The sequence below is a fragment of the Danio rerio genome, chromosome 9, assembly GCF_052040795.2.
Source record: "Danio rerio strain M-AB ecotype USA chromosome 9, GRCz13ab, whole genome shotgun sequence".
Lineage (NCBI taxonomy): Eukaryota > Metazoa > Chordata > Actinopteri > Cypriniformes > Danionidae > Danio > Danio rerio.
This window is the reverse complement of record NC_141029.1, coordinates 43,997,342-44,069,430: the sequence shown is the minus strand read 5'-3', so window position 1 is coordinate 44,069,430 and position 72,089 is coordinate 43,997,342. Positions and strand designations below refer to the sequence as shown.

General features: G+C 35.1%; 1 protein-coding gene across 2 annotated transcripts; it reads right to left on the bottom strand.

The window, feature by feature from the left end:
* Positions 1-37,681: 37,681 nt before the first annotated feature.
* On the bottom strand, positions 37,682-49,510 carry lrrc3 (leucine rich repeat containing 3). Of its 2 annotated transcripts, XR_015498684.1 has the most exons (3): positions 49,194-49,510; positions 41,719-43,232; positions 37,682-40,250 (listed from the first exon to the last, which is right to left on the bottom strand). XR_015498684.1 is itself a non-coding variant. In NM_001113642.1 (2 exons), exon 2 carries the CDS (start codon positions 42,876-42,878, stop codon positions 42,078-42,080), a length of 801 nt encoding a protein of 266 aa, NP_001107114.1. In that variant the 5' UTR covers positions 42,879-43,232; positions 49,194-49,236. The 2 variants fall into 2 exon arrangements, 1 of the variants encoding a protein (NP_001107114.1); NM_001113642.1 differs by lacking the exon at positions 37,682-40,250 and having other exon boundaries at positions 42,078-43,232; positions 49,194-49,236.
* Positions 49,511-72,089: the final 22,579 nt, after the last annotated feature.

The window sequence follows — 72,089 nt, the reverse complement described above, 5'->3', positions numbered from 1 at the left end:
GCAATTGCCTCTCTGAATATCACACTAACTGTACCAAAAAAAAATAAAAAAATAAAAAAATACTAATACTACTAATACTTCCCTTCTTAGACTTTACAGACCTGAAACTTGCCTATAGCACTTATTCATTGTTGCTCTTAGTTGTGTAAATTGCTTCCTTGTCCTCATTTGTAAGTCGCTTTGGATAAAAGCGTCTGCTAAATGACTAAATGTAAATGTAAATAATCCATATTGTGCAAGTGCTTGATTTATGTCATACGTTCATATGCAATTTCAAGTTTGTAAATTTGAGTTTATATTTTACAAAGTTTTCTTAGAAATTTAAAATATATAATCACAATTGTGAGATAAAAGTTGCAATTATGAAACAAATACTGGAAATTTGAAGATAAAATTGTCTATTTGTATTCCAGTGGAAACAAGCCTCAATACATATGAACCCTTCCAGACATTTATAGACTGTGTGCATTAGCTTGTAAAAGACACTAGATAATGAAAGAGCAGTTCACTAAAGACACAATAAAACTCTCTCTTTTGATTTTAATTGGAGTGATTTCCAAGCCGCTGCCAGCAACTCTGAATCCTGCATTGGCTGTATGGTACACTGAAACGTGACCAGGGCTTTAAAGAGAACATACTAAAGGTCACATACCATCAACCTATTTGTTCCCCCTTATATAACAAGACACAAAGTCAACAAAGAGCATAATGAGCATAATTTAGACTCTGCATTATGACATCTTTGTGCATCTGCCAATGGACGATCATTAAAGGCAGAGGTCTTTGCAAATCACATCAGAAAGCATCTATATTTATAATCTGACATTGCATCCTTTGGGTTAAATGATCTTTGAACTATAATGCAAAATATAGTCATGAGTTACAATCTTATATAGCCAAAGAAAATCTTGTTGATCTTGTTTTAGGGATACAATAGTTTGCAAGATCAGTTTGTGTTTTTTCTTACTTTAAGTTAGGTTTCTTACTTGCAAATTTAGCGTAATTACAATTATAGACATAATTTAAGACCAGTTTTGTATTTTTAACATTTGAAAACCATTTTAGCTGTATACTTTCGCATTAGTGACAAAATACATTCTATTCTACACTGGACGATAAAAATCCGTATTTTTACGGTTTATTTCCGGCAGCTGGGGTGGTGAAAAAAAACGGCCATTAAATTACAGAAATTTACCGTAAAATAACTGATATTAAATACCAAAAATTAATTAGAAATGTAAATTTAAGGAAATTTCTGTAATTTAATATATGTTATTTTACAGTATATTTCTGTAATTTAACTGCCGTTATTTTATCCATAAAATTACAGATTTTCTTTTTTACAGTGTATGTATAGCACTTTATGTTTTGTTGCAGGAAGCAACAACTATTTGCAGTGCAATTTTGGTCAAATAAAATCAAAATACCAAACAAATTCCAGTGTGCGCATTAAAAAAAGTCATGTGACTCTGTTATAAGAGATCATGTGATGATAAAAATGTTTGTAAATGGACAAACCAGCAGGCTGAGCACATTGTAAAACATTGTAAAAGTAAAAAAATAAAATGCGGACAATATCAGATGTTTGTAATACGAGCAATATCACACGAGTATTGGTGCAATATGGCTGTTCCTGTATATTGGCACTGGTGAGTGACGTGCATTGCCTTAGTGTCCCACCAGTGACGATATACAGACATATCGCAGTGATACTCAGTTGAGATTGCGTTCATACAACAGTTCGACAGCATAATCATGGACGTAAAAAAAATAAATAAATCAAAGTCTAAGGGTGCTTTCACATCTGTAGTTCGCTTCATTTGGTCCGGACCAAGTGCAATAAATGATACATTGTTGCATCTTCTGCTGTCTTTGGGTCGTTTTCACACCACACTGCTGGCTTTGGTCCGAATCAGTTGAAACGAACCTAAATGCAGTCATCTGACAAAATCCACATCTCTCATTGGCCAGATGTTGTTAAACATATTTCCTAAACTGCTTATTGATTGGTCAGAATTCACGTGCGGGAAAAGGCCAGTGAACTCCCGCAGGTAAACAAAACCTTTTACTCTGGAGGGACGACTGCGCTGGCTGATTGTATCCCTGCTTTAGACAAACTATACATTACGAAAATGAAGCGCGGCCGCGGCTGGAAAACAGTTGTTTAATGCATCGCTCGTCACTTCAGGAGGAAACGTGAATTAATTTAGCTAAACTGTGACATGGTCATCTTGCGGAAATATTACCAACGATCCATCAGGTAATGTTTTCCCCTTTCTCTCTCTGTTGGTAAAGCGTTGTCAACAAATATTTTTCCTCCATATGCCATAATGCACAGCGCATCGGTCTACGGCAGCTGAATTAGTCCAAAACGCGAAGTACTTTTTGTGGTTGGACCTGTTTTAGTACGGATCATATTCTCACCACAAACGAACCGCTCCAGGGTTCGTTTGAAAGCGTACCGAGACCACCTCTTCAAGCAGGTCTCGGTACACTTATTTGGTCCGCTTTTGGTGCGCACTCGAGTACGATTGCTGCATTCTCACCTGCCCAAATGAACCTTACCAAAAGGGGAAACGAACTGTAGTGCGATTCAATCAAATTAAATAAGGCAGGGGTGAAAGCACCCTAAAAATCCTCTCGCATGAGGAACTACTTTTTTCTGCCATTCCTTCATATCTGCAGCTGACGTCAGAACAGCAGAAACCATTACTAATTCACCAATGTCATTTTAGAGCTAGTGTTTGAATGATTCTCTTGCGTAATCTCTAAAGTGATGACAAAACAGGTGATTTTGCTTTTAAGATTATAAGGCTGAACAGCATGAACTACCATCAGTCTACAGAGATTTCTCAGTATTCCTCTGTTGCAATCAGGTCACAATTATTACCCTGAAAAAGCCAAAGCCAAACAAACACTAGCAGATTACTATGGTATAAATATAGCAACATACAAAAGAGAGAGATCGCTTTCCATTGTATAATGATTTGATCAGCTGTAGTATGAAATTATGCTGACTTTTTCTCCTCCAAGGGCTAATTATGTGGTCTCTGTCGCGATCTTATGGCAAAACATCAACCGTCTTTGCTCTGCTCAATCACAGGCCGATGGCCGCCAACAAGCTGCATCTCCAGAATTCATTCATTTATTTTTTGTCGGCTTAGTCCATTTATTAATCTGGGGTCAGTGTCTCCAAAATCATAAATATTTCAAATAAGCACTGTCCTTATAAATAAAATGCACAGTTACAATCTAAACAACTACATTCTTGCCTAAAAAAGTACATTATGTTGTCCAACAGCTGCAATATTTGTCAAACTGTAATGAGTTTATTGATCTGCTGTCACTGTGTGGGCGGAGAACACACAAGCGAAAGGAGGCTGTACTCAGGGGCGCAACTGCACATTTATAGAGGGGTATGCGGGTTCAAGTTTGTAACCTATACCGCATGTCTTTGGACCAGATGAAACTCCAGTGAACACATGGAGAACATGCAAACTCCACACAGAAATGCCAACTGGCCCTGCTGGGACTCGAACCAGTGACCTTCTTGCTGTGAGGCGACCACCAAGCTAACCATTAAGACACCATGCTGCCTGGAAATCTATCAAAGTACAGTAATTATCTTACTGAACTGGCAGATTATTTGCCTTGTTTCTAGTTGGTTTCTTCCTAAATTATTCATTCTTTTCTCTTATTTACATGATTATTCTTGAGTGTAAGATTACTTTTGAGAATGATAGTAAAAAAATAAAAATACTACATTATAAATTTGCATTTCATTGAGACCATGAATCTGTTGTTCTCCACTGATTATGAAAACAGCAATCAGTGCTCAATTTAGGGCACAGAGTACTGAACAAATACACCTTGAACAAATCATGCGAAACCACTGGGACTGAATGACTGTGCAGAGCACTTCACCTGCAAAGCAATCCCAAGAGCAAATGCAATTAGATTTGTAATCTACACTTGTCAAATCGAACAACACCTCTGAGACTCCATCAAGACAATGAAAAATGCGCAAGGCAGATGGATCAAAATGAATACACAGTTCCACAAGCTTTTGAAAAACAATCCTACAAAGCTCAACAAAACATCTGATCAACAGCTCATTTTGAAATTAATCTACTATGCACTTTAGGGTGAAACAATCAAACATACAAGAATGATAGCAGCATGGATTTTCTGAACTCCATCACGGAGCTGAAGAAAATAACTTTTTTTGAGCAGTCTTGAAAGAAGTATTAAATGAAAAGTCAGAGCTCTACAAAGGACTGAACGATGTTTCTGTTCTTAGGTTTGGAATTTAGCGTTGCAATTTTAGAGTTGAGAGGACTACAGCATTGATTATTTCAGACAAACATACTAAGCCAATGGGCTTTGTTCATTAATAATTTACAATTTGCATATTTATGTTCTCGCATTGCATTTCTGTAGTGTTCACAAAAGTTGCATATGCACATAAGGATGTATTTACATCAAGCGGCAACCTCCTGCTCTCCCTCGTGAAGACAATATTTAAGTAACTGAAACTGCAATTCATTGACTCGCCTTTAGGGGCTGGCTCCAGAATATCCAGATGTTCACTGACAGCAATGCTAAATTGGCCAATTTTACAGCTGATAAAAACATGTTTACAGCCTGGTACAAAAGATGATTTTGGTGCACATAGCTAATATTACCCTTCATGACAACTTTGAGGGGGTGAAATTTTTTATAACTCATCCGTTTCATTTATATTGAATTATATTAAGTCAGCATAATTAAGGGCGTGGCCACTTGAGTAACAGCTAGGTCTCGCTGGTCACCGTCATCTCATCTCAGCTGATTCTGGCTGATTAGCCGCTGACAGTCAGACAGGCTCATGCAGTTCTTTCATCTTTTAAAATCGAAAGTGGAATAAAACAGTCTCTTTATAAAAGGCGGCGTATCAGCGCACCATTACATTGAAAACATATAATTCAATTAGGGCCTTCTAATTGGTTCTCTGGATATAGCGGATTTTTCTGTCAAAAGCAAATGGCGTTTAGCAGCTTTTGCCAACAAATGTATTTCTGAATGTGCTGACACTGATTTAGATGATTAGAAGCAAAGCTATTTGTTTATGGTGTACTACATGCCTAAAGCATTCACTCAATGTCATTAGCTCATTTTTGGAGGAAGTGCCGTTTAGCGGCTTTTGCATCTGAACTCTTCATTTGTTCCTTGTTTATATGAATTTACGTTTTTATGTGTTGTTTACAATACCGCTTGGAAAGCAAGTTTTTCTGTATTTTAGTAGATAAATTTAAGAGACTTGCTTGGTAATTTAATTGTAAATAATCTAATTCTATTTCTAGTTACAATACTGCCAAAATCATTCAGCATAAATCCACAGGTTTTTTTTTTTTTTTTTTTTTTTTTTACAATATGCTATGCAGAAAAAACAATTAATGTCCAGATTTTGTTCTTTTTTTTTTTTTTGGCCCTGCTTAGAAGTGAGTAGTAAAGCAACAAATAAATGGATGTGAATGGGAACAACAGTTTTGATCATAATTCTCTCCAATTCCATCCACTCATAGGAAATCAACTTAATCAAATATTTTTTTTCTACTACAAGTATTGGAAAGTTAACAAGCTGTAATGATTTAGACCCCAACTATACTTTGAATTTGATCAGATTCATAAAAAAAAAACATCTTCATACTGTACCAGGTGTGCATGATTGCACTTTGGAACAGGGTTTTACAAAACTGTACTGTGTACAAGTGTATTGTGATACTAAAATATCATATGTATCGTCATACACTCTCAGAAATAAAGGTACGCGAGATGTCACTGGGGTGGAACCTTTTCAAAAGGTACACATTTAAAGCAGGGGTGGGCAAACTCAGTCCAGGAGGGCTGATGTCCAACACATTTTAGCTCCAACTCTAATCAAACACACCTGCTTATAGATTTCTATTGATCTTGAAGACACTGTGGCGAGGGGGCGTGGCCGAGAGCCGTGGGAACGGAGTGAGGCCACCGCGTAAGTGGATACACCTGCGGTGCGCACCTGCCTCGGATCCCACAGAAGGAGCTCTGGACCATAAAAGGAGGACCGATGGCAGAGGAAGCCGAGAGAGGTCCGGGCATTTTACTTTTGCTTTCAGACTGCCGTCCGTTTGTTTTGGTTTAGACGGCAGTCTCCGTGAGGAGCTGCCGTTCATATTATAAATAAATATTTTAAACTACAGTACATCGGTTCTCCGCCTCCTTCTTTCCGGCGGCCAAAGGGCCGTAAACTTCATTACAGACACCAATTAGCATGTTCAGGTGTGTTTGATTAGTGTTGGAGCAAAAGTCTGCAGGACACCAGCCCTCCAGGAACGAGTTTGCCCACCCCTGACTTAAAGGGTTCATATTGGTTCCTCAAAAGTTATTATTAGTACTTAAAATTTTTTTAGGAGAAACACTTTTGTACTTTTAAGGCACTAATATGTACCCTTGAGGTATTAATATGGCTCTTTTAGGTACAAATTTGTACCTTTTGAAAAGGTGCCACCCCAGTGACAGCTCGCGTACCTTTATTTCTGTAAGTGTAGTATCATATGATACTAAAATATGTATCGTGATACTCTGCTCTTTTTGTAAAATAAAATGTTTACTTTTAAAACCTGTATAATGGCGTTACTCGTAAGTTGAACTACATTGATTATGTTCAGTTTAATTGAAGAAAATGTGGAAACCAATTGCAAGTATTTTCTTTAGTTGACATTACTTTAATTAGTGGATCAAAACAATGTTGAGACTACTAGCATTTAAGATGTTACCTGAACATGGTAAAACAGTATTAGTTAAATAGGTTTTATAGTAAGAATACTTTATTAACTCTAAGAAAGGTTGCTAAATATTTAAGAGTATGTTAACTAGAATTTGTATTAAACTAACTTGATATTTTCCAGTTAGTTTACTTTGGAAGTTTTAGACTTCAGATTTCCCAGTTTATTTTGCAAAACTAAGGCAATCGGTTTGCAAACTTTTTTCATTATTATTTTTTTTATTTTTTTTTAAAGTAAACTGAACATGTTAGAACAGGGCTATTCAATTAGTTTGAAAATGGGGCCAGAACATGGGGGCCAGTTCATGAAAAGCATCCCAAATGAGGGACTGGAGAGACATGACTTGCAATATAAGCAGTGGTGTAAAGTAACTAATTGCAAATACTCAAATTACTGTAATTGAGGAGTTTTCCTCAGAAATTGTAATTTATTAAGTAATTTTATAAATGTGTCGTGGAGACATTGCATTTTGTTTGGAAATGAAAATCATGTTGACGTCAGAACTCAAGGTCAGGCCAATGTCCAACCTAAAACACACTAATTATCAATGTCTAACGATGTTACAGCTTGATGTTGTAAGGACATAACCAGTATGACGTCTATCAGACATTGGAATTTGATTGCCATACCTGATGAATAAATGTCAGTATTTGATTTCAATATGACTTTGGTTTAAGATTTTGCCCTTAACGTTGGATTTTGGTTACTTTCCAACACAACCTAAAGTCAACTAAATATCAACATCATTTGACGCCGTTATTGGACATCAAAATATTGTGGTCACCTGACATCACAACCTAAATCTAACCTAATATTAATGTCTTATGACGTTGTGTGTCTGCTGGACAATAACTAATTGCACTACAGAATGTTACGCTTACATCCAGATACTTTTACTCTACTTACACTACATTTTTAGGCAAGTTATGGTACTTTTACTTGAGTATAATATTTTCATCTCTCTTTCCACCACTGAATATAAGTGGTAACACAACAGCAATATAAGAGCCCATATGTTGTATTTTTGCTCCTTAAGACACCCACGTTGTATTAAAATGTTAATATATTGCATTTTGAAACTACATAATATCACTGCATTGTACAATGTAGCTTTTTTACAAACATAATTAAATGTTGTATTTCAAAACACAACAAAAACAATGCATTGCTGAAGTAGGCTTCTTCTACATTGACACATTCATATGGTAGTTTTCAACTGCGTAACAATTAGAGATGCAACGATATTTTGCTTGTACGATTATTATCTGGAGAATAATCACGGTTATCACCAGTATTATGCATTTATTAAATTTAAAACACTATTAGTTTAGAAAATCACAAGAAAACTGCTTATATTTTGTTTATTGCTGCTCAGTAACCAAATACAGCACAAATATTAATATAAACAAACCATAGTCTCTTTGGATTTAAAAATAAATGTATGTTTTTGATTTAAACATGAGTGATAATTTTACAATTAAATTATTTGACAGAACAATGAATAAATAAATAAAATAAGAATAAATAAAAATAGTATTTGTCTAATGTTAATTTAAGCTATACATTAGCTAAGTCTTTAAATGAACTGTTGTTATTATTTGCGTTCATACATAATCATTTTAATAATTTAATTTTAACGTATCTTGTTTACAGTACATTGCACTGAAAGCCACACACAACTCTAACCTTTACAGCATAAGATAATTTCTCACATTCACCTGGAGGCCGCGAGTGCTCCGTTCCGCTCTGAGAGCCATGTGCGCACCGCTCCTGATATGTGCACGTCTCCATTGGAAATAATAAACTTGCAGCAGAAATGACGTGATATGTTAATGGCCTGCTGCTATAGTTAGTCCAATGTGCATGCATTCTAGCCTCCGTATAAGCTTGAAGCTTTAAACTAGAGCACAGATGGCATAACTTTGTTTGAAGCAGTTTTGTTCTGTGCATCAGAAACGTAGTATTGAGAAGCCAGCCTGATCTCACGAGAAAACGTAAGTATTTTACATTTTGCCAGTTTAGTGGCTAATTCGTACGAATTCGTAGGAGTTCAGTCGTACGAAATGGTACGATTTTAAAAAGGAGGCGTGGCACCTGACCCCACCCCTAACCCCAACCGTCATTGGGGGATAAGCAAATCGTACTAAATTGTACGAATTAGATCGTACGAATTCATACGAATTAGCCACTAAATGAAAAAGTTACGAATTGCCGTGAGATTGTGTTGGAGAAGCCTGTACGATTAATTAACTGTAGTGTATTAAAGCGTGGTAAATCAGCTAATGATTGCATCGCTGTTAACGATATCAGTGGATCGTACAAAAGTCCTTTTCTACAAACATATACAAATGTTTTCGGCTGCTCACGTCACTTGCGTGACTCCCGCTCAGTGCAGCCTTGAGCCTTCAACTGCAGCTTGTGCTATATTAAACAGACGTACGTCACTTCATAATTATAGCAGCCGTTTTTTGACTGAACTAAATTTATTCTTGATGTCTTGATCACACTATTTGGAGGGCCGCAACAAATAGCCTCTGGGGCCGGGTTCGGCCCACAGGCCGCCAATTAAATGCGGTTGAATTTACAGTGTAGAATGTAAACTACTTGTTTTAGAGAGCTATTGGCAGGATGAAACAAACACATCTCCAATAATATAATACCATTTTTGTCAAGACCATAGCTTATTTTATGAGAATCAAACAGCTGATTAACATGATCCAATTAGCTCTTGCTGATAGATGTCTTAACTTCACCATCTGGCTGGAAAAATAAAAGCATGGTTGTGTATTATATAATCATCTGTGCATTTGGATGGAATACGTTGTTTGGATGCAGCACAGATCATAAGTTTATTAGATATGCGAAGGCTGCTATAAGTGTGTAATGAACTTCTTTTGTTTACCATATGTGGTCTTCTGTGTTTCGTCTATGTTTCCATGACAAACCATGAAGTCTACACTTATTGGCGCAGTTATGTCATCTGGCAGCAGGTGATTACAGAACCAGTCAAACCCTGAGACTTCTTCTAATTAAGCGATAAGTCATCTAAAAATCTTCTGTAGACTGTAACCGAATGCTAGTATTCAGCCAGGGGGAAATAAGGCTGCCTGTCATGATTTGATGGCACACAACACCATGAGATTTCATTTTCATTACCAAAATATGCAAATGAGAGCATGCACCTAGGTTGCGGACTGTAATTGGCTAAGAGCCGAGTCCTATGACATGCTGATTTTAATCGCTAATACACTGGCACTACACCAAAGTCCCTCTTCTCTTGGAAGTGCATTAGTGCCGTTATTGGATGGAAGGCTTCTTTACCCAGTAGGCAGAGCATTAGATGAGCCCGGTCTGACAGAGGGCATTTTCAGACTGAGTGTTTTGGGTGGACAGTATTGATTTATTCCTGTGCTTCTGAAATCTACAGCCGAGGAGGTGTAACACTTTCACTATGCCTACAGCGTGTCATTAATCTCCCTATATGAAGCTCCCCCTGCCAAGTCTGCTAAAGAATGGATTTACTGCTGAATCCCAGGCTTGTTAATTAATAGCATCTTTTAATAATTCACTTTCTCGCTCCCTTGAATCTATGCAAACAGAGCCTCCCATCTAATCCCTAAAGTACAAATGGTTTAAATCCTCTTCGTGCAGGTTGTTTAGGGCTTAAACACACATGTTAAACATTGTACACAACTCTTGAAGAAAAAAAAAAAACAATGTGTTCTTTTGTTACTCGAAGCAAATCGATAAAACCTTTACAGATTGAATTTAAAATGATTCTTTGTTTGTTCCTGAGGTAGCCAGATGAATGAATAAACAACCGCTGTGGCATGAGGAGGACTTCTGAAATGAGGTGGCGAAGTTCACTCGCTGTGTTTGTGAATATATATTCCAGCCGATGTGTTTTCATTGAAAAAAGGAGTACATTCTGGTTTTGAAATATCTGTTATACAATAACAATTGTATAATTTACTACATATGTATTAATATAATGTTTAATAAATCTAATTATATTTATATGAATCTATCTATAAAAGGGTCAACAGCAAAACATGAAGTTTGTTCTTTTATTGATACAGAATAACTAGAATGTTTCTTGTTTACTTCTATATTAGTTTTTCTGATCAGTATGTGGTATATTTGTTATTGAAATGATGCCATGTGTGAAGATAAAAATTAAAATTATTTATACAGGTGAAGTCAGAATTATTAGCCCCCCTTTTAAAATTTTTTCCCCAATTTCTGATTAACGGAGAGAAGATTTCTTCAATGTATTTCTTAACATAATAGTTTCAATAACTCGTCTCTAATAACCAATTTATTTTATCTTTGCCATGATGACAATAAATAATATTTTACTAGATTTTTTCAAGACACTTCTATAAAGCTTAAAGTGAAACTTAAAGGCTTAACTTTATTAAATCAGGTTAACTAGGCAGGTCAGGGTAATTAGCCAAGTTATTGTATAATGATGGTTTGTTCTGTAGACTATCTAAGAAAAAAATTGCTTAAAGGGCTAATAATTTTGTCCAAAAAATGGTGTTAAAAAAATAATCAAAAACTGTTTTTATTCTAGCCGAAATGACACAATAAATAAAAAGTATTAAAGTAAAAGAAAAAATATTATCAGACATACTGTGAAAATTCCCTTGTTAAACATCATTTGGGAAATATTTAAAGTAGAAAAACCAATTTAAAAGGGGTTTAATAATTCTGATTCAACTGTATATATTCAACTGGTATACATTTTGAAACTGTGTGCAACCTAACTGTACATAAACTATATGTGTTTCAGTTTAACTTATTAATTTATAAATCTACAAGTGGTTTGATTCTTGTATGAGTATATGCAATAGTTTGATGTGAGAGCGTTTGAAAAACTGCAGGGGACAACGTGAGCTGCTGGAAGAGTTTTATTTTTACAAACGTTTCATAGCATAAGAGTTTAAGGTAAATAGACCTTTAATGCATTGCCATACTGTAAACATGACATGCTCAGATTTTATTAAAAATATCTTAATTTGTTTTTTTAATGACAAATCTTTAGGCAGCTAGTCAAACTCTTGGATAGACATTTTCAGTGGAGAAACATTCATCATTCATTTATTTTCTTGTTGGCTTAGTCCCTTTATTAATCCGGGGTTGCAACAGCGGAATGAACTGCCAATTTATCCAGCAAGTTTTTACTCAGTGGATGCCCTTCCAGTCGCAACCCATCTCTGGGAAACATCCACACACACTCATTCACACACACTCTCATACTCTATGGACAATTTAGCCTACCCAATTCACCTGTACCACATGTCTTTGGACTGGAGGGGAAACCGGAGCACCCGGAGGAAACCCACGCGAATGCAGGGAGAACATGCAAACTCCACACAGAAACGCCAACGCCAGCCGAGGCTCGAACCAACGACCTTCTTGCTGTGAGGCGACAGCACTACCAACTGCGCCACTGCTTCGCCCAGTGAAGAGACATATGTAATGTAATGTAACCTGTATTTATATAGCACATTATCGTGTATGGCCAAACACCCAGAGCACTTCACAATCATGAGGGGCGGGGGTGTGGGTGGTTTCTTTACACCATCGCCAGTGTGCAGCATCCACTGTGGCTATAGGACAATGGCGGCACCAGTGCACTCACCACACACCAGCTATAGAGGGATTGGAGAGAGACAGTGATAGAGCAAATTCGGTGGATGGGGATAATTGAGAAGCCATGATGGGTAAGGGCTGATAGTGGGAATTTAGCCAAGACACCAGGGTTTTACCCCTACTCTTTAAAAGTGCCAAGGGTTTTTTAATGAGCACAAAGAGTCAGGACCTCGGTTTAATGTTTCATCCAAAAGACGGATAGTTAGGATTGCCTTGTTAAGTGACAATCTTTTCAAATGAAGTGGTAGAATTTTAGCTGAAAAAAGAGTGAGTGAGCTATGTTTATGCCACCAGAGTAATTTTGATCCTAAATTATTACTATACTCAAAATAGGGTCTGACAGATGTATTCAGAGAGTCTTATTTTTGTGGTTTGTTCATATATATATATATATATATATATATATATATATATATATACACATACATATGTACACATACATATATATATATATATATATATACACACATACATATATATACACATACATATATATATATATATATATATACACACATACATATATATACACATACATACATACATATATATATATATATATATATATATATATATATATATATATATATATATATATATATATATATACACATACATGTACATACATGTACATACATACATACATACTGTACATATATATATATACATACATACATACATACATATATATATATATATATATATATATATATATATATATATATATATTTTATATATATATATATATATATATATATATATATATATATATATATATATATTTTATATATATATATATATATATATATATATATATATATATATATATATATATATATTTTATATATATATATATATATATATATATATATATATTTTATATATATATATTTTTTTTATATATATATATATATATATATATATATATATATTTTATATATATATATTTTATATATATATATATATATATATATATATATATATATATATATATATATATATATATATATATATATTTTATATATATATATATATATATATATATATATATATATATATATATATATATATATATATATATATATATATATACATATATACATACATACATACATACACACACACACACACACACACACACACACACACACACACACACACACACACACACACACACACACACACATACAGTTGAAGTCAGAACTATTTGCCCCTCTTTAAATTCTCATCTTTTTTTAAAATATTTAAATATTTATTTGGCTACAGTAAAAGCAAATTTTATTTAAAAAAAAAAAAAAAACATTTTACGAACAACATTATTAGCCCCTTTAAGCTATATATTTTCGATAGTCTACAAAACAAACCATCATTATACAGTAGCTTGCCTAATTACCCTAACCTGTCCAGTTAACCTAATTAACCTAGTTAAGGCTTTGAATTTCACTTTAAGCTGTGTAAAAATGTCTTGAAAAATATCTAGTAAAATATTATTTACTGTCATCATGGCAAAGATTGAATAAATCAGTCATTATAAATCAGTTATTATAACTATTATGTTTTGAAAATGTGTTCTGTGAAAAATATCTCTGTTAAACAGAAATTGGGGAAGAAAAATACACAGGGGGCTAATAATTCATAACATGCTTTAAAGCATGGGTCACCAACCCTGCTCCTGGAGAGCTACCTTGCTGCAGAATTCAGCTCCAACTCTGATCAAACACATCTGAAACAATTAATTTGGACCTGAAGCAGCACCATAGGAAGTTTTGTCAGATGCATTGAGCATGAATATTAATAATCCAATATGGATCGTCAGAGTCTGTGTTTTGTCATGACTGGCCTATTTTGTCCACCAGGATTTTAAATTCACTGTATTTCCATGAGAATGAAGAAACAATGGTGTTTGAGGATCACAAGATTTATTTTTCATTCACTGAAATCTAATTACTTCACTATGCCTAGGTACAGTTTATCCAGGTTTTCATGTTATGACACCATTAAAAAAAACAGTCGACTCTGGCACTGTTGATTCTCTTCCGTTTGAATTCCTGGCATTGCCTCCTCAAAGAAAATGTCCCTAAGGTACAGAGGTAGATAGAAGAATATAATAGGAGAGGGACACCTTGAATAGCAGGCCTGCTCTCCCCCTCACACACACTGTGAATGTGAAGACAGACTGACCGCCTGCTTGAGGAGGAGGACGTGGTGGGAGAGGGTGAGAGTTGGCTTGATATGCTGAATCACACAGATAGACTTGATGCAGTCTAAATATAATGATGCCGTCAAAAGGATGAGCTTTTCCACCAGTGCAAGGAAATGGATGCACTTCCTCATTTAATGGAATCAATCATTTTCTCAATCCATTTATGGACTGAAGTGATAGTTCACCTAACAATGAAAGGTAGCTGTTAATTTTCTCCTCATGGAGGTGAAATGGAGACTAGGTGAAACAGAGACAATGAAGATTTTCAGCTGAACATCTGGAAGTCAAAAACTTACTGAAAATCTGAGCAAATAGTCATTTGGCTCAACTATTTTTTTTTAAAAGCAATTTAATACCCCTTTTATTTTAATGCGCATGTACAGGATAATGTAAATCTGTATAAGGTTAAAGGTAGGGCTGGGCGTTTAATCAAAAAGTAATCAAAATCGACATTCAAAACCTATAATGAAAAAAATAATAATTAAAAAAAAAAAATTTAATTTCCAGGTCAATTTTTTCGATTACTTTCCCTAACGCACAAATGCATGACTGTAGTCTTTGTGTGACAGTCTAACTAGCCAATTGAGTTAGCTCACTTTTGTTCTGCCCAATCAGAATTAAACAACCAAACTATGCGGAACGCCCACAATAAAAAACAAACAAAAGGAAAACGCAAATGAGCCAGAAGCATTTACAGACTTATTAATATCAAAGAAAAACAGCACTTCGATAACATGGTAAAATCCTTGTTTCAAAGTCAGACACCGAACAAAACCAAGTAGTTTGTAAGAGCTGTGCAGCTCCACAAGTCTCAAACCAAGCAAGCCAGTGGCGAAAGTGGCAAGGAACAAAAATTCCCCAAGTGATGGAAGTTAAGAAAAAGGCTTAAGACACTCCGACTCGGTTATCTATTTCGCCTCAGGCCAGTAATGAATCATTAATTGAACAAAGCTGCGAGGAACAAAAACAGCTGAATGCAGCCTACACTAACCTTTCATTGAGTCACTAAATGGAGCTAAACCAATGCTATCTCACAGCAATTCGCAACTTTTTGATTTAGTGACTAATTGGTATGAATTCAAACAATCTCTTTCAAATGATCAAAAACTGCGGTATGACATAAGCATATAAATATGGGTATGACTGTATCCGCTAACAGTCAAGGTAAATTGACTTGTGTTTCAGGGATTGTTATCTGGGAATAACACCCCTTGAAATAACATGATTGACCAATTATAATTAAGTACTCCAGGGAGCCGTGTAATTATTATAATTAAAGACACGTTTACACTGTGCCGCTTTTTGCTCTCATTTTTACGTTGCTATTCAATGCCTCATGACCAAAGTGCCATATAAGTGTCATGTTTAAAGAAACGCCTCATACTCATTTGTTTTGACACATTGCATCAAAACCTTCTCCACCAATCAAATTGTCACATTTGTTTACGTGCACAGAGCTGCTGAAGTAACAGTAAACAGGTGCTCAAGATTAAAACAGTCAAAGTGATCCCAGTTTCATTTTCATCCAATGAAGATGATGATGCACCAAGCCAAGATGAAGCTCTGGTTTTAATAAGCCACACAAGAGGGGTATGAAGTAGATTTTTTATTTTCTAAATCTATGTAAAAACACATTTAACTGAGAAAGTGGAGAGCCATTTGAATCTGCCACTATATGTCCTTGAAAACAGGTGATAGGATAGGGCAAAGGGGTCATAAAAGAGCACACGAGAGGACTTGTGGGATACAATGCAGAACCATCCGTGTAAATACAGCAAGAAAAGCATGAAATGTATATAACATGTTGCAACTGTCATTTATGTTTGAAAAGAGACATACTGTATTTGAGAAAAGTGTCTAGTTTATACATGAACACTTATAATGATTGCCAAATTTCAACAGTGATGAATACATTAGATCAGTACATTATAAGGGCCGACAAAAAGAGGGGACTTTAAATTAGGGCCATAGAGGAGTATGAGCTGGGAGAGGCCTGATGAACCAGAAACCAGCTGTGAAAACACAAAAGGTGGAAAAAGCAAGGATAAAGGGTATAGCAAATTTAAAGGACATGAGATTGTATAGAAAAGTATATTCTTATAATATTCATAACCTCCAGACTGAGTTTGAATCAGTAAGAGAAAAACCAGAAACCGCAACAAATCTAGAGCTGCTTTTTTATTAGTGTCTGAACACACAGAGCCATATGATAAAAGGCAACAGCACCTACAATAATGTAGGAGTGAAAAGTAGCAAATAGGATTTGATGGCGAATTTAATTTCACTTTTGTTTCATGACTTGCAAGTTCACGAAGCGCCATCTAATGTCAAGGGGTAATTTTGCATGTTCACTCTGCTCAATACTGATGAAAATGGCCTGGATTTGAATGCAGATAAACGTCTTGAAAAACGCTGATGATTAACTTGAGCAAAAAGTGGTGTGTACAAGCCTTAATTTTTAAATTAATAATTATCACAGTTAATATGGAACTTAAATATGTAGGTCTTTTTTTTTACTGTTTTTATTAAAGTTTTTAAAAACAGACAAATAACATTTACTTAGAATGTATAACAAAAAAGAAACAAATAAATAGAAAATAATAATTGATAAAAATTATAATAAAAGGTACATAATAGTAACAGCATTAAAAATATTAAATAAATGAATAAAAAAGAAGGGGAAATAAATAAATAAATAAATAAATAAATAAATAAATAAATAAATAAATAAATAAATAAATAAATAAATAAATAAATTCCAATATATAGGCAATAACTATGACAAAGACAAAGCCCCTAACAGCTTTTCAAAGATCAAGTATGTTTCAATTAATGCCCAGCAAATCTGCAGTCATTTTCTCAAACATATATATATATATATATATATATATATATATATATATATATATATATATATATATATATATATATATATATATATGTTAGAGAAAATGACTCCATTATGCTCTAGATTTGTTGCGGTTTCTGGTTTTTCTCTTACTGATTCAAACTCAGTCTGGAGGTTATGAATATTATAAGAATATTCTTTTCTATACAATCTCATGTCCTTCAAATTTGCTATACCCTTTATCCTTGCTTTCTCCACCTTTTGTGTTTCCACTATATATAGCTGTTTCAACCTCTGTGTCCATTCTGTCAAAAATAGTCAGGTCTCTTAATGTATAGTAAGTTTTATGTGATTAACCTGTCAAAAAAAAATGCTAAAATGTATTCCTCACAATGGCATCATTACATGACTTCAGAAGATGTGTAATATATTTTATACCCTTTTATGATGCTTTTGCAATGTTCCGAAGCTTGAATTCACTGAAAAATGCATGAGGAAAAAAAAAAACGACCAGTAGTAGGTGTGCAATTCTTTGAAATGTCTTTTTGAAATGGAGGTTTTATCTCCTTTTTTTGCCTGTACTGTTCCTTTAAAATAATTTAATGGACACTCGCACTTTCGCTCAGGTTCTACAATACTAAAGCTCCTCGGACTCGACAGGAAATCACCACACAGAGAAAGCTCTCAACGCTCTGAGAAGAGGAAGAAAAAACACAATGAATGGGAAAGCACATGAAAGAAGCTACATTAATGAACCAAGCGCTTGAGAAAACAAAAGAGTGCACATGCATGCTCCATTATGCTCTTTTTGATCTTATGCATGTTCTCCAGGCCAGCGAGGGTTTGGTTTTTTTGTAGCATTTCATTTTAGCATCCACACAAAACAACAAATGAGGCCTGCCAGCTGCATAATCAACATGTGATAAGGAATTAAGGCAGGAACCAAGGTAAATGTGAACACAGTGACACACATGCAAAAATAACTACAATTTGAATCTCTCCTCAGTGCAAAATGGGTACTTAAGGAAACGAAAACAAACATGTGTATCACTTAAATCAGCGATGCTAGAATTAAAGGTCCTAAAAAAGGTCTTTGCGTCACAAGTGATGCTGGCATGTTTTTCCATAAATGAGTGGTTTAAATAAAATAAAGACAATCTTGTCAAATGTTCATAGTGAAAACATCAAATTAAAGTTAAGCTGAGAAATGGATTCATTACGTTCCAAAAAAATCAATCTGTTTACCCTTTTTTTGTAAAATAAACAAACTATTAAATAATGAATATTGGAAAAAGATGTATTCTTACAGCTGTTCATATATGTGTCACCCTTCACATTCTGAAAATCCTATATCTAGAGTTCTCAAGAGAGCTTTTTCCATGAAAACTAAAGCTCCAGTTTTCCAATTAAAACCGGAGTGGAATGTGAATGGAAGTCAATAACTGACATCACATGTCTTTTAACAGGCTATTCAAATAACACAGTACAGAAACCTTGACCTCCGCACATCAATTACAAAACAGGACATCTCTATTTAAGGAATACTGTATATGGGTTGTTATGAGATTTGTTCTGAAATATGCTCTGATGGGTTTAAACATGCATATTAAAAACATGCTCTATGATAAGGAATTGCTTTATGATGCTCTTTTTAAAAGCATCATACACTTTTGCTTTTAAAAGTTTATGAAACAGTTTTAAAAAAAACTGTAAACTTTCTGTTGTAACACATTCACACAGTAGGAAAATATGAATGTGAGACCTGTATTTGGGTATTAATACAATCATGTGCACATATATTTCAATTCTTTATGGGAGTGAAAAACACTCTATAATCAGCCATAAATGCTAAGAAATCTAAAATATGTTTTTGAAAAAGCCTCATCACGTGAATGTTAAAAAAAAAAAAAAAACTATAGTATGGTACAGTGGTTCTTAAACTTTTCACCAAGTACCACACCTCAGAAAAAAATCAGAAAGCCATGCAAACACAGGGAGAACATGGAAACTCCACACAGAGATACCAACTCAAACCAAAGACTTTCTTGCTGTGAGGCGACAGTGCCAACCACTTGTTTCAAACCTATCCTACTATGGAGGCTAATGGCTTCCAGTTAACACAATTCTTCAAAAGTATCTTAAACCCCTAAAAGGTTTGAAACCACTTAAGAGTGTGTAAATGGTAAGTTAGTTTTTTTTTATTTTTAAGTGAATTATCCAATTAAAGTACACCCTCTTACACCTTTGGGCTTTATTTTAACAATATATGCGCAGAGTCTAAAGTGCATGGTGCAAAAACATTTAGGGTGTGTCCTAATCCACTTTTGCTTTTAAGGATGGAAAAATACGCTTTGTGCCCTCGTGCATGATCTAACAGGGTTGTGCTTTTTTTTTCTTAGGTTATGGGTATGTTTTGAGTATAACGTACATTAAACCAATTAGAGTCTCATCTCACATTCCCTTTTAGAGTCTATTACACCCCATTATGGCACATTTGCTAACTACATGGCAAACTTTGTAAGCAGACACTTCACTAGCGAGAAAATAGTTAAACAGACCATCTGCAGCACAAGGATAAAGAACGAGCCTCCTCCAATCAGCCTTTTTAACTTTACTTTTGTGGAGTAAGGAAATAATGTTTATGCACTTCACTAAAGATATCCATTAGCCTACATATTTAACTTAGTTTGTTAAGCAAAGGACATTTGTTTCTAAACTATTTCTAAATTCAGTTCTATATTCCAGCAAACGAATAAATGAACAATAATAAATTAAGTTTGGTCAAAAAAACTTTATATCCAAACACACATCCTGTTCTTAACATCCCCTTATATAAAGTTGTCCAACCTGACAGGTTATTTTGAATAAAACAAATATAAATATGCATATAATAAATAATACTAATAATAATAAAAAAAAAAAACAACAACAACATTCAAACAAAATGCACAGTCATGAATAAACTGAAAAAGCCCCCCGACATAAAGGCTTGGATATTTTTATATGTAGAAAGCAATAAATTTTGTAATATTTTAATCCTTTGTTTTTTTCTTACATCTTATTGCGCCAGGTGAATCTAATTTTCAGTCTTCTTTGCCTACAATCAAACTTTGCCATGTTGTAAGTCTCTGGATGGTTTGGTTCAGAGCTTATAAAACGTTTTAACAAAGCTTAAAAAAAAAATAGAAAAGCTCAGTCTTTGAATGGATTTTAAAAAATACTTCCAGAAGCACTGCTGCTGAAAAAAGTGGATGGCCACTAATGCATACAGACTTAACTTCATTTGCATGCTTATTCAGTATTCAAGCCTCTGCCTATGTTGCTCTAAGAAAAGGACATTTCATGACTCACACCAATAAATAAATGCAGTTTTCAATCATAAAATCTGAGAGTGTGAACATAGCTTAATTTACAATTGAATTATACAGCATGAGAATAAACATGAATGGAAGGAGAGTGTGTCGGAAACTTAAGACACAAAATCAGGAGGGGCACAGCATGGCGCTGCCTAACCACGTCTCCAACGGACATAGACATTACACCTGAATGCCATCGGGGGGGAAATCATGCCAGTAAAAGGTAGTGCAACAGTACAAGGACAAATGGCTGTGTGCTGCAGGAAGAAGAGCAGGGGGTTTAATCTCGAATTGTTTATCTGGTTATGAACAGATGGCACACATGGCTAATGGCCAGGAAGAACATCCAAACACAAACTGAGGTAGAGGGTCACATTTCTTCAGATAAATGAATACATGTAATGACAGGATGCCTCGGTGGTGTGATGGTAATAATAGATAATGAGTGAAGAGACTGTGATATTAGTGCTGCCATCATTAGAACGAAAGGAAATGCTGCCATTATTTTGTCCAAAGTAAAAAATAATATGTACCAATGGTTGTTTACATGGCACAGCAATAGCAGACCAGTCAAATGAAAAGCATTGATATATGAATGCCACAGTATGTATTCAGAGAAGCATTAATAGCCAATTTTTAAACAAATTTTATGATTCTTGAAGATACTAAATGACATATCTTTAAAAAATTCATCATAACGTTCACATAAAAGAACCCATTTTGGTTCACCAAACAACAGTTCAGTGAACAGAGGTCCGTTCTTCATATGTGGATCACACAATTAGCTGGAAAATTTTACTTGATTCTGGATTATTTCGTTCTTCAAAACTCTTTCAAGAGTTGTTGTCACAGCAACAGTTCTTGTAGCTCAAACCTGCTCTTTAGCAGGCTTATTTAATATAAACAGGATTAGATCGGGTCATTTCAAGCAAAGGTAATACTGAAAGTATGTACCGAATGCTGATATTTTCTTACAGTATAGTAACCTACTGTATAGATTATATACAGGGCTTGACATTAACACCCGCCATCCTGCCAAATGCAGGTTTCTACTGTGGCGGGTTAGATAGCCGCATCCATCAGCTACTTTGGCTGGTTGAAAATTGTTTTTAAATTTCCAGTGCTGGCTCATCACTAAAGTTTTGAATGTTAGTCTATGAAAGTTTGTCAATATGCATGCAAATGTGATCTTAGAATCGGGAAGCAGCACGACTGACAAAAATAACTGTTCGCGCGAGCAAAAGAAAACAGGTGAATGCTGAATAAGAGGATGATTCTCCTCACCACTGACAAGGGCTTTAATGTCGCCCGCACAGTTGACATGATGCGCGCGAGTGTTTCAAAAGCTTGCATGCTATTGTTTCCATGCGTGAAGCAACCATACCTAGAAACGCAACCAATTTGATTAGTTGTGTTCCCACAATTCTGCTGCTTTCGAAAGCTCCAGATTCTTTGTAAACAGCAGTGCTTGCGGCTTTCAGTTTAACAATTCTTTGAACATATTATTAATGGGCCCATGTGTGCGTGGTCATGCTTTATCCTTTACTGTGCATAGTTTTAGATTCATGACAAAGAGAAATTTTAAAAATGTCAATTGTTAAAAAAAAAATTTATAAAAAAAAAAACATTTGTTGCTACACAGCAATATTTTACTTCTTTTGACACATTCTTAAAAAATGTGGCAAGGAAATAATTAGTTTGGTGTGGCCAGAGAGAAAATTGGCAAATCCTTAGTGTGGAGCCCTGAAAAGTCATGTGAAATAAAAATGCGACACTACAACATTTGCTCATCCTCATTGAGCAAGCTCAAACACAAAACAAAAAAGTAAAAATAATGAGGAGGCATGTGGACAAAATCTAAATCAAGTAATTTTAGCATGTCAAAGTCAAATTTATGCATATAAGATTTATTTACCCAATAACAAAATTGTGGCTAGTGAAAATGGCGAGTGGCAAGTGATGTTGGAAATCTACTACCCACAGTGGCTGGTGATCAAAAAAGTTAATGTCAAGCCCTGATTATATACACTGGGGAAAATAGTAAAAAATAAAAATAAATAAATAAACTAAACATATATAGACTATTTCAATGTGGTCATGTCATTGGCCTATGAACATTTCCTGCTTGGTATCAAACTATTTCGTAACATTTAATCATAACTTAATGATAAAACAGTTAAATAACATTATCAATATGTGGCTCTTTTTGGTTTCTCAGAAGCTATGGAAATTAAATGTAAAACAGGAAATAAGTTGGGACCAATATTTTTGGTCCAATCATCCCTTTAAAATGGTCCATGTATAGAAGTTTTAAAATAAATAAATAAAACTTATGCAAGCTACACTCCAAAATAATAAGTCAAAAACTGTCACAGGGGTGTTCTAGAGAACATTTATTGATACAGACTTTTTATATACAAATGCATACAGCTTTAGTACAATGTGTATGATTATGAACATGCACAATATTAGAATTTTTTTTTTTTTTTGAAGGAACAATAAATTTATGCAGTCATGCAAATTTTGACCGATAATATGACCAAGATTTGATGCGCACTTGGAGGGGCGTCATGGTGGTACATTGGGTAGCACAATCGCCTCACGGGCCCCGGATGGGTCAGTTGGTATTTCTGTGTGAAGTTTGCATGTTCTCCCCATGTTCGTGTGTGTTTCCTCCGGGTGCTTTTTCCCCTACAGTCCAAAGACATGTGCTAGGTTAATTGGATAAGCTACATTGCCGTAGTGAATGCAAGAGTGTATGGGTGTTTCTCAGTGTTGGGTTGCAGCAGGAAAGGCATCAGCTGCGTAAAATGTATACTAGCTAAGTTTGCGGTTCATTCCACTGTGGCAACCCCTGATTAATGAAGAGACTAAGCCGAAAAAAAAAAAATTTATGAATGAATGCTCACTTGCAAAATTGAATATTAATCAGATGATGTCATTACATGTGCCATCAGCCAATCATAGCATTGCTAATTATGATTTTGAGGATCAATAAATCTGCCTTTCACATTTTAATCTGATTTGTTTAAAGAACCAAATTAGCCAGAGATCAGCTATTAAGATTAAAAGATCCAGGATCTTACACATCATCTTGCGAGGTATACGAAGAACGGACCCCAGTCTCTAAAATAATTATGTATTTCTAGTAGTGCAGAACATTGCAGAACCACTATAAGAACATTGTGCGTAATTAAAAGGTTCCCTGTTTGCTAAAGGTTCCACAGATGCCAATAAAGAAGAATGATCTAAGTAATTATCGGCCAATAATCAGATTTGCACAATTAATCATTTGAACAAAAGGTCAAATGTACATTGGTTCACTGTCTAATGTTGATGGAACATCAGGTGCTGTAGAGTTCCTGCTTGAAATTAAATCAGATAGTTACAAGTAAGCCAATAAGCTTCTGTGAGTGGATCCTTGCAGTTATTAAAATGTTTCCGAGTTATTTGTTTGGCAACAATTATTTCAATCCATTAAAAAGTAGCTTTATTTATAACACAACCATGATGAATAAAATATCCTTTTCATCAAGCTTTTTAAAATCTGGCAGGGAGCTACAGATGAAAATCAGCCCTTGTGGCTTATTAACTCAGGCTTATTTGCAGCTTTTACTGTTGATTAATAAGCACTGTGCCAGATAAAAAATAAAAATAAAAATTTAATTCAGATGTTTGATGCACTTTTATTCTTTCGTAACATTTTGAAACAATAATAAAAATAAAATAAAAGATTGCAAATCTGGATGGAAATAGACTTTTTGGGCAATGCATAAGGTTGCAGAGAAATGCCAAAAAGAATGTAATAAAAGCTGAAGATCACTGTCTGACCCTGAGGAGAGCCACTCTGTAATGCGGTTCTTATACATTTTTTAACCATTTTTGGTCATTAGGTAACCCTTGCGAAAATGTAGAGAATATTAATACAAACAGCAAGCAGCTGTGTCCAGACTTTTGACCGCTACTGTAACCGAAACCATAAATAGAAACAAATACCCAGAGGAACTTTTTAAATTATTACTAAGATGTGTCAGAGGATCGCTCGAGGCTGAAAACACCCAATCTAGCAGGAAAATGCTGTTTGGATGGCACAGATCGCACCCTGTGGTGAAAGAGCACCAACATATAAACATCTCAGTGGGAGGAAACGTGGCTAAGCAGAGATAACACTTCTGCAAATGACAATCTAGGGCACACGCACAAAAAAATGCTAATGAACCTCTAATGTGTCCTAAGTGCTGTGAGCTCCACTCAGATAAACACTTCAGTCGGCTTGAATGAATAGTGCATGGAAAGTGGTTTATAAACAGCTTCTGAGTAGTTTTGATTAACAAAATACTACTTCAATATCAATTTTCTTAAAAAACAAGTTTAAGCCATTCGTTACAAGAAAGCGAGATCAATACGAGCTACTATTATTCAGCTGACATTATGACCAGGATGTTGTTTAAAGACAAATATTATATGGGAACACATGGGGATCTCAGGTCGATACTTTATCCTATTTTCATTCAGTTTTTGTGACCTAGCCTTTCACGAAGTCTTAGTTTATTGTATCAGGCTGCCAAAAAAACAAGTAAAAACAATCAATCCCTTTTTTGGTCTAAAATAGTCTTCACCAGCAGACTGTGAACTTATTTAATGTGAAACGTACTGCAAAAACTTACTCTTTTGTCCGCTAAACAACATGAAAGATGTTTATATTGATAAAAACATTTTGTTGTGGATGACTTTATGTCAAGCTAAATGTATTATAAAGGATGGAAAAAGAAATGCACAACTCAAGCAGCTTTAACAGTGTAAAAAAAAAAATAGAGCAACATAGTTGAAACTCACACGTGAAGGGAAGGTGGGGGAACGGGCCATTTTAGGACATGTCTACAATAAAAAGTTTCAGTTTCTATGTTTTTGTTAAGGAAGTTTAAACGTTTAGCAGATAGAACAGTGTAGAGATGGGTGACGGAATGGCACAGTGGGTTGCGTTGTCACAGTAAAAAGGTCGCTGGTTCGAGCCTCGTTTGGGTCAGTTGGCATTTCTGTGTGGAATTTGCATGTTCTCCCAGTGTTTGCGTGGGTTTCCCCTGAGTGCTCCGGTTTCCCCCACAAATCCAAAGATATGTGGTACAGGAGAATTGGGTAAGCTAAAATCATCCATGGTGTATTTGTGTGAATGATTGTGTATGGATGTTTCCCAGTAATGGGTTGCAGCTGGAATGGCATCAGCTGCATAAAACATATGCAGGATAAGTTGGCGGTTTATTCCGCTGTGGTGACCCCAGGTTAATAAAGGGACTAAGCCAAAAGGAAAACAAATGAACAGCGTAGAGAATTGACAGTAAATCATAGTAAATCATGGGGAGCAGAGAGAGGCGAAGGATCGGTAAAGAGCCTCGAGTTGGAAATCCAACTTGGTTGCGTGAGCACCTTGGTGTTATTTGTCTGCGCACTTAATTGCTAGGCTATTGGCACAGACAAAACATCTTTTTTTATATATAAATAAGTGGATAAATATGCAAACGCGTTTGTGTTGCGGTGTGGACTCTGAAAACAGAGGCTTTCAAAAAAGACAATGCATTTTAGTCATGTGATGCTGTCATGTAACCAATTCAGCTAACATGTTGGACGATGTTGTAAAGCAGATGTTTTGCATGCTGTCCATTTTGACAGCTTTATTAAAAATGAATGTCAGTTTGTACATGCTCCATAATGCCTCTTCAAAGGACAGGGAATGTTTACAGGAGTTATTGTTCATGATAGTTGAAACATTTTGCCGCAACATTTCAAAGACAGGGAAAGTAAATAAACGGCAAGCAGATATGACACAGGTAAAAGCTTACTATGTGCAGTTGGGAACCGAATCCATAGGGTACCCATGTAACCGGTATGGACCAGATCGAATCAGCATACGAACTTCCGCGCCTAATTTTGGTGGCACTGGTGCTGCGAAAAGGACGTAAGAAGCATCAAGGGCAACATCAAAGGCACACATAGGTAAGCGTTGTGTCACACCATTTCTAAACATTTAATTCTAAGCAACTTTGAGAGTAAAGGACACCGTCGACAATGTTAGATGTTTCTTCTTGTTGCTTAGGAAACACACGCGCATAGACATTTTTGATTAAAGAGGGAACATTAATGTGCATGCACAATGGTTGGATGAATGAATACTAGAAACCCAGACCGCTAAAACTTTTGAATGGAATGTGGGAACAACAAATAAAATGTTTATTATTCATTTATGAATAGAAATGTGTATGTGTTTGCTATATATATATATATATATATATATATATATATATATATATATATATATATATATATATATATATATATATATAATTTTTTATCTTCCGGTCTGTTGCTTGTCATTTGCATTGGAAAAGTGGCTTATGCAAGCGCAGGCTGATCACCTAATCTGCTCCTGCATCATCATCTACATGGTGAAGGAGATTGGTTGCAGTCACCAGGACATCCAATGAGCTGCAGCGCATTTTTTAGAGACCCACCGCCACCCCAGGTCCACCTGTGTTTAGATCTGCTACAGTGGCTTACATGTATATTATGTTTGCAGTAGCAGTGTGTTATACTCTCAGACAGCATGTCTGTGTATACACTGACAATAGTAGGTCTCTGTACTTGCTCTGCCACAATAATCAAAGCAGTAGCAGTGTAGCTGATATATACTGCCAAGACCAAATACATCAACATTGCCATATAAATATTCATTTTTTTGTTGGTTTAACTTATTTTAACAAGTTAATCAGGTTTCAACTATTTGTTTTTGGTTATACAAAGTTTAACTTTAATGTTTTTATTCAGTTTGATGCAAGTTGACTACAAATTTTTAATCCAAAAATTTAGACAGCAAGAATTTGATATTTTACAGGGAACGGGCAGAATAAATCCCAGAGGTGTGCACGTTGAAAAACTACAAAAAGATGAGTGAAGCCAGTGTGCGTCTTTGGAGCAGCTTGACTGCATGTCATTTCAGGGCACAGAAAGCATCCGTCATTTAAGCTGTCAGAGACTGATGGATAAGCCATGCTGAGATGCTCAAATAGCATCCATCTAACAGAGGTGAACTAGGTCAGTGATGACATTTGGAAAATTGCTGATGTTTCCCTTAGAATATGTAACACTCTTGCTTTATAGTTACAGTATTGTTGTGTCATAAAAGTAAACAACGCTTCACTTTAGTGCTGTACTACAGTATGACTCTAAACTCCGGTGGCTGGAGTGTGTAATATACTTGTCTTTGTAGGCTTTAATCTCACAGGCATAAGATTCATGCCTCTAAAACACATTACATTAAATTTATTAAAACAACTTCATGAATCATTTAAAGTACCAACCCACAACTTATTCAGCGAGATGAATTATTGTATATTACTTAAAAGGGTTATAACTCAATGAGATGATCACGCCGTTTAAGCAACATAATGGCTTTTGTTCCAAAGTCTAAACAGAAAATTGATTGTTCATGCTCTTAAGTCTCTCAAAATGTTACCTATTTTTTTAAAAGCAAATTTGATACTGAAAGTATCTCAAATGCTGATAATTTCTTACAGTATTTATATACACTTAAGAAAATTCATATGCATATTTTGCTTTAAACTGTAAAAAAAAAGCCCGTGACTGAAATGTGACCTCTGGTGGACAGTAGCAGTCTCCAAAATGAGACCAGATACAGAATTCCACATGAGGTGGTTGTTAATTAGCAGATAATAAAAATATTATGAATTCAAACATTTGGTGAGCTGGGGTCCATTCTTCATACGTGGATTACTCAATTAGTTTGATTTGGATGTTGACGATTTGACACGATCCAGGATCATTTCGTTTTTCAAAACCTATCTAAGACTTGTCATAGTAACAGTTCTGATAAATCAAACCTGCATAAGAGCAGATTCATTTCATATAAACATGATTAGATTGGGTCAACTGAAGCAAAGATAATACTGAAAGTATACCAAATGCTGATAATTTCTTACAGTATTTACATACACTTGGGAAAATAGTATATATATATACATATATATATATATATATATATATATATATATATATATATATATATATATATATATATATATATATATATATATATATATATATATATATACATACATATATATACATACATATATATATATACACCATTATTATTTTTACTATATATAAAGTAAAAAGATATATATATATATATATATATATATATATATATATATATATATATATATATATATAAATAAAACATATGCAATCTGCACTCTGAAATAAAAAGTAAAAGACTGCGTGGTTAAAAGTGAAAATGTGTTGATATGAACTTTAGATGCAAACGCATACAGCACAATATTCAACTTTTTTTTTAAAAAAGGATAATAATTTATGCAGTCATGCACGAGTTTTATCACTGATATGCCGGTGCTGACACCTTTACCGGTATCAAAATGCTTTTTTGATGCAAAATTAATTTATGCAGTTATTCCTTATGCTGATTAACAAACTTAGGCCTACTATAATAAAGAAAATCTTCTCTAAATGTAGAACTAAATACATTGATATGCATTGAAATACATGATGAATACTCTTGACACATGAAAGTGTAAAGCCTGCATCCCACAACAAATATTTGTCATATTTAAAAAACCGTTTACTGCTAATTTGATGTAATTTTGCTCACATGGATAATACAATATTAATCATATGATGTCATTACGCTGCTGTGCCGTCAGCCAATCGTTACATTACTGATCAAGATTGAGGATCGATAGATCTGTCCTTCACACCACACATAGCGATCTCAGATCAGTTTATTCAGACATTTTAATCTGATTCGCGAACTTGTTTGAAGAACCAAATTAGCCAGACATCAGTTATCAAGGTTAACAGATCCAGGATCTGCCAAATCATCTTAGATCATTTAAGCGAGGTAAGAAGAACGGACCTCAGGTCACATTTTGTAAACCCGTGTCCTAACAACATGCTACATGAGTAGATTTGCATTGATAAGCAATTTGGCTGTTTGCACCAGACAAAACACAACAGAAATTTAAATACAACCTTTCAGAGGCACAGAATATGCACTTCATTTAACGATAAGGTTTATTTACACATCTGTTTGCATTATTTCAATTCAAAGTTCAATTTCAGATTGTTTATTTCATTTTTAAGATCCAAGGTGAGCTTTATGCTGCTGCTTTCAGTAGTATGGCAATAAATGTCAAGTAAAATGGCATTCAAACTTACATTGTTAACATTTAACACTGAATAAAGCATACGGTGTACCTGAGGTGATCATTGTCAGTTTTCTGTTGTTCGACTGCAAGAAATTAAAACCATTTCTAATACATAAAGTCGAGGAGTTGGTTAGAACAAAAATTTATTTTAATATGGAACGTATTCCTTCTATCGCGTGCCGCTGCTTTCATATAAAACACAGTGTAATTTAACCTTCAGGCTCAATCGTCAGACTCTCTCCTGTTAGTCCTCAATATGGCAACCTGCGCTTGCATTTGTTTTGATCCAGGAATGCAATACCTTGTTCAACCACTGGGTGTCAAACATACATACAGCACCTTTAATTGATGTGTTGGGACAACATGAATAAAAATAAAAAAAATTTTTAAAAAATTCTCACAGTGAAGGTGGGAAGGCATAAATCATTTCCTGTTCCACAATGTACCTTCTCATCCAATTCTGAAGTATTCATCTACTATGCTTTCGCTATCCCACAATCCTGTGCATTTCATTTCTGACAGCTGAGCTAAAAAAAAATTAGCATGGCATCTCAAAGCACCACCTGAATGTCATTTTGGGAGAAATTGTACATTTTGACCAACATGTTACACTTTTGACAGACTTTCTAGTGAGAATTTAGCATTGTTAGCAGCTATTCCCTCAGTTATCACCAAAGCTCTCTCGTTTTTGCTGTACATGATTAAATCTGTCTAGAAGTCTGTCTGAAATCCATTTTACGATTTGCCTTCATGCACAAAAGCTGAATTCAGAATCACTACCTGATAGAGCAGTGAGGCAACAAGTCAGCTGCCTAATCTTTGGGATGCAGCCTGGGTTACCAATATTTTCAGTCAGGTGCTATAACAACTTGATGGAAACGCACCTTCCATTTCCTTTTTTTTTCTTATTTACTGAACTTTGAAAAGATTCATGCTTCACGTTATGGATGGAAACCCACTGACAGACAGTCAAAACTTTGAGAGTGGCCTGCTAAAATCTATAAATCACTTTCCATCTCTACTAACAGTGAGCGTTTGGGGTGTGGTGTCTTTAACAGGCATACTGTAAGTTGGATTCAACGCTTTTAAAGACATGCAAAAACAGAAAAAAAACAAACAAACACCATGTATCTTTTACAATATGGAGGAACATGGTTTCCAGGCAATACACAACTTCTCTAGTTGTGAGCTAAAAAACATGAAAAAAAAGGATTTACCTTAAAGCAGCAGGGACAAAAATGAAAATATACTCTCAATTTTTCTAACCCTCAAGCTTTTCCAAAACAGTATGTTTTGAGATAACACAATGCCTTGAGATATGCTTTTGCCCTAAATTTGAACTTTTACCTCAAATGCTGCCATTTAGAATATTATGTCATGTGAGCCACTGTAAATGACAAACATTTTCAGCCATTGCATTTGCAAAGAAAATAAATGGTAGCAGAGAAACAAATAAATTCCCCATATGAACAGCCCCCTTACAATACTGTAAGTGATAGGTTTTTAAATAAGATCAGATTGTCATTTTTTCCTGCTGTAAACTGTACCTTTAAGAAAGAGGATAGCAAGTGTATATGGAATTTAAAAGATTGTTCGAAAATAAAATTTTTTTAAATTAACAGAAATACCATAGAAAACCCATTGTGTTATATATATATATAAATATAAATAAAAATCAAGGAAGAGTTCGACTTAACAGCCTTTTCCCACATATATAACCTTTTCGTGGATGTTAAAGACTGTTCATCAAACCATATCTGGCAGTTAAGGAGCCATTCACACAAATAAGAAATGTCAGATGAATGGAGGAAAACAATGCCTATAGATATATGCTTTTGTTCTAAGCTGAACTTTTACCTAAAATGCTTTTTTAAAATGTGTCAAATGAGCCATTGTAAACGACTCAAACATCTTATTGGATTACATTTATACAGAAAATAAATAGTATCACAGCAAAATAGAGAAATTCCCTGTATAAACAGCCCCATTACAATACAGTAAGTGATAGCTTCTTAAATGGAGGACAGACTGTCCTTTTTCTAGAGTGAACTGTACCTTTAAGAAAGAGGACAGTAAATGTAAATGGAATTTAAAAGATTGTTTGAAAACGTCCCTTTTTTATTATTAACCTTTTAATAAATAACCTTTTATCATGGATGTTAAAGACATTTAATACCATTGATACAAACAAGATACAGTTCTGCAGATAAATGGGAGAAAACAATGCCTTGAGATATGCTTTTGCCCTAAACATGAACTTTTACCTCAAATGCCAGCATTTAGAACATTGTCATGAGCCATTGTAAACGACTCAAATAAAATGCTCAAACATGTTCATCTATTGCATTTACACAGAAAATAATTGGTCGCAGAGAAATTCCCTGTATGAACAGCCCCATTACAATAACGTAAGTGATAGGCACTTAAATGAGGACACAGAGTGGCAATTTTCTGGAGTGAACTGTACCATTAAAGAGAATGGTAAGTGTAAATAGAATGTAAAAGATTGTTAAAAAAAATAATAATAATACTAATAATTATATATATATATATATATATATATATATATATATATATATATATATATATATATATATATATATACACATACATACACACACACACACACACACACACACAGTTAAATTTAATATTTTTGGTGATTCTAGTAATACAGAAACTTTGTCTTTGAGATTCTGCAAAAGAAAAGAAAAAAAGAATAAAACCAGGGAATAAATTATCTGAAGAGCCTTTTCCCCCCACATAAATAACCTTTTTTCATGGATGTTAAAGGTTCATCGAGCCATAGCTGCCAATTAAGGAGCCATTCACACAAACAAGATATGACATATGAATGGGGGAAAACATTGACTTGATATATGCTTTTGCCCTGAATTTGAACTTTTACCTCGAATGCTGCCATTTAGAATATTTTGTCATATTAGCCTCTGTAAACATCTCAGATGTTTTCATTTATTGCACTTACAGAAAACAAATGGTAGCACAGCAAAACAGAGGAATTGTCTGTATGAACAGCCTCCATTATCCTTTATTAAAAGTGCGGACAGCTGTAGGGCAAATGCTTTCTCTGTGACATACGCGCTGTAACAAAACTCATTTACGCCAAGTAAAATCCTGAACCAATTATTTTTCAGTGTGCTCACTATACCACCGGGATGCTCATTCCCAACCTTAAACTGGTTAAACAACATTAATGTGAACGATTTCAAGTTTTAAGATAGATAATTAAATCTTGCATCATTTTTCATTAGGTCTGGCAAACAACCCAGCAGAATTTATCCTTTAAATCCTGTACACAATAAATCATTCATGTCCCAGGTGATCACAGATAAGCATCTGCAAGATTATTTATTTAATATCCTGCTAATGTTCCAGATAGAGACCTTCCAGATTTATTAAGTTAAAATTGGTAATGCGCTTTATACACTCACTGGCCACTTTATCAGGTACACCTTACTAGTACTGGGTTAGACACCTTATTGCCTTCAGAACTGCCTTAATCCTTCGTGGCATAGATTAACAAGGTACTGAAAATATTCCTCAGTGACTTTGATCCATATTGACATATTAGCATCACAGTTGCTGCAGATTTGTCGGCTGCACATTAAACCACTGCCACCACCAGAAAGTACCGTTGAGACAATACAGGATGGACCCATGCTTTAATGTTGTTCACGCCAAATTCTGACCATTCCTACCATCCGAATGTCGCAGCAGAAATAAAAACTTAGATCAGGCAATGTTTTTCCAATATTCTATTGCGCAATTTTAATGAGCCTGTGTGAATTGTAGCTTCAGTTTCCTGTTCTTAGCTGACAAATGCACCCAGTGTGGACTCCTGCTGTTGTAGCCCATCCGCCTCAAGGTTGGACGTGTTGTGCATTCAGGGACGATCTTCTTCAAATCTCAATTGTAATAAGTGGTTATTTGAGTTACTGTTGCCTTTCTATGAGCTCGGACCAGTCTAGCCATTCTCCTCTGACCTCGGGCACCAACAAGACATTTGCGCCCACAGAACTGCCACTCACTGGATATTTTCTTTTTCAGATCATTCTCGGTAAACCCTAGAGATGGTTGTGCATAAAAATCCCAGTAGATCAGTTTCTGAAATACTCAGACAAGCCGGTCTGGCACCAAAAACCATGCCACTGTCACTTAAATCACCCGTCTTCCCCCATTCTGAGGCTCGGTTTGAACTGCAGCAGATTGTCGTGACCATGTTTACATGCCTAAATGCATAGAGTTGTTGCCATGTGATTGGCTGATAAAAAAAAAATTGCATCAAGCAGTTAGACAGGTGTACCTAATAATGTGGCCAGTGAGTATATGTAATTATTGAATAGCTTAAATAAAACAGTACATGTAATTTTTGGCCAATTGTGATTCTATGCACTAAATAAAATTAAACAACCATCATATTTTGCAGAATTAAACAAAAACAGAAAATCTATTCAACCGCAGAACTATAAATCCAGAGAAACTGAACAGTTCCAGGTGGTCTCTTTACTCAAACATGCATTTACACATACAGTACACACACAAAAATCAAATATTCTTATAGGGTGATTTGCTCATATATAAACAGAAATAGTACAATATTATTGAGCACAAGCATTATTTTTTTTTTCTCTAAAGACAAACACAAACCCAGCTTACGCTTTGACTTGACAGATCCTTAGTGTATTGAAGGTGCCATTCAGTCCCAGAAGAGTATGGCTTAAAGCTCACCACAGCATTCCTAACCGTCCCCTTTAATGAATCTGCTATTGATCTGGAGCTACAGACCCACATATAGCCAGACCTCCAGACCCATGGACAGGAAAGCAATCATAATATCCTCTTTCAGTGGCAGGAGTCCTCATGAAACTCCCGAAGGTACAACAAACATTTCTGTAAGGCATTGTTTTGTGCCTAGTACTCACACAAAACAAAAGTAAATAAAATCAAAGACCCCAAGATATTGATTTTTTTTGAACAAGTCTCAAACATACAGTGAATTGAATACAACTTAAAGGGGATCTATTATGCCCCTTTTTAGAAGATGTCAAATAAGTCTCTGAGTGTGTATGTGAAGTTACAGCTCATTATAACCCATGAATAGTTTGTCTCTCTTTAAAACTGCTTCTTTTAGGTCAAGACCAAAATTATACCATTTTGGTGACTGTCGCTTTAAATTCTAATGAGACTGTGCTCTTTTCAAAAGAGGGCGGAGTTACAAATGTCTACAGGTCATTTCACTTCATGCACAGATCGATCAAAATCAGTCTAAGGTCACACTAGTGTTTGTGTGTGCGAAATTCTGTCGTGCGGCACTGCGAAAAGAGGCAGGATTTAATAAGCTTATTAGACATTTTAAAAAGTGAGCGATTGCTCCATGTTTTAAATTTCTGTCCAAAGAGGTCATGTTTTGATCCTCGGTGGTCTCACCCAGTCAAGTTATGCGTTTTCACAGGTCAGAGTTCACCAAGCTTGAACTTTGCACCGCAGCGATCTGCAAAACATAACGCATGACCCTGCATTTTTGGTCTGACGCGTTCGTGTGCGTATGAATGGAAGTCTATGGGAGGAGAAGCCCAGTAAAGCTTTGTTTACAGTAGAGTTTGAGCATGCGATATTCTGTCATGCGGCCCTATGAAAAGGGGGGGTTTAAACAAGCTTAAGACATTTTAAACAAGCGAGCGATTGCTCCATGTTTTAAATTTCTGTCCAGGTCATATTTTGATCTTCGATTGGTCTCACGCAGTCAAGTGATGCGATTTTTGCAGGTCAGAGTTCCCCAAGCTTGAACTTTGCACCGTAGCACCCGGCGAAACTTGACGCATGACCCCACGTTTCCGGTCTGATGCATTCGCGTGCGTATGAATGGAAGTCTATGGGAGGAAAAGCCCAGTGTGACCGCAGCTTCAAACAGTGCATGCCGGTTACAAATTTTGTCTGGCTTGACGCTACCGACACCACATGACTGTCACATGTGGCATCCAAGTACAATGACAGCGCTCTGAGATGAGACGACGGACTCAGCCGGAGCAGCATTTGACGAGCAACTGCAAGGAGAGGGGTCTGGTTGCAGACTTGGTGCAGTGCAATCTGAGCTGCATCCAATGCTTTTTTTAATTCGCTCACCTAATCACAACCCTACCCATCACAGTGATGTCACTCGCTCCATTGAGTGCATCGAGTCTGACATTGCATCGCTGAGTGATGCAATCTCAGCTTGCATCATAAAGGCTGCATCCAGATACTATTGACTGCAGGAGCTGTGATGACGACACATTCCACGATAGGCTGGATTCACCACAGGACAACCACCACGTGTGTTTCAGGTTTATTATTTGACTCATTTCCAAACAAACAATTAACTTGTCATCTCTATTGTACACATACATATTACAAGACTACAATTTTACTGCAGCAATCATCAGCTTTTTTTTTTTTTTTTTTTGTAAAAATAAGCTATTTTTAAAGGCAAGATTGCGTCCAAAGGTTTTTTTTCCTATACTATTTTTATAAAGACAATTTAATGTAGGCCTATTCAGCTCCATAAACAATTTAAATTATTTTGTTAAATAACTAAATTAGCTCAACTAAGTCTTACAGACCTGTAACAAGTTATTCTTGATCATGACAAAGCTAATTTTAGAAAATCAAAAATAATTTGTTAATAAAATAATTTTATCCTGTCAATTTAAAAGTAACATTGATATCTCTGGCTCTTTCTGTTAAATTTCTACTGAAAGTGTAACACTTATTTTTGGGAATGCTCTTTAGTTCAATCTTCTTGGATTAATGTAAATGCTTTTGTTATCCAAAATATTTTCAAATCACATTTATAAAATGGTATATAAAAGCATGTTTTTTTTTTTTTTGCATAAACTTATTGGGAATTTGTAGATTCATAAATAAATGTAAACCCCTTTATAGCATATTCAAACAAGCTGCTACAGTGTTAACATACCATTCAACATTTAGTACCCTAAAGAGTGGTTTAAACTTCTATAATTTGTACTTATTGCTTTGTTAAATAGGCCCATTCATTAATATTTATTTTCATGTGCCCTCTTGTCCTTCTCAAATTATACTTTATAGGCTACTCAAATGTAATTAATGATTGAAACTCTAGTTTTGGTTGAAATAAATAAATTCATCACTCCATGTGATGTCATCATACAGTAAACTACGAGACCCGAAGTGTCCAACCTGACAGCCTCATTATCATCTCTGCCCCCGCCTGCACTCAGCTAATCTCATTGTCTTCCGGCTGCAGCCATGTTTCAATGTTGAACGCACCGTGTATGTGAGCAAAATAGGTGGTTGCATCTCACTAATGAGAGGGGCTTTCCACCTCTGATGACAAGTACAAAGGGAGGATGTCCAACAAATGGTCTCTGCAAACTGTAAAAATGATCATTACAAAAAAATAAAATAAATAAATTTTTACTATCAGAGGCTGGTTATATTCACACACTTTCCACACAAGTGTTTAAATTCTGTGATTTGCACAATAGGCACCCTTTAATAAAAAATAAATAAATTTGACATAAGGCAAGAAGTCCTATTATTAGCATTTTTATTTTGTTGCTACAATATTCATACGAAAATGCTTGTCACAATGACAAACTCATACATGTGAACAGAAATGCACATCAGCCTACATAAAATTTAACCTGCAAGCCCTTTTAACTAAAACACACAGGTGATGAAACATGACATCTATCCATACATAACAGACCCAATCTGAGAAACCTTAAACACACAATATACACTGTTCTACTTACGGTAACACGTTTAAAGGATTATGTCTGATTGTAAAGAGAAACCGAATAATGCCCAGTGCACAGTGTATTGGTGCTGAGGTACCAGGATCAGGCACTTGAGTATACAGAACTCTGCCAAAAAATGGGGCAAGTTTCCAGTTAGAGGCAGAGCTTAACGGACTTTTTTTTTTTTGGCAGTGATAAAATGTACTTGCTCTACTTGGTCGACACTATAAAAAATGAAAAATAAAATGTTTTGTATCATTAAATTAGCATATAAATAAGTAGTAATGGCATTTACACACCTGCAAATTAAATGAATATATGAACAAATATATAAATAAATGGAGCTTCTGCAAAGCCTGTTGTGAGACACAAAGCAGCCACCACAGAGACTGCAGGACTTATGTAGGTCGACTAAGGGTGCGTGAATAGGAACACTAAATTGCATCACAGAACAATTGTCAACACATTCATTGTGCTAAAATTGACAAAACAAACATTCACAATCAAATCAAATAACACCACAACTAGGGAAGAGTGGGAAAAGATGTGTCAATCTGTCATCCATTAATTGTTATTCTAGGTCATACGTTTAAAAAGGACTGGACTTTTTACATGTACATTAGGAAGCTGTGTGAGGGATGCACAAGTAGTACATTTTGATGCTAAACCTATTAATGGTTCTGGGCTGTTTGCTGGTCAACCCTCTGAAAATGTAAATTTGGACACTCAACAGCTATAGATCACAAATTTAAAAAAGTTTGGTCTACACTGGACAAAGGCCAACTAAAACGAGTCAACACAATCTGACAGCAATTCACAATTTTTGATTTAGTGGGTAATTTGCATGAATTCATACCATCTCAATCATTCAGTTTAGTATGATTTGCTCAATACCAGATAATGGTTGAGTTTAGGGGCATGGTTGGGTGTTACGCCTCAATTAAAAAAATAAAAAAATAAAAATTCAAATTTTCGTACGACTCAACTCGTACGAATTCGCCATAAACCAAAAATACGTTTCCGTATGGGATCAAGCTGAATGAGAACAAACGTTCTGCATTAATGCAGAAGGCAGTATTCTGTAATGGACCCTTTCACAAGACTGTTATGAGGAGTTTAACGATCATCATCATAATTTTAAATTCTAGAAAGTTTAATATTTTGACAAAAAAAAAAAAAAAAAACATGAACACTTAGATGCATGTATTATATCATCTTTCCGTCAAATTACAAAAAAAAACAAATAAATAAAATTAAAAAATTAAAAAAAACTCTTTTAGCCAGATGGGAAGCGACATATGGAACAAACCAAACAAACTAGCCCATCAGATGTTCAGAGAAGGCCGGACACTGCCTAGAGGTTGACTGCCTGCTAGTTGTATCCCACCTTTTAGCTCAAGTACAACAACTGATCAAATGCAAGTGCGAACCTTGTAATCAATGTGTTGTTTAGGATCGGTTTTTAGAGACTGAGATTTAAGCAACATTTGAATCAATAAATCTTACATGGGTTTGTTGTCCGTGTATAATAGATTCTTTTTTTTTTTTTTAAATATTAAATATTTTTTTTTAGTCATTTTGTTTTTACGCAAAAAAAATTGATAACTAAAATGAGAACAAAATGTATTAATAAATTACATAAGATTCCAAAAATCTAGCACTTTTCTAGTTATTAAAAGGGAACATGAAAACAGAGCAGCAGCAGCTGATGGCATGGTTTGATGTTTGTCAACCAAACAGCAGAGGGAGAAGTGTACAACTCCCACCTACACAGAAGTTTTTAACATTCTGCAAGTACTGATTTAAAAAAAAAAAAAAAAAAAAAATATAGCCATTCTTGGCCAATTCTGGCACATTTCACAATAATGTTTATTAATGTGAATTGACCCTGTAAACAAATAAAGGATAAATTTTAAAACTGTTAATTTTGTTTTAACAAAATGAATATGCGATTAAACCAAAATGTGACAGACAAATGAATATGAATATATATATATATATATATATATATATATATAAATAAATAAATATATATAAATAAAGAATAAACAATGTTCGAGAGAAGGCTCAAACTTGGCATAAATAATATTTTTCCCTTTAAGAAAACAAACACGAAAAAGCCAATTATTAGCGGGTATATGTACTGCTTGTTTGCTGTGATGGGATCATATTTGGTACAACTACTTGAAAATCTGGAATCTGAAGGTTAAAAAAAATGAAAATAATAAAAAAATACATACATACCATACATACATACATGCATACATACATACATACTAATCATTTTTGCATAAATTCAAAATCAATATTTGACTCAAATAACATATTTTTGGCTTTTCCAACAAATATACCCCTTCTACTTAAAGGGGTGGTCCAGAATGTTATTTTTAAGGCTTGGTTGTGTTAATAAGATGCAAAGCAATGTGTGCTCATGTTTAACTTGAAGGAAATCGTGTTATTTTTTCATAAATCTCACTTTGATTATACACAGCTACTCAGCTAACATGAAAACGACTGTCATATTTCCTAGTTCCTCTAAAAGGCCCACCCTCAAGTGACTCTGATTGGTCATCATCATAATATGCTGTGATACGCCGATCGGCTTCACGTCACGCCCTGACAAGCACGCGCGTTTTGTGTAAACAGTCAGTCAGTCAGTCAGTCAGTCAACACGTGTCTGTAACGAGTGAAAATGGGATGCGGCTCCTTTAACTGTTTCTGTGCCTTTTAGTGTGTTTATGCGTGTATACGATGAAGTATTTGTAACACGAGAAGCGCATGTGCGCGGGAGAGATTTTTATTGTTCTTTTTCTCTCATGCTCGGATTAAGTTATTTTCTATGGTGACAGAATAAAGCACAAGATGTGAGATGAGACCTTTGTGAGCCTGGATTGATTTGTTTTTGATGTTACACTCCAGTTGGGAAATCATTGCTGTATTTTTTTAAATCAATGCGTTACAGGACGTCTTTCATGCATATGCGGAATATGCCTGTGTAAGTAACATGAATCGTTCACATATCTTTTGCGACTTTATTGTCCGAGTTGTAAAACGCATAGCATAGCTGCCTATAGAGAGAAATTCTGCCGTCTCACACAGAGAGACGCAGATGCTGGCCAAGAGTGCGTGTATGTGTATGTGTGTGTGTGCGTTTACAGCCGTTTGATAAATATGGATTTGTAACGTTAGCTAAGTCGTTAGCGGTTACCATAATTTCCCGTTGTTTACATCTTTGCTACAACACACCGTTAAAGTTAGACACTGTACATGTCATGATCAATTTTAACAAATAAAAACACTTACAGGTCATGACTCAGAGTTCACAGCGTCTCCTTGCTCCATCTTTGAGGAGATTTTAACTGAATCCAGCACTGAACTGGGAGAGATTCTGGAAGCTGTGTTTTGTCAAATCATGCTTGCTATGTATTTTATAGTTCTCTGGAACATAATTAATATTGAACTGTAAGCACTTCTGTGTTTGGGTCGTGTCATTTGGAAGCCCAACAACAGAAACAGAACAGCTCTGTGGAAACAGCAGGATGGCATTTCTCTCTCTGCAGTAACGTTACAGCGCCTCTGGCCACGGCCTTTACCTGCGCAGTGTGGGATGCGCAATAACGAACTTTTGTGATCTCACAGGGGGCGGAAGTATTTTTTGTAGTCCCCAAAATTCGTTAATTGTAGGCGTTGCTAAGCTAACTCTGTACAAATCAAGGTCTCCCTTTGCATTAAACTTTGAATATTTTACATTCAGAGATGCTGTTTATGTTCACACAGCTACATTACACATCAACTGAAGTTTAAAATATAATATCGTAGTGGACCACCCCTTTAAGAATTTTGTGGTTCAGGGTTACAAACATAAATGTAAAATTCATTTAAAAAGTAAGAAACGAAAATGTCTTCTTCTGAAAAGGTCAAAACTTTGACCTTTAGTTCAAACAGTAGAGTCTGTTAATAAAACCAAGTTCATGGGTTTGATTACCTGGTAAAAAAAAAAAAAAAAAAACTATACTTTTAATACAATGCAAGTCACATGGGATAAAAGCACCTGGCCAATGTCCACTTGTTTACCTAAAAGACAAATTCAGCAAAAGACACATCTTGCCCCACTTTCCCTTATAAGGCTTGCTGTTGTGCCATCACTGTGCCAAACACATTTCCTCCTACACTACATTGACTGATGCTAGAGAACAGTGCTGATTGTGTCAAAGTCCTTACTAATCTGAGAGCTACTTGGCAAAGACTTGAGGTACTCCAGATGTCTCCTGGCATCTTCCTGGTTATGCCGTACGTAATAGATGACATAAGCAATAACCATTGTGAACCAACCAAACATGGTAACAAACATGGCAACATCAGTTGTCTTATGGTGGAAGTTACAAAAGTTTATGCCTGAATCCAAGACTTGGATGACAGGTTTGCCTGCGTACTTTTCTTGATCGGAGGTGTGGCAGCTCACCTCGTTCACCGTCTCAGGGTCCAGGCGAAGTTCACGTAAAACCTCCTGCAGAGTACACTCACAGTGCCACGGATTATTAGACAGGCTGATTTTGGCATGAAGCCGAGCAAAGGCCTCCTTGGGGACACCTTGCATGTGATTATGGGACAGGTCGAGCGTCCGCAAGCTCTCGCTGACACCCTTAAATGCCCCAGCGTCCACGGTTTCAATAGCATTCCTCGACAAGTCCAGCTCTTGGAGCCAGGGCAGGTTTTTGAAAGCCTGGTTTGGTATTTTGGTGATATGATTGGAGGAGAGTTGAAGCGACACAGTATCGTGCGGAAGGTCAGGAGGAATTTCTTCTAGGTTTCGAGAAGAGCACTGCACTACTGTTAAGCTATTCCTCTCAGAGCAGTGGCAGCTCTTGGGACAAGCAAAACTCGGCACGCTCAGACAAATCACGGCTAAAAGCAATCTGAAGATAAGGGGACAGCCATGAGGGATGAAGACTTTCCTTAACACATAAGCCCCTGCAGGGAAAGTCATGTCCAGCTACTTTCGGAATGCTCTACAGTTCAAGGGCAGTCATCATTAATCCATGCCATATCGGAAAAAAATTAATGAATAAACATTACAGGTCAGGGTGTCGTTCCAACAGCGGGAGTTTTCCCTTATTAACACCCCGTGAACACGTGTAGACGAGTGGTTTTAATTCTCAGGTGTTTGAAGACATTGTGAGTTTCCTGGAGAAAATCCAAACGATTCCATCAACATCTGAGAGGCAATTAAACATTTGAGAGGGAAATGTTCTACAGCCAAGTTTTAATTAGAAACCAAAAGCAGAAGAAAGATGTGAAGAGGGCTCCGTTCACTAGAAATCCCTCCTGCCGGCTTTGGAAACTGCAAGAACAAAGCAGAGCAAAAAGAATGACCCACACAAAAAGACACGGTGAATTAAATTCACAGTTGATCAATTTAAATATGAATTAAGAATGGATTTAAAGTTGCAGTTCACCCACAACTTACAATAGATGTCTTTCCTAACCTGCATTACTGTTTTGACTCTGCAGAAAATATAACTGTCCATAATAAAAAGTTAACGCTAGGTAAAACTTTTTGAAAAAAAAAAAAAAAAAATTGCCTCATGAACTTAAAGGATAGTTCACCAATAAAATTACTAGAAAGACTCACCCTCAAGTGAATAAATCTTTCCAATAAACACTAAAGAAGCTGAAAACATGCGACCTTTAAAATGCATTGTATGAAATACAAATACTACAGTCAATGGTTACAGGTTTACAGCTTTCTACAAAATTTATTTTGTGTTCAACAGTAGAAAGTCAGTCAAACAAGGTTTGGAACAAGCGAAGGGTGTGTACAGTAAATTACAGAACTTTCAGTTTTCTTTAAACTAGGGCTGCTCAATATTTCAGCATCGATATCACAATGTGATCATTCGTAATATTAACATTGCAGGATATATGCAATATTACATTTGTATAATAATCAATTGCATGTGTTTATTTTAATGCCTGTAATTGTAGATTGACTTTAAAAGCATTCTTGTATAATAAATTATACCAACTGTGATACAATTCATTTTATTGAATATTTTTTTATTAGCTACAATTCATTTTATTGAATAATTCTCATCACTCAGTAACTGTACTTGAACACTGTTAGACTCAGGTCATAATCAAGCACTTTATTTTAATTGTCTTTTTGATCGCATTTACAGATTGTCATGCATGAAAACACCCACAACACATTCAAATACAGAAATGCACAGCAAATAGCACAGCCCACAATCATAATGTGTTGGGGACCCCAAAATGTTTATAGATTGTTTATTAGCTTTTATAAACATTAATTCATCCCTGACACATGCATGAAAATACAACACATGCAAATACAGAAATGCACTGCAAATAGCACAAACAATAAAAATGTGTCGGGGACCCAAAAAGTTTGTAGATTGTTTATTAGATTTTATGGAGATGCATATAGTGAACTTTAATTCATCAATTTCTGACTAAACACATGCTTGAAAATACAACACATGCAGATACAGAAATGCACTACAAATAGCAGACAACAACGAAAATGTGTTGGGGGACCGCCAAATCGTTCTAGATTGTTTATTAAATTAAATAGTAAATGTTAATTCATCAATCTCCGATGAAACGCGTGCATTAAAACACAACACATGCAAATACAGAAATGCACTACAAATAGTACAGACCACAACGAAATGAGTCAATGAACCCCCAAAAAGTTTAGATTGTTTATTAGAATTTACGCATATGCAAATGGTAATAATTCAATCAATCTCTGACTAAACACGTGCATGAAAACACAACACATGCAAATACAGAAATGCACTGCAAATATCACAGACCACAACGAAAATCTGTTTAGGACCGCAAAAATTGTAAAAATTGTTTATTAGATTATATGGAGATGCAAATAGTAAACATCAATTCATCAATCTTGGACTAAACGCATGAAAATACTCACAACACATGCAAATACAGAAATGCACTGCACATGGACAACAACAAAACTGTGTTGGGGGACTACGGTTAAGCGATATGGCTAAAATGCAATCTCGAGAATTATTTTACATATTGATTGATAAAAATGCATATTTCGATTTAAGTTGTTAAGGCTTCCAGATTTGAAAAGAGACTCCAACAATGACTGAAGCCATAAATTTAGAGGGTCCATTAAAATTTTATAACTTTTTCGGCCAATATTTTTGGTAGCCGAAAATTTGTTACATTTCCTATATGATGAAAAGCCTGTCAAAACAGTTTCAGAGGAAGACAGGTCAGTTTAGACTTAACAGAAAAATGGAAAATAAGATACATCGGGTAAAAAGGGGGGTTAAAAAGCCAATCCCAGACTGTCCTTATAGTAGGGCAACATCAACACGCGTTTAGATTTCCACTGTTGCACATTTCTGCCATGTGATAGGATTAGATCAATATAGAAAAGTCATGGCTTATCATTGTTATTTACATAAATTGCGATCCGATATAGTATTGTTTATCGGCACAGCCCTACAGGGGACCTCAAAGTTTATAGATCATTTATTAAAATTTAAGGAGATTCCAATAGTAAACAAATTAATCAATCTCTGACTTAACATGCATGAAAATAATCAAAATCCATGCATATACAGAAAAGAACAGCAACTAGAACAGACCACAACGAAAAGGTGTTAGGTACCCCAAAAATTAAGATTGTTTACTGATTTTATGGAGATGCACCAGAGAAATTGAATAGCGATATTAAGTAACCTGATGAAATTATTCATATTGCAATATTTATTGCAAAATAAAAAAATGGCAATGTTACATTTTTCCAGAATCGTGCAGCCATAAACTATTCCTTTGGAACTTTCAAAGCAATATCCAAAAAAAAAAAAAAAAAAAAAAAAAAAAAAAAAAACCACCCGCTCTGACCTCAAATGGTTTCAACCATGACCAAATCAACTTTAGCCAAGTCTTATAATATTGCAGATGAATACATATGTTATGCTTCATATAATCCAATTATATTAGAAAGGCCTGATTTATTAAAACAAATCAATTTCTCATTTGCTCCATAGCAGCACAATGCTCAATTGTTATGAGGAACTCTAATGATGAAACGAAAACAAATACATAACGAATGTAATATCCAAATTAATTTGCCCAGAAATGTTGTCATTTACTCATCCTAAAATAATTAAAAACCCTCAAGTCATTTTCTTAAGTGAAATATAAAAGATCACAGGCAAATAGGAAGAACATTGAAATGCTAAATATTTCCGAACTCCAAGAGGGAAAAAAAGCCATACAGTAGGATAGAAGTGTCCATCTATCAAACAAATGTTCAAGTAACATATACATTTACACTATACACCAGAGAAGAATTAAAAATAAAAATAAAAAGCAAGGTTGAGGTTCAAAATATTTTTATTTGTGGATGCATTTAAGCAAGCAGCACAATGAACTCTGTGTACTGTGCTGATCAATCACGACTGCCCTTTGAGGAACCAGTCTACAGGGATAGCTTGCACTGTCAAATCCACCTCTGCTGAGACAGCAACTCATCTTACAAGCGCCTGTAAGAAAATAGTAATTTGCCATAGGCATGATGCAGTGAAGCGACTTTCTTTTCAGTTAAACTTTGTCACAGGTAGCACTTGAGACATGTGGAATGCATCATTTTGAAAATGTCGAAAGATAAGATTAATTCCCCGTCTATGTACAGCAAGAATAAGCAACATGGCTCATGAATAATTGCTGTATCAGCTGGAGCTCACTAAGAGAAGTTGATTATTGTGAGGGATGCAAAAAAAAAAAAAAAAAAGCTATGTTAGGTATCCAGTAGGATCCATGCAAGTAATGTTTAATTAGTGTGTTGGGATTTGGGTGATATAGTGACTATAACTCCAGCAAGCACAGATGTTGCATTTTGGTTGCAGGAATCTCAGTAGAACATTTAAAAACAATCATTGATGGAAATTTCTAGATTTTATTTAGCCTTAAAAATGATAATTTTATTATACATTTCTGCTTTGGAAACAAAACCTGATCAAACTACAATGTGTTCGGGTTTGCTATAATCAGTGATTTAACCCTTGTCTAACGTTTAAATAGACTACACTTTCGTTATGTTGGTGGCCGTTTTTGCCCTATTGACTTTTATCATGAGGACATTTGTTGATTGCAAAGACATGACATTATTTAATCATGCATTCTTGACTAGTGTTTTCCCTGTTTGGGAAGAGGTCAAACTTCATTTGTACTGTTGATCATGAGTTGGCAGCATTAACTCATTAGATAGGCCTGTCATCTGGTTTTTATGTGGATTTCCATAGAATAAAACTGCATATTATAGAGTCCATGCATAAATACACTTACCATGTTTACCATGTTCTGAGAGCAGAGCTGCTTTTAATTTTCTCATACATTAAGGTATGTGTGCAAAGGTCTCACTCACACATGCCCTCACACACTACACATCATTTAACCACAAATTTTTTTTAATCCATAAACTAAGCTTTTTGCACGGCAACTGATAATCAACAGTATTTTTTTTTTTTTTTTTTTTAGATTTAGTGCTTTCCAACAGGGATAACTAGCAACAATAAAGAATGCATGATTATATGATGTCAAATTTACAATTAAAAAATGTCATTATAATGGAAGTCAACGAGGCAAAAACAGCCACCAACATAACTAAAGGGTAGTGTATTGGCAACTATTTTATTATTTTTTTTAAATTTTCAAAACATTTTTACAAAATATGCATTAAAATAAGATGTTACCAAGTAGTCCATTTGCTAAAAAAATAAATAAATAAAGTTGTGGCCAAATTAGGACTCAGTTTTAATGATTACATGCAGCTCTCCTAATTTATTGTCTTAGATAAAGTGAGATCTCCACTTAACTATCATACTTGGAGCAAAAATGTGCTTGATGAATATAAAAATAAAAGCATCAGATTCAGTATAGATGGATCACAATTCAAAGAATCAGTACTCTGTATCAGAAGCAAAAATCCTGATCGGAGCAACCCTAAATATCACCCAAGAGTGGATGAAAACATCCCAAACAGCACAGGATAGCCTACCTTTCAAACAAAGTTAATTGCACAGGTACAAACGCATAATTTAGAAGGTTTAAACCGGGGGTCACCAACCCTTTTCCTGGAGAGCTACCTTCCTGCAGATTTTAGTTGCAACCCTGACCAAACACACCTGTTTGTAATTATCAAGTGTTGCTTTAGGTACTATTAATTGGTTCAGGTGTGTTTGATCAGGGTTGGGACTGAATTCTGCAGGAAGGTAGCTCTCCAGGAACAGGGTTGGTGACCCCTGGTTTAAACCAAATATCTGTCCAAGACAGGACATTTAACAATCAATATTTAAACTTTAGTGAATATAACTGCTTTTAAATAGTTTCAGTCATAGCATAATGTTAATGTCAACTGAGATTAAATACATTTTCTAAATGAATGCAGAAGAAAAAACATCTCCCGCGGGGGAAAATGTGACAAGCAGCCGATGGGTGTCTGAGAGGAGGTGGTTTCTGAGGTAAGACAATTTTACCTCAAGGCGAATTATATCAATATCTTAAAAATAAATGAAAATAGACTATGGTCATGACACACGGTCATGTCAACGGAATATAAAAATAAACACGAATTATGCAGGCTACAAAGCTGAGCTTTGTACAAAATCTGAGCAAACTATAAAGAAATACAAAAAGACAACACTGGAGTGAACTACATCTCCCCTGCCTCTCATTGTTGAACATGTGTTCAACGCTTTACACTGAAAATGTAGGCTACGTGACAACATAACGGCGGCATAGGACGGCTATTGTTTTAAGACTGGACCAAACGCTTTGAAAACAACTGACTGCGTCCAAGAAAGAAACGCTAAAGTGATAAGAAAAACAGAGTCTTTAAAGAGTCCCCCTATTTAGAGATAGCGTGGGGGAAATAGGCTAGAGCCGTTTCCAAACAAATCCGAACACAGCTCTTTAATCAATAGATACAACCAATTTAATCTCAATTATTTCGCTTGAGAAACATTGAGAAATTAAATAAAAAATGTACACTTTCTACTATTAAAAAATGCTGGCGAGGCATGAATGTTAACTTAATCACTGCTCAAACGGATGACTTAAAACATAAAATAAACTAAAATATCAATGAAATAGAATGGCAACAAACAAACAAAGACAACGTAAGACATAACCCATTACTTTCCTCAATGAGTTACAACTTTAAGCGTTTTATGTATGGTTTCAAGTGATTAAGGCGGCGTTTGTAATATAAATAGTACGTATCACAATGACTTACCATACTTGTTGATAGTTGGGTGCACGAGTCGCCTTTGCAGTGAGAGTAAACGTGAAGAGCCAAAGCAAATATAAGACCGCCGCCCTGCGCTCATTGGAGAGGCTGGTGCGCGCGCTCCACCTGCATCTCGCTGACTGTGATAGAGGTGGGGATTTCGATTCGTCCCGGTGACTCGAATCTTTAGAATCGGTTCACCCAAAGATCTGTTCATTGGTTCGTTTAGTGGACTTTTTGGAAACAGTTCACTAAATAGATTCGCCAGCTGTTCAGTGATGTGATCTGTAGGTGATGCACAATATATCAAGCTGGAGTCAAGTGAGAGTTGTTTTGAACGATTTACTTTATATAAGAGCAGCCTGTTCCTGGAGATCTACCTTCCTGCAAAGTTTAACTCCAAGCCTGATCAAACACACCTGAACCAATTAAATATGACCTGAACAGCACTTGGTAATTACTGGCAGATGTGTTTGATATGGGTTGCAACTGAAACCTGGAAGGTAAATCTCCAGGAACAAGGTTGAGCACCCCTGCTTTATATGAACACTTTGGGCTACCTGATTTTTGTTCCTGCCCAAGTCATGTGTTATACTCTTTAAAAATTACGGTAAGGTAAAAATGTTGGTTTGCAAACAAACTTTGTTTAATGGAGTTTTAAAAATTATTATTTATGGGATTTAAGAATTTATTACATATAAAAAATGTTAATTAATGCCTTCACAACACATTGTGCATTTACACATGTTTAAACAGCAACTGATTTTTTTCTTTTACAACACTGTTATTCTTTAAACACTGAAAAAAATATTTCTGCAAAACTCTTGCAAACAATTTATGTGTTTCATTTAAACAAACAAATTAAACTTATTAATGTTCAAACTATTTTATTTGTTTAAATTCAGCCCAAATATATTGTTTACAACCACTCAGCATAAAAAAAATTATATTTTTTTTCAGTGAACATGTTTGATAAAATATTATTAAGACACATAAAAGAGTACATACGATGAGGTGTAATCTGAAAAATAAATTGTAAAATAACAGAAACTGTATTTTTTTTGTCCTGTGTGTAACATGACTAATCTAGACAGTACTTTAAATAATATCAAACTTTAAACATGTCCCTAAAAAGTAAAATTTTTAATCACAAAATCAGATTTTTGATTATCAAAAGTTGTCAAAGCAGAGATCACGGTCCAATAATCCAACTCAAAAGTATAAACATCTGTGAATCACTGAAAAAATACATTCACACAACTGTTTTTAGTACAATAACAAAAAATGTAATGGCAGCTTATTATCGTTTTTTAGTACAAAAATTTATTTAAGCAAAACAGACAATATTTTATTAAAATATACTGTACTATTAATTTCATTTTCAGCACTTCTCAGAGCAGAGATCAAAATCAAATAATAACATTTTTAAGCTCAAATGAACGTAAATCACAAACTGTGACTTTCTTCAAACATCTCTGTAAGAAAAAAACTAAAATTGCAACATTTCTTCCCAAAGTTATTAAATTATGTTTTAATATTCTGGAAGTTCCTTCAACATTTGCATATTTCTGAAGTGAACATTCTCTCATAGTAAACTTCTTCACAGTATTCGCCTGACCTAAACACCAGTGTAAATACAGCTTATTCAATCATTTAATCAATATGCTAAAATATTAATAGCATTCACTGCGCGTTTTGCAATAACATACTTGAAACCATTCACTCAGGCTTTTATAGATTTCAACAGCAAGGACCTGATTGTTGAGAAATGATTCAGCAGCTATAATTCAAATCCCTCATCATGGACTTAGAATAGCAAACATCTCCCCTTTTGGCAGGACTGCAGAGGATAAAATGACTCAACATAATGAGTAGTCTGTCAGTGACAGCTGACAGGTCAGACCGCACAGGATGGGGAGACTACTTGTCAAAACCTTGCTCATGTACCATACGCACAAGTCTTATGCAACTGGGTGCACTGTACTGTGAAATGTAGATAAACAATACTTATTATTATCATTATCATTTTTTTCTTGCATTACTGGATAAGTAATGACTTTTGAGTTGACTATCATGTTTGATATATCATTTTCTGTATTGTTAGGTATTTAGTTTAACTTATTTTGTTGATGCATATTAGTCAGAGAGTTACAGTATACAAATCACAAGACATCAACTGTTCCAATCTAGCAGCAGAAAACAATTAGTTCACATTTTCTTTCTCTCTGAATTAAACAATATATACTTGCATCAAGAACAATATAAAAAACAAAAACAAAAAATTAGGGTTGTCATGAGACAGAAATTCGATACCAATTCTTAAATGTTTAAATTGTTAATTTCTCGCTAACATTTGAGTGTTGTTGAGAAAGTTCTTAAACAGCTCTGATTTGCCATTGTGTTCACATGCTCAACAGAAATGACTGTGATTGGATGTGAAGGTCATCAGTTCATCGAACTCACCGCTGTTTACTGAATGCTACCACAGACACAGGGACACTGAAGCGCTTTAAAGCAGCGATTCATCGGCGGATCACTCGTATGTCAGCTTATAGACAAACCAGCTGATCGATGTGACTTTGAAACAATCCAATGTCGCTTTATCTGTAGTTACTCTCAGTAAAGAGCGGTGACTTCGGTGAACAAATGATTTTCACAGGTTGATGCTGGATCGGATATGGTTGTGGCCAGAAGGTAACAAGAATTATTTATATTATTTATTAAATTACCCAATAAATGGTATTTTTTAATGTCTACCCCTACCCTAAACCCAACCGTCACAGTAACGTAAAAACAGTAGCTTTAGCGGGTATTATTTATGTTATCTATTAAATTACCCAAAAATTTATTTTTTAACGTCTACCCCTACCCTAAACCCAATCATCACAGTAATGTAAAAACAGTAGTTGTAGTGAGTATTATTTGTTATCTATTAAATTACCCCCCAAAAAAATATTTAACATCTACCCCCACTCCAACCCTAAACCCAGTCATCATAGTAACGTAAAAACAGTAGCTGTAGCGAGTATTATTTATGCTATCTAATAAATTACCCAATAAATGGTATTTTTTAACGTCTACCCCCACCACAACCCCAAACCCAACCGTCACAGTAACGTAAAAACAGTAGCTGAAGCGAGTATTATTTATGTTATTTATTAAATTACCTAATAAATTGTATTTTTTAAAGTCTAGCCCTACCTTAAACCCAACGGTCATAGTAGCGTTTAGTAAATACAGTAGCCGTATCGAGTTTTATTTATGTTTACAAGAAACGTGTTTTGTGAATACTTAAGATGTCTCTCTGTGCTCTAGAACTGCCAGTTTCAGACTGCTGAATGATATTTTTCCTAGCATTAGGTTGTGCGTTATGCATTCACAATGGTAAAAACTGTTATGGGGGATCAAATGTATATTAGTATTATACATTTTAAAATAATATTTAAGATATAGATCAAAGATCAGAGAAAGTAACTTCTCACTAGTAAAGGGTTGACTCCCCATACATCTTGTTTTTATGTCCTTCAGGAGGGATCAAGCATTATTTAAGGAGGTCAATCCCTCTCCCCCCTGTAATTCGCACCCTGAATCTGTGTTTAACCATTAAGATTTTAATGTTATTACGTCTTTTCAAAACCTGGGGCACCCTGAATAGTGGAACTTTATATAGTGGAAAAATAAAGATTCCACTTGAAATAATTTTTTTTAAATGTAGTTTATTTACATGATAAAAAAAACAACAAACAAAAACGAATCTAACGAAAAAATATATACCTATAGGGAAAGAGAGCGTTGTGAATTTCAATGCTAGTGCCTAACAGTCCAGCATCTTCAGATTGGTTTTAGTCTTGACTAGTGCGGTTAAATTGGCTTTAGTCTTATAGTGCAGAAAGGGGCATTTTTCCTGGGCGCCCTGTACCAATATGGCGCCGGTATCGATGCATGCTTAGGGTCCGTATGCATATGTAAATCTAGTGTAAATATCTATTAGACCAATCGAAGATCAAAATCAATCAAATAGTTTCAATGGTAATCATCTTTAATCCCGGCTCTTTTTGCAGCCCTATACAACAGAATTTTGCACGCACAAACTCTAATGTAACCGCGGCATTAGACTTATTTCATTGTTTATCTTTATGAGTCCCTTATCCTAAGAACACTGACACATTAACTACCCCTGAAGCAGTTTTTGTTTGGAAATATATTTGTGTTTTTGAATCCCTCTAATAAAAGCTCCTGAAATGTATCCGGAGGGCAATATGAAAATTAAAGCAAAATTATGCATCAGTTCCCACAACCCATTACTTTTCCTGGTTCAAAACAATATTTTATTTTAGCAACATATATTTTTTGAGTGTGTGTATTTTCCTGGAAAGCCTTAGAGTCGTATCATTTGCAGAATCCTATTAAATGCAGTAGTTCAGAGCTCCTTCCCCGAGGTGAAGATAAGAAAACTGTTCCTTTTTCAATTTGGACTTTTCTCAAACTGCTACAGTAAAGCAGGGCTGTGGTTCTGGAGATAATTAAAAGTGTGAAATCAAAAGCGTATAATTACTCACCACCTCTGTTTTCGTGCCAACACCATCCACCAGTTAAATCACATCAGTTACAGGCTGTGATTTACATCGTGCCAACAAATTAGCCTAGCGCAAGCTATTATCTTAATTGCTTCAGCTGACTTATGGGTAATGTAGTTTAAAAACAACAGATATTTAACAGGACTCGACCATCTCCCCAGAGAGCTCCTTATCAATGGAAATGTGTGGATAATTGTTATTAGGAGGAGATCATAAAAAAAGAATAACACTCACTGAGACTAGGAGACCTTGCTTTGAGTGCAGAAGTCCAACTGTTCCCCAGTGGAGAGGTTTATTCAGCCTCTCCTCTTCTGTATTATTCTCCATAGCTGTAATGACCTTCAGTATGTCTGGATTGTGAACAGTTTCCCCAGTGCTTGGCCTTCATACTCGAGGGAGAAACTAACACTTGAACATTTTCAATTCTCAGTATCATCTTTTAAATATGAACAATGCCTTTGTGTATTTCCTTTTGTCCTTTTCTATTGGCCACAGATAAGAGTGTTTGCTATTGTTGTCATTGCACATCTTGCTGATGGCAGACGCTTGCTGACCTCTTTTGATTGTTTTTTTGGTTTCGTAAGCATTATTTCCTCAGCCTCTCATTACACTTGGGGGCGCTATTTTTATCTTCCGGCCATTTACTAGAATTGTGTAAGTGGCCATTTCTGCTAAAAGAAACTAGTGCACTGCTGAGTCAGATATTGCATGTAGACGAAAAGTCTTTTTTTTTTTTTTTAGTTTTTTCCTACTGTATTTCCTTTTAAAACACAGTGCTTCCCACACAGACTTTACTTGAGTGCGTTTACAGGGGTGCGTTTCCCAAACAACGACGTAACTCGCAGCTGAACTATCATATCATATGATCCACTGTTTGGGAGAAGAATGATGTAGTGACAAGTTTTTCTCAAAACCCGTAGTTTCTCTGTTGCAGATCTATCATTAGAACCACATTAGTTATAATGTAAAACGTCCATAATGATGCACTAAACAGGGTGGAGTAACAACTTCTTTGGAGAAGAACCGCATAATTTATTTGTGCAAATTATATTGTTTTACATGCACATGCACTTAAAAAAATCCATTATTATTTTTGATCAAAACCCCCTTACTTTCCATATTAATTAAAATATATGTAAATGGCTCATATAGGGCCATTTTTCCTTTACAAATATTATTGAGAAGAACATGTTCTATTATAAAACATAAAATCACTTACAAAAGCTAACACTTTTTTAATATCATATATAAATCGTATAAATAAATAAAGAAACAATGAGGCTGTTTATCAAGAAATGAAACTTAATATTTATTAATTATTAGGAAATGAAAAAACACTACTTTAATAATATTATTAATAATATTAATGATACTGATGATTATTATTATTATTTTTATTTTTATTATTAAGTATATCGTTTTTTTTTTTTTTATCTTTTGAAAAGTCTACTTTTACAATTTGAGACATGCAAACCACTGCAGAAATGTTCTAGCTAACAGGCCATTACTAAAACGTATAACCTTAAATATTAAACCTAGAGAACAGAGACAATAAAACTGCTTTTATTGTGCGAACAGTGCAGTTTTTGCAGTAAGGCAAAAGTATTAGCCCTCCTGTGAAATCGAATATTTTTGTTTTCAATTATTTCCCATATGATGTTTAACGGAGGGTGTCGCGGTGGCACAGTGGGTAGCATGATCACCTCACAACAAGAAGATCGCTGGTTCGAGCCTGGGCTGGGTCAGTTGTCATTTCTGTGTGGAGTTTGCATGTTCTCCACGTGTTCGCTTGGGTTTCCTCCGGGTACTCCGGTTGCCCCATAAGTCCAAAGACATGTGGTACAGGTGAATTGGGTAAGCTAAATTGTCTGTAGTGTAGGTGTGTGCAAGTGAGTGTGTATGGGTGTATCCCAGTGTTGGGTTGCGGCCGGAAGGGCAGTCGCTGTGTAAAACATATGCTGCATAAGTTGGCGGTTCATTCCACTGTGGCGAGCCCTGATTAATAAAGAGACTAAGCTGAAAATGAAAATGAATGAATGATTGATGTTTAGCAGAACAAAGACACTGTCACATTATATTTTTTCTATGGAGAAAGTCTTATATCTTTTAGTTTGGCTGAAATTAGACCAATTTATTTTTATAAATGTATATATTTTTAAAATATACACTGCTCAAACAGAAAATAAATACATAAAGAAAACACTTAACACAATGGCTGCATCCAAAATCTACTACTACTTAGTAGGTACTGCATTTGAATTTGAATTAACTGCTTGACCGTTAGAAAAGCACATTCTATACAGAATGAATGTGAGCAGTATGAATCGAACTTGGAATTACTACACCAGCTATTTTGTCATGATCACGTGACCTACACGCATCAGTTGCGTCACTTCTATTCATGAATTCTTTCACAGTGCATCATGTGATACCTTAGCATGCTTCGGGTGTGCACTTCAGAATCTTGCTGCATGTAGTAGGTCATCCAGGAGTTTCTCGCATACTGTTTTTCAAATGAATTGCTATGAATTTGGACATACTACTCAGCTCGCATACTGATTTTAGCGTACTATGTAGCATTGAAAGTATGCGATTTTGTTCGCAGCCAATGTAACTCCAAGTCAAACACATTTTTGTGCAATCAAACTGCCCCCTGATGCCACAGTCACTAGACTATGAGCATGCAAAATTCTGTCGTACGGTGCTGAGAAAAGGGGTGGGATTGATCAAGATGATTAGACATTTAAAAAGCAAGTAATTGCTCCATATTTCAATTTTCTGTCCAGAGATCTTCTTTTGATCTTCGATGGGTCTCACACAATCATGTGATGTGATTTCTCACACAATGACGTAATGTGAATTCTCAAGTCAAAGTTTTCCAAGCTTGAACTTTCCAACGCAGTTAACTGCTAAACTTGGCGCACAATCTTGCATTTCCAGTCTGTCGCATTCGCATGCATTTGAATGGAAGTCTCTGGAGCAAAAAGTGCAGTGGGACCACGGCTTTAGGAACCAACACTGATTGACAATCAATTTCACACACTGTTGTACAAATGAAATATACAACAGGTGGAAATTATAGGCAATTAGCAATACACCCCAATAAAGGAGTCTATAAAGGTCATTCAAGCATGTGGCGCCCACACACACTGTTTTACCACTTCAATTTTGAGCGTGACTCCAAATTCAGACCTCCATGGGTTAATAAATTTGTTTTCTATTGGTAATTTTTGTGTCATTTTGTTGTCAGCACATTCAACTATGTAAAGAACAAAGTATTTAATATAAATTAAATCAGGTGACCCTGATGTAGGCAGCTCTGTGCTAAAACGCAGGATTTTTTTAAGGATTAGCCACGTGAATGAAGGCTTTTTTTTTTAAATAATTTTTCGAGTGCCTTGGAATGATTTTTGCTGTTTATTCTGATAAATCCCTTACCCAAAGAGCACAGACACATTATTCGAGCTACCCTGAGCATTTTTTTTCTTTGATTTTAGATATTTATTATAAATATTTAATTCACTCAGATGTGTTGTTTTAGTTCCCTTTTTTTGAGCAGTGTTTACATAATTCATGATCAGTATTATTACCCCTCTAAAGATTTTTTTCAAATTAGCAACAGAATAAACCACTGTTGTTTAATGACTTGCCTAATTAACCTAGTTAAGCATTTAAATTGCACTATAAGCTGAATTCTAATATCTTGCAAAATAACAGGTAAATTATCATGGCAAAGACTAAATAAACCAGCTAGGAATTAGTTACTAAACTACTGTTTAAAAATGTGTTCAATAACATCTTCTCAGTTAAACAACAATTTGCCTTTAGCTGTATATAAAGTATATATGTAAATGTGCAATTAACTTAGAATTTGTATATTGACCTTGAATTTTAATTAAGCAGTAAACCGTTTCCTAATCACTGACCAAAAATCATGAGTCTGCTGAAAAAGAGTGGATCAAATAAACAATGGCATTTTTCTCCCAATGCCCAGAGCTCTAATTAGTTTGTTTTCACAATTCAAGAATATAAGATAGAGGAAAAAAAAGGTGCCAGTAACTGCACATCAGAAGCAGCCTTTCAGCAATACTGCAGTTTTGGTTGATTCTGTCGAGTCCAATCATAGCAGGAGGAGATAAGCAGAAATTACAGATGACCGGCCACAGCTCAGTCTAAATGAACAGGAATTAAGGGACAGGTCTGGACAGCAATCTGTCTGCACCTGCACTTTTGAGACATTTGTCATTTTCTTTGGATCTCATACAGCTATATAACACATCACAGCTCCCAACTGAGATAGACGTAGACTTTAAAATGACTCTGATAATATCCTCAATTTGGTTATTCCCTCAAGGAAGGCAGAGTTAGAATTTAGATTAATGGATATTTCAGAATATCACCTGCCTTAATGTGCTGAAGATTGATGATTTAGACTTAAAAGTGAATGAGAGAGGCAGGCGAGCTTTGATTTATTGCTCATAAAATCACAAACAACACAGTTTTGCTGACCAGTGTATAAGAAATGTAAAATACTGCTGTTGAAGAAAAGGTTTTGTTAATGAGAATATACAAGGGAACATTAATGTTGATTCACAGGGTTGAGCTGATTTGGACTCTTAAAGCAATTGAAGTGAAAATTTGTGAAAATTTCCTCACCATTTATTCCCTATATAGAAATCAAATACATAAAAATAAATGCAAATTACATATATGACATTCAAAAAGTGTCTTAAAAATATCTAGTAAAATATTATTTACTGTCGCCATGGCAAAGATAAAATAAATCAGTTATTAGAAATGAGTTATTAATACTATTATATTTCGAAATGTATTGAAAAAATCTCCCCATTAAACAGAAATTGGGGGGGGGGGGGGGGGATAAACAGAGGGCTAATAATTCAGGAGGGCTAATAATTCTGACTTCAACTGTATGCGACATAAAAACATATACTACCTGACAAACATCTTGTCGTCAATCCTAGTAGTAAGAGCAATAAATGATACCTTGACTTCTAGTTGATTATTTGTAAAAGTGGTAGAAGGTCGAACTCTGGGAGTCCTGCCAAAAAATTTTCTTTGCCATTCCAGATGACTTTAATTATAAGTTATTTGAGTCATTGCAGAGATGTATGGATGCTGTCCTCCAAGCTCATGGGAATCATACACAATATTAATTCTTTTTCACTGCACCATGACTTTATATTCTATACTGTACATTATTTCTGTTACATGACAAGACTTTTGTCAAAGTAAAGTCAGACCTTACTGTCCTCATAAATTATTAAAAATCAAGGCATGATCATATTTTTTGTCAAAATAAGCATAATCTAGGCCTTTGCTTTTTTTATATAATTAATTAATAATAATTACTTACGTTTATATAGCGCTTTTCTGGGCACTCAAAGCGCTTTACACAATGGGGGGATCTCCTCATCCACCACCAGTGTGCAGCATCCACCTGGATGATGCGATGGCAGCCATTTTGCGCCAGACCGCACACCACACACCAGCTGATTGGTGGAGAGGAGACAGAGTGATGAAGCCAATTGAATATGGGGATGGTTAGGAGGCCATGATGGACAGAGGCCAGTGGGCAGATTTGGCCAGGATGCCGGGGTTACACCCCTACTCTTTTCAAATATATATATATAAGCCACCTTTGATACCAAATGATCAACTAGAAGACAGGTTATGACTTGTTGTTCCTAAAACTTGGATAGGCAACAAGACAGACAGTGTATATTTCCTAATATTGCTCACATTGCTGTTTCATATTTAACCTTCAACCACTGTGATAACAAATGTGTATACATGTTCAAACCAGCCTGATCTCACCAGGAAACTAAAACTATTTAACGTTTTGTCAGGTAAGTGTCTAAATCATAAGAATTCAATCATACAAAAATGTAACATTTTTACAAGATATAATATATATCTATAATATATATATATATATATATATATATATATATATATATATATATATATATATATATATATATATATATATATATGTGTGTATGTATATATATATATATATATATATATATATATATATATATATATATATATATATATATATATATATATATGTAATAACTATATATATAACATCAGAATTATTAGCCCCCTTCGATTTTTCTTTTCTGCTTTTTAAAATATTTTCCAAATGATGTTTAACAGAGCAAGGACATTTTCACAGTATGTTTGATAATACTTTTTTTTTCTAGAAAAAGTCTTTATTTGTTTTGTTTCGGCTAGAATCATTTTTAAAAGCTATTTTAGGGACAAAATTATTAGCCCTTTTAAGCAATTGTTTTTTCTTGATAGTCTACAGAATAAACCATCGTTATACAATAACTTGCCTTATTAGCCTAACCTGCCTAGTTAACCTAATTAATCTAGTTAAACCTTTAAATGTCACTTTAAGTTGTTTAGGAGTGTTTTAAGATAATATCTAGTAAAATTTTATGTACTGTCATCATAGCAAAAATAAAATAAATCAGTTATTAGAAATGAGTTATTAAAACTATTGTTTAGAAATGTGTTGAAAAAATCTTCTCCCAGTTAAACAGAAATTGGGGGGAAAAAATAAACAAGTGATCTAATAATTAGGGGGGCTAATAATTCTGACTTCAACTGTGTGTGTGTGTGTGTGTGTGTATATATGCTGGATAAGTTGCCGGTTCATTTCGCTGTGGCGACCCCAGATTAATAAAGGGACTATGCTCAAAATAAAATTAATGAACTAATTAATATATATGTAGCTTTCCCCCCTCTGGTGGTGGAGCTCGAGTCATTGCTAGATGATAATGATGGAAGCATGAGAGTGTTGAACATTATTGTAAGACAGCGTATTGCCAGTACGAGGTTCCACTATACCACATCACAGACAATATTGTAACAAATTCCTCAGTCTCAGTGTGCGTTCATTATTTTTCTGCTAAGAACATCAGATGCCTTATTTCGCATTCATTTCACTTTAAAATACGTAATGATCAATAAAGGTTTTTGTTGTGCTCCTCTGAAACTAAATTATAGCCTAAATGATACTTGTCATTCTATATAATGCCTAGGAATTGTATAGAATGCCTAAGAAAAGTATACAAAATCTTTACAAAAAACTGATATTTCATACTTTGCCTAAAACCATCAGGCAAACTATACCTTTCCTAGGCATTCTATATAATACTGGGATTTCACACATTGCTGGCAACACATTTCCTTTTTTTGTTGAACACAAAACAAGATATTTTGAAGAATGTTGGGAAGAGGACAACCACTGACATTTTGTGTCTGGTTAATTTTAAGGATTTTTCTCCTACAGTACAACTATGAAGTCCATTAGGTCTGTGAGCTGAAAGAGCAACTAGTGTGCAATAATATCCAGTAGGCAGCAGAATACTGAAACTAATGGATGAATGATGTAGTCCATCAAAAAGAGATAGAAACGGGACACTTTCACACTAAAATAGATGAATTCAATAACTGAGCTTTTATTAGATTGTATAGCTTAATATATACAGTACTAGAAGCCTCGCTTTCTCATTCATGAATGTTGTCATCTCTCTTTTCTATATCTTTTCATAATTGCCCAATTCAGCGGAGATGAGCATTAATAATCGATTTAACCTTCTGTAGTTAAACATAAAGGTTAACAAGACCACCTCTTTAAAGGCCTATAACACACACATACCAACATCATTAAAGGGATAGTTCACCCAAAAATGAAAATTCTGTCATCATTTACTCATCCAGTAATGAAGTTTGCACTGCACGCTCACGGTTTTTACATTTTATTTATATTTATTTATTATATTATTATTATATATATTATTTATTATATTTATTTATATATATTGTTTATATTAAGAAGGTCCACATTTAATGATTCACAATCATTAAATAATTACTTTATATATAGCTTAATTTTACATTCTTAGGAGATACAAAACAGACGTTTCAGCACAATGCGTGACACAATCCTCTCACTCCGCCCTTTTATTCCACAGTCAATCACTAGTCCATCATTAGTTAGATGGCCACTCAATATTTAAAAACGATCTCATGTTCCTTTCAATATACTGTAATTAACCACACAAGAAAGATTCCCTTCACCTTTAAAAGCATTATCTCCATTGCATAGGAAAACAACATCAATTATCATCATTCACTTATTCATGTCTACATCAATGCAATGAATTTCCAACAGTCCTAAACATTAAAATACATTTTCATCTCATTATTTCTATCATTATATACTCAAAATCCATGACTCACAATATTATAGATAAATAATAAAACATTAAAGAAACACCGAAAGGTCCAATTCCTCATTTATTCCTCGTGATGCAAGTGATTTTATTTTATGAAGCCAGAACTCTTCTCTTTTATTCAGATTACCTCCTCTATGTGACTCTAACGCTTCCTCAATTTCTATACATTTTAGTTGTTTAATGTCATGTCCGAAATTTATAAAATATATGTTATATCATGACGTTGCATCTTTTGGCACGGACATTTCAACATACAGCCCACTTGAAACGAAAATGAGATTGAGTGATCATCTAACTAATGACGTAATGTGATTGACTGTGGGATAAATTGGTGGAGAAAGAGGATTGTGTCATGCACTGAGGAAGGCATTGTGCCGAAACGTCTGTGTTTTGTATCTCCTAATGCTGTGTTCATACCAGACGCGGTATGCGCAGATAAATAGCTATGTTCGCATGAAGATTTTCAGTTTTCAAATTCACTTAACAACAGACGTGGATTTGCATGATGGGCAGGGCTTGTTTCAGCCTGGTGACTCTATCTTCTTTGCTTAATGGCTAACATGAATTTATTGAGATAGTAGCTGTGTTTATGTGCTTTATGAATGCTGAAAAACAGTGTCGATTTGTTTGGAGCTGTGTCTGAGTCCACTAGATCCATTCAGAGGTGCACCCAGCTCTAAGTTCATAAACTCCTCCAGAAACTTAACCTGGATGATGGAAACTTTCAGTGATGCTTCCGACTAAGCCGAGCCCAGTTTGATAAATTGTTGTCAGTGTCGGCAGGTGGATTTTAGCCCCTCGGGACACCAACATCAGGCGCTATGTTATAATCAGGCACCTATAAGAGACAGCTCCTGATTGGTTAATGCGGCACGAATGTCCGCTGATGTTCATATTTTCCAACTCGAGTGATATGCGCGTTAAGCATGTCACTTGCGTAAAACGTTCAACTCGTGCCGCTTCATTCACGCAAATCACTTCATTTGTCATCCACGTGTATTGCACCGCAGGGTGTTGATTTGGGTCTTTGCATTTATGTTTTAACACGTTAATCACTCTCGCTTCACGCTTCTTCCGCGTCTGGTGTGAACGCAACATTAGAATGTAAAATAAAGCTATAGAAAGTAATTATTTAATGAGTGAGTATCATGACCTTTTGAAACACAAAGGAAGATATGCCGAAGAAAAAAAACAGCCATTGAATGCATATTTTGCATAAAAAAATATATATATTCTGATGTTAAATTCCTCAGTCTTTATTTTTTAATTATTTAATAGTTCACCTACAGATTTCAACCCAGGCTCATTATTGATACATACCCCTATATACAATTTTGGACAGTGCAAATTACGTCCTAGGAGGTAAGTTTTTTTGCAGTTTTTATTTTCGTAAATCCACCAGAGGCCGATGTGTACACTTTTTTCAGATCTGAAAGAGCCATTCTCTTCAGACGTAAATCCACCAGAGGCCTGACTGACTGAAAAGAAAAGTCCTTGTGGCCGCTTTATTTTTACCATGTTTTCAGATCTTATCACGTTCTCATCCTGTTATTTATTTTATTTTTTGCCTTTTGTTTTTGTTTCACCTGCTTTCTGGAGCCGTTCTTCAATGAACTTGATCTCTGTCGTCATGGTCAACTCTTCTTTGCGTCTCAAGTCCGCTGACGTACGTAACGTACGCTACTGGGCAAACTGTTAATAGAAAGCCATCCACACATGGTGGTAAGCAGTCAGCTGCTAGCACGAAAAGCAACAGAAGCCCGCGCCGGCATCATACCGCCCTGTAGTATTCGTTTTAAAGACAAAATGCAGCCATGCATAGCTCTAGCGACATAATTTGCGCTCTCCAGAAATGTATACAGGGGTAAATTTTCACGAGCCTGTGTTGACAGTTTTGACTGTAGCGAGACCACCTTTACTGAAGGACTAAGGCCCATATCCATGAAGGACTATCTATCCTGATCAACAGTCTCTGTACTTCTTTTGGGAGTCCAGGGAGACGTAAAATAAGTGTCCATTGCATGGTCATTAGCCACGGACAAACTTTACCTATTTGTTTATCAAGCCCATTTTCTCTTTCAATACACCTTCACCTGAATGAATTCCCACATCCCGAATGTTTTAATAGATAAATTATATGTGTCAAGTCGTGCCAGAAGACAATTCTGCCTGTGAAACCATCGGACTAACTCAAGCGAATCGGTGCAGTGACAAAGCAAATCCATCTCCTCTGATAGGTTGGATCCTGATTAAAACACGCTTTTAACCCACTTAGATTTATCACAATTAGCCCTGGAGGTCCGGCAAGGTTGTGCTGGTCACTGTCACCAATCCGCAAAGCAAGTCCCACAGCGCAATTACATTTGTCAGAGGCAAGATGAACGAAGTGTCTCAGAGGTTAATTAAAAACCCTGCTCTGTATAAAGCTCTTACCTCGCGTCAACACTGTGACAATCTAGTGTGAAACAATCCTTACGAGAAGCACTTAGACTGGCCTCTGTGCTGGATAAGGAGAGCTACTGAGGTGTGGAAAAGGGAAATTATTTTAAATTACATGCGGTGTGCGTAAACAGTCAGTCATGCGTAGAGCTGATAACAATGCAATGCCCAGATATTCCAGAGTGTGATTTGAAGGCTTCCGAACATAGCAGAGACTGGAAATTCAATCAGCAGTTCAAAGACCTTGGGTTTAGGCAGCATGCACGGTGCAAATTTAATATAGATTCACAAATAACATTTCAGACCTTGTGATACCTCCAACGGTGAAACCTTATGGTTTGTAAAGTCTGGTCTGCAGAAATGGTTCAACATTTAGTTTTTTAATGATAAAATATGTTTATTATATTTTTAACTAGCTGGCTTGAAATGGAAATGACAATCAACTTGTTTCAGCGGAATCTTGGTTCTAAATGAGAACATTCTTGTTTTAATTTTGTTAATTGCTAATTGATTAGATTGTTAGAATAGTGGGGAATGGACATTATTTGATGGTTTAAACTGATCATTAAGGTTGTCTTAAATCCATAGTATTAAAGTGGGCATAAAACTGCAGTAATTGTTCTTCTGTGTAAGAAATACACAACAAAGGAGCATAGAAAATACAATGCTCAGCATTTTTAAGTATACCCCTCACAGGTTTATCTTTTAATTGTCTATCTTTTAATCTATCTATTCATATTTTACTTGGAAGCTATACAATATTATATTTGTGCATATACTGTACATCAGATTGGTCAGTAATGAAGCCAAATCTGGATCTTATCTAACAAAATGTCTTACGATAATGGTCCAAAAGCTAGTATACCCAAATGTATATTTTATAGAAACATATTAAATATAAATTTTAAAAATAATAATAATCAAGAGAAGCAAAGAAATTGAAAAAAAGATTTGGTATAAATGTTTTTTTTTTTTTCATTTTAGAATTTTTTCACACACTGCACTTTTTCCCCATAGACTTCCGCTCACGCACGTAAATGCAGTGACTGTAAATGCAAGCTAGTGTGACAAGTTTCGCAGTTCGCTGCGTTGCAAAGTTCCAGCTTGGTAAACTCTGACCTGTAATATTGCATCATGTGATTACGTGAGACCAATTGAAGATTAAAATATGAACTCTCTATACAGAAATTTAAAATATGGACCAATCTAGGGCTGCACGATTCTGGCTGAAATGTGAATCACAATTTCTTTTTGCTTAAAATCAAGATCACGATTCTTTCTCACGATTCTTTAGATGTAAAATAAAGGTTAATATGAGTAGACTATTATTATTGTTAATTTCTCAAACATATCGTCACCTTGGAATTACAAGGTTCTATCTGCGATCTGAATGATTTTGAGATATTGAGCCTCAAAGTTTTTGCAATCCATATAGCAAACAGTATGTGTGTAACATTTGTTTTTTTTTTTTTAAGTCTTAAAACGTAAACAATAAGTTATTATTTAATAAGAATATGTCAATTACTTAATTTTGACAAAATTGTCAGATAGAACCTTGTAATTCTAAAGTGACGATATTGTAAAACAACAATAATAATATTAGGCCTGTATGTATGTTTACTGTTGCTTAAAATGCTAAATTTTGTACAGTCATTATGGTGGACTTGAATAGACTTTCAATATGTCCTTGTTAAGTCACAGTAAAATGATTCATAAAACTATTCATGATTATAAAATTGAATTATTATGTTTAAGACATGTGCTTGTCATTTGTCATTGACAACATTACAAGATCATTTGTTTTCACTGGTTTCACTGGTAAAATCAGACATTACATTATCAGATTACATCTTGCATTGTTTTCAACATTATATAAACTAGAGTAGCTATACTGACACTGTAAAACATTTATTTTCATGCACAACACTATGTTAGGTATGAAATAAAAAAACATATTAAATGCTTGCCGTAATCATAACCGTAAAATGCGTTATGATCATTTAAATGATGTGTGGTCAGTTTCATTTTCACTTACAAGTGCGGCTCATGGCTGACGTCACTGTGATAAATCACACACACATGCAAATCATTCTTTCAGTGCAACTCTCAAACGATCGCTCTGTGCAACAAACTGAACGTTATTTACAACCGTATAACTTGTTATTCACAGCCTATGCAGGTTCTGTTCACTTAAATAGTCGTCATTGGCGTGCTACGTGCACACGATCGCATTCTCGGTAGCTCGTGGTCAGCTCATGTGTGATTGCGCGGCGGCAAATACATCATTACATGAAGACAGAAATGACAAGCTTCTCTCCTGACATTGAAAATATAATTGGCTGAATCGTAGAAAAGCTGAATAAAGATCGTGTGTATGGTCGAATCGAGATCGTGATCTTTTTTTTGATTAATCGTGCAGCCCTAGACCAATCGCTCCCTTTTTTTGTCTAATCGTCTTGTTTAATTCCGCCCCCTTCCGCAGCATTAATTTCGCAACCTCAAACTCTAGTGTAAAACTGTAGTGACTTACCCTCATGCCATTCCAATCCCCTGAGAACTTCAATCATCTTCAGAACACAAATTAAGATATTTTAGATGAAATCCAGGAGCTCTCTCATTCTCCATAAACAGCAACAGGTCCCCAGAAATCATAGTTCAGAAAAGTATTAAAAATATTATCAAAACATTCCATGTAAAAAAAAAAAAAACTGGAAAAATGACATTGTTCACCTATATCTTCTCTTGTGCAAAAGTCAATAAGAAAAAGAAGTCGTTTTTGATTTCATGTACTTTAAACAATAAATAACATATTGAAGGTTGTATTAGCATAAACAAACAAACAAACAAAAATTATTTGCTCTAATAAGATTCTAAAATTCAAGATGAATTATTGCATTAATGTGACTCGTATTTCTAAGACTGCAATCCCGGCATAGATCTGTGTCTTACTATTTAAACACACATTAAATGTCCTGTCCTGATGAATAATTGATGAAAGAAAAACACCTAATTAGTTTCCACTTTTAGCCAACATAAAAGCCAACCTTTCAGCAATTCAGAGGGTGCCACCAAAGGGACTTAGCCGTTTTGCTCTGTGATTGACAGTAAAAATTATCCTGCTCTTCACATTTATAAACAGTGATTGCTTTTTTGCCGTAATTAATTTAATCTCTCCATTGACTTTTCATCAAACCCAAAGCTAACGCCTTACAGAAGATTTGTTGTCGTTTTTAACTTATTAAAGGAAGATCAAAAAAAGCATTTAAGTGAGATTACCCAGCTGTGTTCATAATGAACTGTTTTTTTTTTTATTCATGCCAGTTTCTTTAATTGGCAGCTACGTTTCATGCAACTTTAAATAGGGACGTCAGGACATGTGGGAATCACACATTATTGGGTTTAAGTATAGATTTAGGATGAAGTCAGTTCCCGCAGGAAAGTTTTAAATCAGACTATTGTCAGTAGAAATCCAACGTCATATCAAGAGATATAATGAGTGCACATCTTCAAGAAAACCACTGTAGAAAAAAATAGATCATTTAAAAATACAGAGACATATTATACAGACACATTTTGTAACATCACAATGCAAAGCAATGTCTGCAGAGATCTGGAGGAATCTAAATTTTTAAGAAAAAATGTTTTATTTAATTTTTTGTCTTATCTCCAAGCCATTCCAGCCCTGTAAAAAGTATTTTATTTTTTTATAGGAAACAAAGGAAATTCTCATTTTGAAATTTTTTTTCGCTTTTATGCTTTTTAGTCAGAAAAAAAAAAAAAAAAAAAACTTTCACAGAAATGACTTGCAACTTGATAAAGGATTTGGCACTAATAGTATAATAATAATAATAATAACAATAATAATTCCTTACATTCATATCGCACTTATCTAGATCACTTAAAGCACTTTACACATTGGAGGGGATCTCCTCATCCACCACCAGTGTGCAGCATTCACCTGGATGACGCCACGGCAGCCATATTGAGCTAGACCGCACACCACACACCAGCTGATTGGTGGAGAGGAGACAGAGTAATGAGGCCAATTATGATATAGGAATGGTTAGGAGGCCATGATGGACAGAGGTCAGTGGGCAAATTTGGCCAGGACTTAAGCCCCTATGTACTCTTTTTCGAAGGACATCCTAGGATTTTTAACAACCACAGGGAGTCAGGACCTCAGTTTAATATCTCTTTTTGAAAGACGGTGCTCACTGACAGTATAGAGTCCCTATCACTTTACTTGGGCATTAGGGCCCACACAGAACGCAGGTTGGGTGCAAATTGGGCTGCTGGTCTCACTAATGCCAAGTTCAGACTGCATGATTTTCAAAGTTGTCATGTCACAGATGTTTTCACACTGCATGACTATTTGGGCTAGCGTTTGGTTGCTGCTTTGTTTACACTGCAAGATGTATCACGGCAGGGGCTTTTACATTGCATGGCTTTAAAATAAGAAGAATCATCACAACTTCATCTAAATCATGTCTTGCAGCCAAAAACATGTGATATATCTTTTGTTATTAACTACATAAGAAGAAAGAAACCTTTAATAGGGTAAAAAATGTACATATTTGCTTACAGATTTACATATTCGCAATTTCTCAACTTTCTGTATGAAACGTCGAACAGATACGGGTGCTCCTGTCAAATGTCCACTAGTTTTTCCTCCAATTCTTGGGTCCAAATATACCAAAAATGAGCGCTTTTAACTTCTCCCCCAGCATCCCGCTGGACTGCAGATACACACACACGTGAATGCTGCTTTTTCATTGGCTGTAGACGATCGCCGATGTTATTTTCTTTCAAAACTTATTTCACAGCTCCAGATATTCAGCACGCCAAATATCTCACAGGCATCGGCGACTCATTGGCGATTCTCTCAGATCGCGTCTTTGATAGTTCATATTGTCTGATTGTCACTAACTTGTACGAGCACCGATTTGCCTGTGATTTCAGGCATTTGTCTGCGATTTCTCAAAACCTGTTGGCAAGTCAAAATCAGGGTTAAAAATCATGCAGTCTGAACTCGGCATAACACCACTTCCGGCAGCAACCTAGCTTTCCCATGTGGTCTCCCATCCAGGTACTGACCAGGTGCAACCCTGTTTAGCTTCAGTGTGCAACCAGCTACATATGTGAAAACACATACATAAAAATATATAATATAGGTATGATTCAAAAACATTAAACTGTAGTGGGAAAAATAGTTATAAGTGACTAACACTAGCTGGAATTTAACAGGAAAATATAGCTTCATTCATAATTAGGGATATCCAGATCTGATCACATAATTGAAAATTGGGTCTTATCACGTCGTTTCAAACTCGATCAGAATTTGACATTACCTTCCGATTAGAACAGGAATATATACAGTTGAAATCAGAACAGCCTCCTTTGATTTTCTTTCCTTTTTTTTTTTTTTTTTAGATATTCCCCAAATGATGTTTAACAGGGCAAGGAAATTTTCACAGTATGTCTGATAATATTTTTCCTTTAATATTTTTTTCTTCTGGAGAAAGTCTTATTTGTTTTATTTCGGCTAGAATAAAAGCAGTTTTTATTTTTTGAAAAACAATTTAAGGTCAAAATTATTAGCTCTTTTAAGCTGTATATATTTTTTCTCAATAGTCTACAAAACAAACCATTGTTATACAAAAACTTGCCTAATTACCCTAACCTGCCTAGTTAACCTATTAACCTAGTTAAGCCTTTAAATGTCACTTTAATCTGTATAGAAGTATCTTGAAAAATGTCTAGTCAAATATTATGTACTGTCATCATGGCAAAGATAAAATAAATCAGTTTTTAGAGATGAGTTTTTAAAACTATTATGCTTAGAAATGTGTTGAAAAAAATATTCTCCCCATTAAACAACAATTGGGGTAAATAAACAGGGGGGGGGGATAATTCAGGGGGGCTAATAATTCTGACTTCAACTGTATGTAATTATTTATAATCTCAATACACATCTATAGTTATGCGGTGGCACAAAGTTAGACCTCTTTCTTGACTTCACACAGAAACTGCAACGCATGCAGCATGACATCACTTTGTTGCAGAGACACTATTGGTTAAAATAGAACACGGCAGCTTGAAGCAGAAAGAGCGAGCATGTCTTCGGTCTGGAGGTATTGTGTGGTATTGTGGTATTATTATGACAACATTGCAGTAGCAAACTGTGAGATATGTAAACTTGGGATTGCCTGTCGGATATTTTAAGTTGAGGTACTATTTGTTTTTATAATAATTTTAAAAAATATTTACTGTTGAACTAAAGTCCAAAAGTGAATAATGTATGTTATTTATTACTTGATTGTTCAAGCTACCTCACAGAAGTGTTCTGTTTGTTAACAGACTTGAATGTTAAAATAAAGTGATTTAAATTAAAAATAGTGAACATCCTAGATCTGTTTCTTCCCTTTTCTTTATTCTTTTTTAATGTATTATAAAAGTAGCGGATCGAAACTCAAGAGCCAAAAAACCTGATTGGGACATCTTTATTACAGTATAATATCAAACTTAGAACATGACTTGTTACATTTAGATGGAATTTCTTATAGTTTAACATTAATGTAACTTATTAAATTAGATTTTTTTTTAATGACAGAAATGTCAGTAATTTTTTGACCCCATGGAGCATCAGAGGGTTAAATTTAACCTAACAAATGGATTCTATTTTAATTTATTTTAAAATCATGCTAACAGCTTACAATAAGCAACAGTTCAGTCATTTAAAATAAATATTTATAAAGCACTGTTAATCTCGGAAATTGTAAAAAAAAAGATTCAAAATGTGGACTCATTGCTAGCCTAAAAATTAATCCAGCAGTTGGGTTCATTAATAAAAAATCAAAACAAACACACACCTCTCTCTAATATACACTCACCTCTCTAAATATATTTTTAAATATTTCTTGCTCTTTTTTTGTACAAGAGTTTTTAGTTTAAAAATGTGGGTTAACTTGAACCAACAACTGTTTTCTATGCTATCTAAATCTCTCTTTGAATATACAGTAGATTTGCAAATGTCCGTTTGCCGCTGCCATTCATTCTTATTAAAATAAAATCACAACATCTCCCAACAATGGTCAATTGTATTCAGGAAATCGAAAAGCGCAGTCTGAGGTAACTACAGCATCTACAAGTGAAAAACATAACAAAAACAGTGAAGTACCTTGCTGTTTATCCTCTGGACTGTACCTCATCTCCTCTTTTCCGCAGGGAATGTGTTCAGCCAAATGTACTCAGGGACTTGGGGAGGGCAATCAGGAGGTGTTTTAATTTGAGCTTATTTCTGGCTGGGAACAAACGGGGGCCAACGACGGAGGGTGTGTAGAGGTGACCCCCAATCCCCCTGGAGTGACGGACTCATTTTTGATGTAGAGCCGGTCCTGCTGCTGTTTTCCCTCGACATTCAAGAGAGGCCGGCAGGATCAACCGGCGATTAGCCACGCCGCCATTTTTAATTTCAACAAAACGACAGTGAGTTTCATCACAACTTAGTGCCACGGAACTACAGAGGACAGCCAAATAACGACAAACGGATTTTAAATAACAGTGCTGTGGGTTCCAGGTGAGCGGTACAAATGCTGGTCAATGTTCAGATA

What these genes read in the sequence shown, in the direction of transcription:
- lrrc3 (NM_001113642.1), bottom strand. Translation starts at nt 42,878, where the DNA reads ATGACTTTCCCTGCAGGGGCTTATGTGTTAAGGAAAGTCTTCATCCCT.